General features: G+C 35.7%; 6 protein-coding genes across 7 annotated transcripts in view; 2 read left to right on the forward strand and 4 right to left on the reverse strand.

Moving 5' to 3' along the window:
* LOC136224664 (uncharacterized) overlaps nucleotides 1–6484 on the reverse strand; it is a 7304-nt gene extending 820 nt beyond the window's left edge. The window contains exons 1-8 of the mRNA XM_066013074.1: nucleotides 5968–6484; nucleotides 5169–5263; nucleotides 4956–5035; nucleotides 2707–2748; nucleotides 2502–2629; nucleotides 1784–1964; nucleotides 1295–1473; nucleotides 1–128 (exon numbers count right to left, since the gene is read on the reverse strand). The exon at nucleotides 1–128 is cut by the window's left edge and continues 79 nt beyond it. Coding sequence (XP_065869146.1) covers nucleotides 1–128; nucleotides 1295–1473; nucleotides 1784–1964; nucleotides 2502–2629; nucleotides 2707–2748; nucleotides 4956–5035; nucleotides 5169–5263; nucleotides 5968–6386 — 1252 coding nt within the window. The 5' untranslated portion in view covers nucleotides 6387–6484. The remainder of the gene's footprint in view (nucleotides 129–1294; nucleotides 1474–1783; nucleotides 1965–2501; nucleotides 2630–2706; nucleotides 2749–4955; nucleotides 5036–5168; nucleotides 5264–5967) is intronic.
* A 17144-nt stretch (nucleotides 6485–23628) lies between these two features.
* Nucleotides 23629–30489, forward strand: LOC136224672 (dnaJ protein ERDJ2A-like). The gene is made up of 11 exons (XM_066013083.1): nucleotides 23629–23788; nucleotides 24482–24680; nucleotides 24796–24891; nucleotides 25051–25171; nucleotides 25300–25406; nucleotides 25527–25744; nucleotides 26633–26810; nucleotides 26915–27034; nucleotides 27845–27931; nucleotides 29043–29153; nucleotides 29505–30489. Exons 2-11 carry the CDS (start codon nucleotides 24495–24497, stop codon nucleotides 30327–30329), a joined length of 2049 nt encoding a protein of 682 aa, XP_065869155.1. The 5' UTR covers nucleotides 23629–23788; nucleotides 24482–24494; the 3' UTR covers nucleotides 30330–30489.
* A 498-nt stretch (nucleotides 30490–30987) lies between these two features.
* LOC136224681 (pentatricopeptide repeat-containing protein At4g21190) lies at nucleotides 30988–34050 on the reverse strand. Its single transcript, XM_066013092.1, has 6 exons — nucleotides 33940–34050; nucleotides 33677–33758; nucleotides 33429–33527; nucleotides 33074–33217; nucleotides 32769–32981; nucleotides 30988–31996 (listed from the first exon to the last, which is right to left on the reverse strand). Exons 2-6 carry the CDS (start codon nucleotides 33755–33757, stop codon nucleotides 31373–31375), a joined length of 1161 nt encoding a protein of 386 aa, XP_065869164.1. The 5' UTR covers nucleotide 33758; nucleotides 33940–34050; the 3' UTR covers nucleotides 30988–31372.
* Nucleotides 34051–34213: 163 nt separating this feature from the next.
* LOC136224692 (uncharacterized protein At3g49140-like) lies at nucleotides 34214–41082 on the forward strand. The gene is made up of 11 exons (XM_066013100.1): nucleotides 34214–34350; nucleotides 34508–34598; nucleotides 34809–35034; nucleotides 35877–35979; nucleotides 36094–36161; nucleotides 36399–36554; nucleotides 36654–36779; nucleotides 37200–37547; nucleotides 38206–38358; nucleotides 39302–39397; nucleotides 40812–41082. Exons 1-11 carry the CDS (start codon nucleotides 34260–34262, stop codon nucleotides 40920–40922), a joined length of 1569 nt encoding a protein of 522 aa, XP_065869172.1. The 5' UTR covers nucleotides 34214–34259; the 3' UTR covers nucleotides 40923–41082.
* A 1702-nt stretch (nucleotides 41083–42784) lies between these two features.
* Nucleotides 42785–47717, reverse strand: LOC136224701 (protein SAR DEFICIENT 4). Its single transcript, XM_066013110.1, has 2 exons — nucleotides 46489–47717; nucleotides 42785–46318 (listed from the first exon to the last, which is right to left on the reverse strand). Exon 1 carries the CDS (start codon nucleotides 47692–47694, stop codon nucleotides 46540–46542), a length of 1155 nt encoding a protein of 384 aa, XP_065869182.1. The 5' UTR covers nucleotides 47695–47717; the 3' UTR covers nucleotides 42785–46318; nucleotides 46489–46539.
* A 10666-nt stretch (nucleotides 47718–58383) lies between these two features.
* LOC136224709 (uncharacterized) lies at nucleotides 58384–68697 on the reverse strand. 2 transcript variants are annotated; one of them, XM_066013121.1, is made up of 15 exons: nucleotides 68504–68697; nucleotides 68008–68162; nucleotides 67229–67398; nucleotides 66960–67106; nucleotides 66807–66858; nucleotides 65908–66082; nucleotides 62245–62327; nucleotides 61592–61801; nucleotides 61067–61183; nucleotides 60712–60844; nucleotides 60221–60328; nucleotides 59882–59947; nucleotides 59532–59791; nucleotides 59342–59404; nucleotides 58384–59030 (listed from the first exon to the last, which is right to left on the reverse strand). In XM_066013121.1, exons 1-15 carry the CDS (start codon nucleotides 68571–68573, stop codon nucleotides 59010–59012), a joined length of 1830 nt encoding a protein of 609 aa, XP_065869193.1. In that variant the 5' UTR covers nucleotides 68574–68697; the 3' UTR covers nucleotides 58384–59009. The 2 variants fall into 2 exon arrangements, with proteins under 2 accessions (XP_065869193.1, XP_065869199.1); XM_066013127.1 differs by lacking the exon at nucleotides 61067–61183.
* Nucleotides 68698–71632: the final 2935 nt, after the last annotated feature.

Below are 71632 nucleotides of genomic sequence, written 5' to 3' on the forward strand. Positions count from 1 at the left end.
GATCTGTTCTCTGTGTATGATTGGGTTGAGCATTCTCTTCTAATTTAGGGTTTGTAGTGCTATTCTCTTTCTCAGAACTGGTAAGATAGCTTGTTGATTCAGATGATCTTCGTGATGAAAATGCACTTCTGCAAGAAAAAACGCAGTCATATAACAACAGCAGAAAGGTGTTTCTAGTCTCGAGATCGGCGATCACAGACAGGGACGGATTTACAATGGGGCCCATTGTAAATCCTAGATCGGTACCTATAAAATTGGTTTTATGAAATTTCCCTCACTAAATAATATTTAGTTTAAAAAGCATCATGTGTGGGCAGTTAAAATATGCATTTCAGATAAATTATTTACTAATTGGTACGCAGAAAGCCTCTGAGGCTCTTGATGCTTCATTTTTTTTGTTGCATTAAGCCTCTTATGACCATAAAAGTCACCTGTGAACACAAAACTCAGTTAACACTGTAATGTGGCTATAGGGAAACTGTAAAAATCTTATTTCGAGCTCTAAAAAATATAATTTCAAAATTAGATGTTACCAAAAATAAATAAGGACTTAATGTACCCAAAAGAAAGGGTTAATACACCAAAAATTGAAAGATCAGGGGCCTTGTGATGCTTTTTACCTAGTTGGTAATAAAAGATAAGCAACAAAACCAACACATATTTGGATTTAGATTTTGAGGTTGTTAGAGATAATAATAATAAAAGCTAGTATAGACCTTAACTATTAGCTTAACCTTTTAGTTCAAATTGGTTGAATTTAAACACATGGTAAGATGGGACCTGTGTTGTACACACTTCAAGCCCATGGGTCATTGGCGTGAAAAGGTGTGTTAGAGATAATAATAATAATACTAATAATAATAAAAGTTAGTCTTAGACCTTAACTATTAGCTTAAATTTTTAGTTCACAAGGTTCCTTGATGGAGACGTGTGTATAAATTTAGTGGGATGAAAGTTTTTGTTGCATTCTCTTGGATCTCCTCCATATTTGGGATGAACCAATGAGATATGCTCACACATTAAAAACGTGAAGAGAAAACTAAGCTATTAAATTACGTTCCTCGTTATTTTACATATATGGTTTGCCCCCACTAATAGAAAATCATGATCCGTCCCTGATCACAGACAGTAGACCCGATGCCAGAAAATTCTTCCGTATCTCAACACAGAGTAATGCAATGAGGAAAATATGATTTCATGTGTCAGATCATCCTCCCTACTGGCATCAGTGTTATATTCAACAAAAAAAATTACAGTAGAATAAATGAAATATCCAAGAACAAAAACGATGTACCTTTTCTCGAATGAGTCAACCATATATGGAAACTTTGGTTGAATTCCAGTTGCTTTTCTCAACCATCGATTACCCAATAGTACTCTGTCAACAGCATTTAGCAGCTGGATTTCAGCAGCCTTTGAAATGACACTGAAAGGTATTCCGTGATGGCCTATTTCATCCATCATTTCTTGAACCTGTCAGCAAAATACCTCCATCGTTAATAAATAAATAAAAACTCTATATGACTATTATACATCTTTATGTTAAAAGAAATGACGTATGCATACAATTGAAAGTTCAAAGTTAATAACGCATTATAATCCAAAATCACAAAGCAATTCAGAATCATTTAAGATATATATCAATATCCTAGCCAACCGACGAAAAACATGAAAAGCAACAGCTTACACAATCGCCAAACCAAACTAATTCTCAAGTCCCAACACCAATTTAGTGCTATAGCCAGCTTTACAACTTTCACATGCCAAATAGCACAATTTATACCTCTGGTGGCTCCAACATGCTATCTCCCATCTCTTCAATTACTTCTGCTGCCAAGTTGTCATCAATCACATCACGGCGGCGTTGCATATGCCGAGTTTGAATTAAAGAATGGAAATGCTGATCGACAGATTCTTCAAGAATGTTATCTAGCATGCGTTTATCGAAGAAGTATGGAGTATACCTAATCAATGTAAAATAATAGTATAAGCAACATATACTAATATCCATTTAGAAAACAATGATAATAATAATAACAATCCTTTTCAGGTGCAGGAGACATAAGAAAGTATGAGATATACAACAACGATTAAGGCGGCCCTCCTTTGTCAAAGGATCATGCTTTTCTAATTTGATGTCTTAGCTTAAGTGATCCTTTATTTCGAGGAAGATAGACAACTTTATACTTTACTTCTCAGTTTAATGATAAGAAAGTGAACAGAAGCTGGGAATAGAATTGAGAGACAAATTATCAGCATTGCAATTTCAGACATGGAAGCATAAATGCATCTCGAAAGGTTTTCTTGGAATAGTTAGTTGACCTGCTAGAAGTACAAGATTGATGTGATGCAATAATATATACTCCGGTATAGTGGCTAAAAAGGAAAATGTATCTTGACTCCCATATCAAAGATGAAATATATAATTAGGACCTTAAATTCACATCAACATAAACAGATATTATCGATATTGATTGCAGTATCACATTATTTCAATTTACCATTTAATTCCATCTGCAGTAGCAATTGCAATATCTAAATTTTGAGCAGTGAAAACTGGAACTCCTTCAACCTTCCTCTTCCCATCACTCTGAGGAATGGTCTTGAGAAGCTGGTTGGCTGCCTTGACCTGTGTGAACAAAAATTAGAAAACTAAAACAGAATTTATGACTGGTAGAAATATCAGATGAGTTAATATTATGGTACCTGTTTCTCATTTGGGACGAATTGGAAAAGATGAGGTTTCTCCTGCAGAATATAAAGCAAGAAAGAGATGACATAAACATAGAGGCAACAAAAAATGCAAAAGATTCACATAAAGATGAAGTGAAATTGAAATTTTTCCGGTGTAAGCAATACAACAACAACAACAACAACAACAAAGCCTTAGTCCCGAAATGATTCGGGGTCGGCTAACATGAACCATCATATAAAACCGTGAAAATCAAGTCGTGTCAGCGACACAGATTCGCTCCCTCCACTCCGTCCTATCCACTACCATATTTTCCTCAATTCCCAATAAACTCGTATCACTCTCGATCACCCTCCTCCAAGTTTGCTTAGGTCTTCCCCTACCCCTCACCACTACATCCCTTTGCCACTCTTCGGTTCTCCTAACCGGCGCATCAAGCGCTCTACGTCTCACATGGCCAAACCACCTTAGTCGGTTTTCTCTCATTTTATTCTCAATAGATGTAACCCCTACTTTTGTCCTAATTATTTCATTACGCACCCGGTCCTTTCTCGTGTGACCACACATCCATCTCAACATACGCATCTCCGCCACCGACATCTTATGGATGTGGCAGTGTTTCACTGCCCAACACTCCGTACCATATAACAATGCTGGTCTAATTGCCGTCCGGTAGAATTTTCCCTTCAATCTATTAGGCATGCCGGGATCACAAAGGAAACCCGTAGCACTCTTCCACTTCGACCAACCAGCTTTAATCCTATGGGCAACATCTCCATCTACTTCTCCATCCGTTTGGATAATAGATCCTAAATACCGGAAGCAATCCGAGGCCTGAACAACTCTCCCATCTAGGGTGATTGTCCCTGCCTCCCTACTCCTACGGCCGCTAAACTTACACTCCAAATATTCTGTCTTACTTCGACTCAACTTAAAGCCTCTAGATTCTAGAGTTTGCCTCCATAGTTCCAACTTCATCTCCACTCCTTCTTTCGTCTCATCAACCAACACAATATCATCTGCAAACAGCATGCACCATGGTATACCATCTTGAAGTGAACTTGTTAGTTCATCCATAACGATGGCAAAAAGAAATGGGCTTAGTGCGGAACCTTGATGCACTCCAATCGTAATAGGAAACTCTTCAGTTTTCCCAACACTAGTACGTACACTCGTGCATACTCCCTCATACATGTCCTTTATGATGTCAATATATTTCCGCGAAATGCCTTTCCTTATCAAGGCCCACCAAAGTACTTCCCTTGGTACCTTATCATATGCTTTCTCCAAGTCAATGAAAACCATATGCAAGTCTTTCTTCTTATTTCGATAGTGCTCCATTAATTGTCTCATTAGATGGATGGCTTCCATAGTTGATCTTCCCGGCATAAAGCCAAACTGGTGTAAGCAATATATCATTAAATTTTGTGTATTCTTTCCCCAAAAAAACCTTAAAGAAGGAGATCATTCAACCACAGTTCAACAGTTCTATCAGCCAGATTATGATTATTTTCCCTCATTTCACCCTTTCTGAATTCATATTACCAGTTAGAATCTGGAATATATACCCTTGGTCAGCCAGCCTGTATTGTATTACCATGTATTTCTACACCAGTCGCTCTCTTTATCAATAAAGCATTAGAAACAATTTTCTCTTGCTCTCCACTCATACACAGACACACACAAATTCAAGTACAACACAACAAACATGCCTTAATTCATTAAATGGATAGTTTCAATCTCCACCAATAAATTGCTAAAGAAGAGAATGTAAAATGAGTTATATATCAGAGTTTGACACTTCATTTAGTAGCCTGAATCTGGTGAAGAACCACATAATAGATGGTTTGCACATTCATCAACATATACCAGAGAAAATGTTACAGAAGGCAGTACATTACTGATAAGACTCTGGGAGCAAGTCAGGTATAACCAGAGTGGAAACAAAAATAGAAAATCAGGTTCTGAAATGCTAACTAATACATGCACTAGATTAGCCAACATTTTCTCCTTCTTTGCATTACTTGTATGAACTTTGAAAGATGCTTAAAACAAAAGGATAACATTTGCAAAAATACAACAAGAACATGTAATAAATTAAAGTAAGCCAGTAAGGTACTCGAAAATATAACATGTCTGAACAGAACATATTGAGAGGCAAAAAAGAACAACAAAAACTTCAACAAATAGGCTAGGATTCAATATCCCAACCTCCACATATCTTACATAACATAAAGAGAGTGTCATTTCCAGTCAATAATACCTTGAAATGTTCATATGCCAAATCAAGACGACAAGCTCCCACCACGCCGCTTGGAATGTTTAGCCGTTTAACATATGTAACTAAAAAACATATATCATCAAATGTGTATTAATTATTTGCTATTAGCAATTATAAGAAGAATAAATAAGAGAGAGAGAGGACGAAAGCAAAAAACAAAGAGATGATGAGTGTATTATATTGATCGAAAAATACCTGCATCACCCAAATCCATGAAGAAACGGAACACGGGACCATTTCTCTGACTCTTAGTAACTGTTGCATACATCTTCTTAAGCCACTTAGGTGTTCTATGGATCAAATTCATTGAAGAAAAAAAAAGGTCAGTTGGTGTACAATGACTTTTATTGAAGACGCCATACAAAAGTCCAACATCAAACATACATATCTCCACTCAAAAACAAGATAAGGCCTCATTAGGTTTGCTATAGAATAAACATGGAATGGTGTTCTCAAAATAAAGTTTCCATTTTTTTTTTCAATGAAACTAGAATCCAAATGCTTTGTTTATCCTCAATGTTGCATTACTTGATTTTAGTAGGCAATGGACAATAACGCTATTGTGTTCATTCAAGTACCATTAAGCCCATTCCACTCTTCAAAACAATAAATTTGAATATGCAGAAAAAGATCAATTTCAATCCATTTTCAAGGATTACGAACGTAGAAGGTCACAAGTCTTTTAATCATCCAATAGGAAGATAAAAATGCAGGATCTGCGTACATTATGAAAGTATAACATTCATATCTAAAATCCAAAGAGGGGTTTGAATTTCTCACCGCCCATATAACTAAAAGCCAATTGATCATTATGCACATAAATGAATAAATGAAAAATCAGTTATCCTATTAATTGAGATTAAACAGCTCCTAAGTGAAACCTACCGTTTGTCCCTATAGCAACGCAATCACGTTCTCTCAAGTGTTGTCATTATTAAGAAGCAGATAATCTATCCCCTTCAAACTGTAATTTTGCTAAATTTGAATAAATTACCTTTTGGATATGAAGGGAATATCAAAATGAGTAGAGACAGCCATGAGCCCAGTCCCTGAAAGATCGCACATACTAAAAACCTGACCGACGAAAGCAGGTCCACCGCCCTTGCCATTAGAATTGAGGCCAGCAATCCTGACTGTTGACGGAAATCCCGAGCTGGATTCAGCAGAGGGAAAGCCCTTGACAGCGGATGATTTTGGCGAGATGGAGTCCGGCTGCTGAGACGACTCAAAGAGAGACTGGGTGAGAGAATCAAATTGGAAAGGTAAGCAAATTTTGGAAGGAGATAAGGGGGTAATTGAAGACGAAGGCATTTTAGGGGTCGAAATAAATGAAGAAATGGCAGCAGTGGCTGAGTGTAAGAAGTTAGATGGTGGCTGGTGGTGGTTATGCCTTGGTTCCGTTGGGGATGCCATGGGTGGTTGTTGATAAGTTCATAGAATGAAAGAAGAGGAATTTTATGATATTTGAAGTTTTGGGCCTTTTGCCTCTCATATCTCAACAATAGCTTTTTGCCCTCACAATGAGCCGAGCTATTACACATTTCCTTTACCCATATATGAGCATGGGATATGGTGTACCTCTAACCCTTTTCCGGAGGCAATTTTACTAATGATGTCTAAAATTATGTAATTTTATGTTTAAGGTGGGTAGTCGATAAGTTGGGCTAATTTGAAAAATAATTCATTGAACTATTTTTCGATCATAATTTTTTTATGTACACTTCATATATGCATTATTTTATCGCTAATGAGTAACAATTCACAAACATGTGATTAAAAGTATAAAAAAAATCAATTTTTTTAAAATATATATTGTATTTTGTACGCGTTGGATAAAAAAATTTCAAAAATTTCACTGAATTTTAAAATATTAATCTCTAATTCAATTGTTAAATCTGAAAAAATATAATTTTTTTTTTAAACAACGGATAAGCAATTGGTGTAGAATAAGGAACAAAATGTGTGAAATTGAACCAACTTACCAACGTTAGGGGGTAAAATTGTCAAATAAGACACGAAGGAAGAAGCAAAAGTTTCTTAGACCTATGGATCATTATGCAGCCAACATTGATCCAAACAAGAAGAACCTCTAAAATCAAAATATCAATAATCTCAATGAAAGAACATATAAAGTGCATCAATTTTTGGCTAGGTGGATGTATGAATCTGACGTTCCTTTCAATGCAATCGAGAATGATAGTTTCAAGAGGGTGGTAAAAGCGAGTCGGCAATTTGGCTCGAGTTACAAATCACCAACTCAATACTTATTAAGGGAGCCATTGTTGAATGAAGAGGTGGATAGAACTAAGGACTTATTGGCGAAGCAAGAAAAGGACTGGAAAAAGAATGGTTACTTTATCATGACCGATGCATGGAGTGATTGGAAAAGATGAAGTATCATGAACTTGTGTGTTAATTGTCTAGAAGGGACAACATTTCTTTCTTCTGTGGAAGCATTAAATAAGTCACACACCAGTTAATATGTTTTTGTGTATGTAGATAAGTGCATTGAAGATATTGGGCAACAATATGTTATTCAAGTGGTGACAGATAATGTTTCAAACAACATGGCAACGATAGATTTGTTAAAATTGAAGAGTCCATCAATATTTTGGATTTCTTGTGCAACTCACACCATCAATCTTATGCTTTGAGAAATTGGCACCCAACCTAGATTCAAGGGTGTGATTGACAATATAAAGATTTTCACCATCCACATTTATGCATATCACAAAACTTTGCACTTAATGAGAAAATCTGCAACGAAAAAAGACATAGTGAGGTCAGAATTCACTAGATTTATAACCGCTTTTCTTACTTTACAAAGCTTGATGGAGAAGAGAATGATTTAAGAACTATGATTATTAGTGTTGAGTGGAGTGAAAGCAAGCACGAAAAGAGTGCAAAAGGAAAGGCAGCGTTGGTTATTGGTTTGAGTTCTTTTTTTAGTTGGATAAGTATTTGCTTAAATGTGTTTGCCCTTTTATTTATAGTGTTTTGCCTTGTTGATGGGGATCAAAAGCCATCAATGGACTTTGTATATGGGTAGATGAAAAAAGATAGAGAAGAGATTAATAAGGTATACAAAGATAATGAAAATCACTATCATCCTATCCTTGACATTGTTGGTAAGAAATCTTATTAACGATTTAATAGTATGGTATATCTAACGGGATACCTCTTGAACTCTTATTATACATACGTTGATGCAAGAATTCTAAATGATGGAGTGGTTATGGGTGGGTTATTAAATGTGCGGAGAGGATGTTTGGTGATGATGTTGACCATCTAGATAAGTTGATAAATATAGAATTATACAAGTACTTGAAGAATGAAGGTTTATTTTGAAAACATATTGCTAAGGATGGCCACAAGATAATTAAAATTATTATATGAGTAAGAAAACTTTTTGTCATTATTTTTTATTTATTCCATTAATTGTTTTGCTTTTGTAAATATTTGACCAAGCAATAGTGTTGTTAGTTTACTATATTTTTATAGCTGGTTGGTGGAATATTTATGGAAATCATGTATAAATTTGTTAAATTTTGCTAAAAGAATACTTGGTTTGACAACAAGTTCATCCGAATATAAAAGGACTTGGAGCACTTTTGAAAGGGTAAGTAATTACTTAATTTTAATTTAACTTTTAAATATTTGCTTGAAATGGAATATAAATATGTATATTTTTTATACAAAGATGAGCAAATCTTAAATAAGCAGTGTGTAAGTTAGTCTGAATAATTAGATTTGAGGTTTGATAACAAAAAAAAACTTTAAGATTTGCTCAATTATATGCATGTTGCGTAAACTTTTAGATTTGAGGTTTGATAAAAAAAAAGCTTTTAGATCTTTTCCATTAATTTATCTATTTAAACATTGATTTATTGATTTACTTTACTCTAAAATTGGGGATATAATAAATATGTAGACCCAGTCCTTAATACCTTATAAATTATTATTTGAACATTGATCTTGAGCAAGGACTTATACTATTTGATTAGGGATATGGGCCAGGCCCACTAAAGCCCTAACCCCCCAGGTGGGCCCAGCACAACAGGCCCATTAGCACCTCCTATAAATACCCCCACCAAAGGAACCCCCACTCGGTATGCATTCTCTCTCCTAACTCATTACTTGGTACCTCACCTAAACACTTACTAACTTGATCATCGGAGTGTATCTAGGGACCGATCCCCACACAGGGACGTCGACCTTGACAGAGACACCTCGCGGCTACCCTCATGAACGGCCCTCAGTCACTATTTAGCCCATACCCGATTATTTGGTATGGTGATCGTGGAATACGAGTGACTTCAGGAATTTCAGAACGATGGAAAACCCAGTTGAAACTACACCTTCAAGAGAAATGACGACTGGCAGAACCAGCTCCGTTACGAACGAACGTCGACCCATTTCCAGCATTCCTGTTTCCCCAAGGAACCTAGAGCCTTTGCTAGAAGAGGTGGACCCTGCGGATGAAGAGGCATACAGTACCTCGCAACTTATAAATGCGATTCTCGGTTTCCAGACGGTGCATGCGGTTCAAACCGCGGCCCAAATAAGGATCATCGAACAGCAAAGGAGCCCGCAGGATGAGAATGCCAAGCTCTGGCAGTACCTCAAAGAAACTGCTACGCCCCTGGGCTCCAGGCCCAACGCATGAGGATCCGAGCTGATGATCCCATCGTCGGAGACCCCAATAAAAGCTCCCGAACATATCCACCCCTAGTAGAGTAACCAGGCCTTAGCTGTCGAGGCCACCTCCATGGCAGATATGGAGGAACTCTTGGAGTCCAAGATCCAGCGTTTCTTAGATAAAAGGGCCATCGAGGGAGTGATGGGAGGAAGCATGACGTCCAGTAAGACCCCGCTGGTCCAACGGATCATTGAGACTCGATTCCTGCGAGATAGGAAGGCACCTCGATTGTCACAGTACATGGGAACCGAAGACCCTAATGACCATATGGCTTCCTTCATGAGCACCATAAACCTCTACTCCAAAGATGAGGACATAATGTGCAAGGTTTTTCCTACCACTCTCTTAGGAAGCGGGCAGGAGTGGTACTGAGGGCTCACGCCAGAATCCATCAACTCGTTTGGCCTACTTAAAGATCTATTTCTCTCGTGTTTCGTCGTCGCGGCCAAGGTCAGAAAGATAAGTTCGGATCTCAACGGGCTCAAGCAACGAGCGACTGAGCCTCTGCGCAACTTCCTCTCAAGATTTCACCATATGGCTTTGCAGGTCAAGGGCCTGAACCTCGAGGTTGCGCATGATGCCCTGGCTAAAGGAACATCATGCGAACCCCTGAAGCATAAGTGTTTCAGAAAAATGCCCAACCTTTCGAAGAACTTATGACCATGGCCCAGATGTTCGTGCGTTACAACGACTGTGATCGCCCGGTAGGATACAGGAAGCTCCATCAATCTGCTCATTTGGGTGGCGCTGAGCACCATAAAGAGCATCGGCGAGGCCATACAAGCAGGCAGTTTCCTCCTGGTTGGGCTCTCCGATATCAAGGTCCCCGTAAAGGGTGTCATCTCGCTACCGGTGGTGTTATCCCAGAGGGGCAGGGAGGTCGAATACATAGCCGAATGGGTAGTGGTTGACATTCCTCTAGCTTACAACGCAATCCTGAGGAGACCCCTGCTTGTCGCTATTAAGGCCAGCGTCAACATCTCCAACCTCTACTTAACCTTGCCGTGCCATAACGGCCATATCACCATCAGCGGCGATATGATACTGGCCAAAAAGATCCAATGGCAGGCCACACAGCCTCGCGCATCGATGTATCTGAATAGTGACCTTATGTACATGAGAGGGTATAATCCCACCCCCATCGAGCCCGTGGTTGACTTCCACCTAGGAGACGGGCGGAAGGTCAGCATCAGCACCCACATGGCACCCGACCTCGTAGACGCCATCCAGACGGTCCTCTGCCAAAATGTTGACATTTTTTCATGGAGCACCGAGCACATCACAGGAGGATCGCCAGAGGTGGCCACTCACAGACTTGATGTCGATTCGGGCTTTGCACCCATCAAGCAGAAGAAGCGTTTGTAGGCACCGGCCAAACAGGCAGCAGCCAAGGCAGAAATACACAAACTCCTCGCTGTAAAATTCATCCGAGAGGTGCATTATCCAGATTGGCTTTCTAATGTATTTTTTGTAAAGAAAGTCAGCGAGAAGTACCGCATATGTGTCGATTTCACTGATATTAATAAAGCCTGCTCTAAAGATTGTTATGCTCTGCCTAACATCGACTAGCTCGTCGATCAGACAGCTGGTCGAAAAATATTATCATAATTCGATGCCATCGTGGGTTTTCAACAGATCCCGATGAACCCCGAAGATGCAGAGAAGACCTTTTTCATCACTCACGAGGGCACCTATTGCTATAGTGTCATCCCTTTCGGGCTTAAAAATGCCGGAACGACCTATCAGTGGCTGATTGACAAAATGTTTGCCCGCCTCATCGGCAAAACAGTCCAAGTCTACATCGATGATATAATTGTCTTAAGCACCGATGAACGCGACCACCCACGAGACTTGGTAGAGGTATTCACCATTTTCCATGAGTACAACCTCAAGTTGAACCTTGAAAAGTGCTTCTTCGGCATTCGATCGAGAAAGTTCCTGGGCTACATAGTCTCAGAGTGAGGGATCGAGCCCAACCTGCTGAAGAATGAAGCAGTTTTGGGGATGCACCCTCCGCGCAACCTACAGAAGGTGCAAGGGTTAAATGGCCGATTGAGTGCGCTCGGACGCTTTATCTCCTGCTCCGCCCAGTGATGTCTCCCCTTCTACAAAGCACTGAAGAAAGTAGTGTTCTAAAAGTTGACCAAGTCGGTGACTAATCGGTGAAATTCACAACACTGACCGATTTTTTATAACTGGGCGGGTTAAGTCGGGGGTCCGATATATTTCTGCCTAGGCGGTTCAAGTCGGGATAAATCGGGGCAAGTCGGGATAAATCGGGGCAAGTTGGGCTAGACGGGCAAGTCGGGTTAAACGGGTTAGACAGCTAAAAATCGGGTCAAATCAAAAAATTATAAAAAGTTTGCTACAAAATAATAAAAATAATTAATGATCATACAAGTAAAAAAAATAAAACTAAGTTACAGCATTAAATAAAACTAATTTCATTCGATTTATTAAAAATTAAAATTAAAAATTAAAAAGCCCAAATATCCATCTAAAGTTAGTGCCCTAAATTGATTCATTTCACAAAATCGCAGCCACCACTCACTCGTCACTCCTATGCTCCTCCTTTTTCATCGTTTTGACGAAAATGCAGAAACCACCACTTTGCTTTTTCAGAATTTTTTGATGAATATGGAGAGAGAAATAGACACATTTTTTTATGAATATTTATGGATATTTATTATTTATTTAAAACAAATATTTATAATATTTATTAATATTATTTTTAGATGTGATAATTTATATTTTAAATGTGTTTATATAATATTTATTTCATTATAAATATAAAAAGTAGAAAATTACAAATCTGATTAATCCCCGATTAATCCCCGATTAATCTTTTGATGTCTTGTCTGCCCGACTAGCGTCTAGCGACTTTTAGAACACTAGAAGAAAGAACATCCTTTCACTTGGTCGACGGACTGTCAAGCGAAATTCGAGGCCATCAAAACATTCCTCACCTCCCCGCTACTACTATCCGCCCTGACTCCGGACGGGGATCTCCATCTCTACTTCACAATAGCGGAGGAAGCCGTTTGCGATAGTACTGATGTAATCAAGGGAAGAGGAAGTATTCCCGGTCTATTTCCTTAGTAGGATCCTAAAGGCAGCCGAGTCACACTACACGGTTGTTGAAAAGGCACTCTTCGCAATATCACACACCGCAGAACAACTACGGCCATACTTCCAGGCCCACACAATTGTGGTAAGGACCAACTACCCTTTGAAGATGGCAGTACAGAAGCCCGAGGTCTCCGGAATAATCATGAACTGGTCGATTCGTCTTTCCCAGTTTGATATTCGTTTCGAGCCAAGGACCACCATTAAAGCACAAGTACTCTCGAACTTCATCCTCGAATTCATAGGACCTGCAGAAGCAACGGAGGTCTTGCCAATGGGGGCACCCGCTACCAATCAGTGGAGTATAAGCATCGACGGTTCGTATGGCTCGGGACGAGGGGGGTAGGAGTCGCAATTTGGGCCCCCACAATCTTCATCTCTGATACGCTGTCTGACTCAATTTCTCGACAACCAACAACCAAGCGGAATACGAAGCATTGATAACGGCTCTCACTCTAGCAAAAGCATTAGTGACGGGACACCTCATCATTTATTCCAACTCTAAACTGATCGTTTGTCACATCAACATCCCCTACAAAGCCAAAGACCCAGTCATGCTCCTCTACTTTGCACGGGCAAAAGCCTTGATCCTCGAACTCACTTTAAAGGGGGTCACCTTTGCCCTCCTCCTTATCTTGCACAAAGAAAACGAGGAGGCCGATGGCATCACTGCTTTGGCCGCCGGAGAGCAATCCAGCGACCCGCAGACCCTCATCGAGGTAGCATCGACCCTCGTAATACGAACAGAATATTCTCTCCATATCAGCGAGGTGGGCGCTGAAACATCAGGCTGGAGGAGCGACATAATCAAATTCCTCCAGAATGGGTTGCTCCTAGAAGATAAGATGCAGGCTTCACTGGTCATCCGACAATCTTGGAGATACGCTCTTCACGACGGAATACTCTATCGCACGACATCCTCACATCCATTAGATCTTTCAAAGTGTTCTTTGTTATAGATCAAAAACTTTATCAATTATCAAATTGTTAGGAGACTTTAAGTTGCTTGGTATTTAGCAATCAGAGGTAGATAGTAATGAGTATAGGTTTATAGAGGACGGTACTTTGTAACTACTCGCTGACTATTGTAAGGGGTTTGTGCTCTACCTAAAAGAGCTCAGTAGTGGATTAAAGCTCGAAAGGATTCCGGGGGCTGGATGTAGGCAGGAGGCCGAACCAGGATAAAGCTGCTGAGTAACATTTTCTATCCCTTATCTCATTTATCTGTTGCTTTCATTTTTTCCTAGTAAACGCTTAACTTAAGTTTACTGAGTTGTGTGATCTGGTGCTGAGTTCAGGAATAGACTTCCAAGTGCTATTTCTTGACTCAACGTTAGAAACAACTTTAGTTGTTGATCGACTAAAGCTGCCTCTGACCCTTCCCAATATCATTGTGCTATCAATCAAAGTGAAAAACTATAACTCACAAATGGTAACAAGTCAGCCTCAATACTTAAAATTTTAAATAGTTCCTTTAACCCCCCCCCCCCCCCACCCTTTAGGAACTTATTCTCATATCACAAGGGACCAATAATTTTTAGTCGTTAGACAAGTGCTTTTAATGGCTATTACTAATTTACTTTCTTATTGATTTTTTTTTTCACAGATAATGACTCTACTAGTGAACCATCATCAACACCGGGTTGTTCATCTACACCTATTGTAGAAAACCATTATGTACATCTTGATGATGAGAATGAGATGTTAGATTTAGTGGAGGAAGAAAATATAGAAGCAAAAACTCAAGAGGACTCGCATAAGGATGTAGATGATGAAGATCTGGCTCATCTAAGAGACCAAGAAAATCCGAAGTGTGGAAAGATTTGGAGGATCCTATACTCATATGTGGGGATTGGAAAACAAAATGTAAGCATTGTAAAACCTCTTTTATTATTTTGAAATCTAGCACTCCAAGTCATTTCAAAAGACATTTGAAGAATTGTGTGCAAAATAAGTTAAAATTAAAGCAGCAAAATTTAATTAATTTTTTGCCAACTGACTTGGGTGCACCAAATTGTGGGTTTGTTAGTGCTTTATATGATGGTAAGTTTAATAAGTTTGTTTTTAGAGAAGGGATGACAATTTGGTTGGCTATGACTAAACAACCATTTTCAATTGTGGAACATTCATCTTTTAACATGATGTTAAAGAGGGCAATACTCGAATGGACATATATGTCATGCACTATTATAAAAAAAGATGTTGAAAAAGTTTATGAGGCAGAGAAAAAGAAATTAAAAGACATTCTGAAAGGTGTGGATAGAATTTCATCAACCACTAATCTGTGGCGTTCGAGTGTAGAAAAGATTGAGTATATGGTTCTTAAGGGTCATTTTGTTGATCGTGATTGGAAGCTACAGAAGCGAGTCTTGAGCTTTGTCTATATACGTCCTCCTCAAAAAGGCAAAGACATAGCAAATAGCATTTTCAAATGTTTGAAAGAGTGGGGCATTGAGAACAAAGTAAGTAGTTTTTTTCCTTTATATGATATTTTTTGCCTTACAAGTTAGTTTATTGTTATTTTAATGATAATACTGATCGGTATTTATTTTATTTTAGGTTTTCACAGCTTATGTGAATAATGCTAGTGCAAATTATTCTTGCATAAAAATCATGAAAGATATTTTCTCACTTACCAAGAGGTTGCTTTGTGGTGGTGCATTGTTTCATGTTCGTTGTTGTGCACATATTTTTATCGGTATGGTGCAACATGGTCTCAAGCAAGTCAAGCCTATCATTAAGATTGTTCATGACACTATGGATTATCTCAATGGAAGTGAACATAGATTGAAGAAGTTTGCCGAGCTTGTCTAACAATTCAATCTTAAAGAGAGGATATTTGTTCTTGAATGCAAGACTTGATGGAAATATACTTATGATATGCTAGCTTGTGCAACCAAGTTCAAGGAGGTATTTTCTAGACTTGATTTAGAGGATAGCGATTATGTTTGTTGTCCTACTGTTGATGATTGAGTAAAATTGAGAAAGTGAGTGAAATCTTAAAGGTTTTTTTTTATGAAACTACTAATATTATCTCGGGATCAGAATATCCGACTTGTAATTTTTTTCTTAGTTAGGTTTATTATATAAAAGAAATGTTGGATAAAATTGTTGATTCTTCTAATAATTTTGTTAGAGAAGTGATAAAAAAAACATGAAAGAAAGGTTTGATAAATATTAGAGTGAGCGTAATTTGCTTATAGCTATAGGTGGAGTGTTAGACCCTCACTTAAAAATGAATATTGTTGAAATTACATTTCCTGATATGTTTCCTCCAAATCTTGTTAGGGAAAATATCAACAAGGTTGGAGATACATTGTATGATGAGTACAAAAGTATGTATCCTCATATAGTGGAGGAATTTGGGGAATCTGGAAATAGAGTTTCAAATATTGGTAAAAGGAAAAACCTTCTAGGAATGTCTAGAATTTTACAAGTTGTGAGACGTGGGAAACAACTGAGTCTAAAAAATCAGAACTTGATATGTACCTTAAGGATGGAACTTGTATTAATGAAGGACATAAGTTTGATGCATTGGAGTGGTGAAAGGATAAATCTAGAAAATTTCGTGTTTTTGTCTAAAATAGCAGCTGATGTCTTAGCTATTCCTATTACCGTTGTTGCTTCTGAGTCTACTTTTAGCGTCAGAATTCGGGTTATCAATACTTATCGATCTAAATTAACACCATTTGCACAGCAGATTGGTGTAAGTCGACTTATGGATTGAAGACTTCAAGAAAGTAAGCATAATTATTTCATTTTTTATGGGTTTCTATTTCTTTTATGTATTGTAGTTAATTATCATATACTAATAAAATACAATCATATTTATAAAGTGATGATGATAAGAATAGCCTCTATACTTTGTCAATTCCAAAATTATTAACTCACCAAGTTCAAGCTTTCCATGTTTCTCTTCCCTTATGGCATGTTAGATGGGGCATGCTAATTTTTCAAGTTGTTAAGAAAACTCTTTGTTTGAATAACATTCCATTCAATAACAATAAAAATTCTGCTTTATATGATGCGTGTTGTGTTAGTAAATCTTATTGTTTGCCTTTTTCTAAATCCAATTTTGTTGCTTCTGGTCCTTTGGATTTAGTTTGTTCCGATGTTTGGGGTCTTGCACCCGTTGTTTCTCATGATAATATTATATGTTGTTTTATGATCATTATGGTAAATTTTCATGGCTTTATTTTGTTAAACACAAAGTAGAGGTTATGAGTGTATTTCATAAATTTTGCACACTTGTTGAGAAATACTTTCAATGTTCAATCAAAACTTTTCAATCTGATTGGGGTGGTGAGTTTCAATCACTTTCTGAATATCTGTCAAATAACGGAATTAATCAAAGAGCCTCTTGTCCCTATACACCCGAACAAAATGGGTGTGCAGAACGCAAACACTGTCATGTGGTAGAAACTGGTCTCTCTTTGTTACACCATACTAAAAGGCCTAACTTTTTCTAGTCTTATGCTTTTAAATGTGCACTTTATGTAATTAATCGTTATATGTCTCTAACATTAATTACAACACTGTATATAAAAAATTGTTTGGGTCTACTCTTGAATATGGCATGTTTCAACCATTTGGGTGTTATTACCCAGCTCTTTTAAGATACTAACACAAGACAAAATGACCTCAAAATCAAATTGTTTACATATTTTTGAGATGCGTTCCGAGTTAACCATTGTCTCCATAAGAAACATTAACATGGGCCTGTGGACCTGCACCAGATCCTTTAGAACACTAACTGTTCGTGGGTTGCCTAGCTCACGGCAATTCTAGCTTATGATACTCATAACCCCAAACGGGCCTAGACTCCAGGACCCGCCCCATATCCGTTTTTTTATAGGATATCAGATTCTACTTCCATACTGACATTCTCCATGCATGGCCATTTTAGATCGTGAATAAGTCCACCTTCAATAGAGGAATTCTGACTCTCCTTATTATTTGAACTATCAATTCGGGAGGGCCACCACTTGTTGGTATATTCTTGCTCTTAAACGTCATGGAATTAGACTTATCCCCTGCAGGAACTTCATCAACGTTTGAACTGTTTAATTTATCCTCATCAACTGCCTCCAATGGATTCCTCAGCCATCTTCCCTCCAAGTCTGATTCAATGATGGTGATTCCCTTCACAGGCTTCCATATTGATGCTAGCATATTCTTCATACTTTCAAGGTGTATAGATTTGGCTGTTAGAAACTGACCAATAGCAAAGTAGAAACCTTGATTCGTAGGATTAACAACATGTTCTTCTTCCAAAATCACCCATTGTTCCTCATCGTCTTCCACTATGCCATTTTCCCTTTCACATGACACAAGATACATGATAGACATTTGTTTTCGTGTCGTTTGAATATTTTTCGTGGCAATATTTTAACTGTATGTCATCTGAAAGCGAAATAAAAAAATGCGCTCGATTCTCAGATGACATTACGATTATATAATCCTGTCATCCAAATAAAATGCGCGTTTTCATTAAATTTCACTTACTCAACAAATGACACTTCTAATAAATGAATGTCATTGTTTGCCGAAAACAAAAAAGCGGCAAATGAAATTTCACTTACGCGGTCAATCCCCAAATTTTAGGCGCTCTTGTTTGACTAAAATATCAGCTGATATATAAACCCTCTCTCTAATCCCAAACCCCAGTTTAGGTTACGCAAGAGCTTCATCCCTCTCATCCCTCTCTATCGGCATGGCTGATTTGAACATGCAATCATTAGGTGAGCTATAAACACGGTACTGGTAAGTATCTATTGATTTTCATTGTTCCTTACTCTCTCTTTTCCTCATCCGATTTACTTTTGTGTATGTCGATTTCAGCAGCTGGAATAAAGATCTATTGATTTTCAGAGCTATGATTTAAAAGGTTAGATCTCTCGCTTAGATACTGATTTTATTGTATTCATTGTTAGATTCACTGCTGAAATTCTTGGGTCATTATCTTTTTTAACCTAGGGCAATACATTGCCGGTTGCTAAAGATGTTCTGATTTCTTTTTATTTGAACATAATATTTGCAGGGATAGTAAGAATGCTACATGCGAAGGCTGACTGAAGAGATTGTCAATCGGTTCATGCCTTTAGCATATGGGAAGATTTCTTTAACTTACTGAATATATATTAATGTTAAGTTGGTTTGAACTGATTGGTCATGCCTTTAGAAGTGCTTGTGTATGTTTGATGTACTGTTTTGGAACCTAGAACTCATTGATTTAGGAAACTAGCCTGATTTAGTATATATATTATTATGTGGGTTTGAACTGAACGATTACATATATGTATGATGTTTTGGGTGATGATGAAATGATTGGTATGAACTGATTGGTTAGATATAACTGTTTAGGAAGCTAAGACTCATAGAGTTTATGTATGAATGATCATTAAGCATGTGGCTGATTAGGCATACTCTAAAGCTTTGAGTGTTCATTGAGATTGACACTACTCTTACACCTATGAGTTATACTGCTAGAAGTGATTGAGTATGTGTATGTGTATAAAACATGTTTATGTATGATGTTCTGTTGATGTTTATGTTTGAGGTTCTGTATGAGTATGTGTACGATTGTTCATTTGGGAATGTAGCTTATTAATCATGCATCAAGTATTAGAGGAACATTGTAAAAGGGTCATTGAGCATGTATGAAGCATGTATTAAAAGGTAAATTTAGGCTAATTGCATGTACTGATATGACTTGCAAATGATAAGATATCACCATACTCTTTTTTATTTGAACATGACCTATGCTGATAAGTAAGGAATAAGTTGTCTTGAACAAGTAAGAAATAGACATGCACGAATAAGTTGTCTACTTGTTATAGCATGTTCACTTGAATATATATGTCTACTTGAATAAGTTGTCTACTTGTTATAGCATGTTCACTTGAATATGCATGTCTACTTGAATAAGTTGTCTACTTGTTATAGCATGTTAGGCATACTCTTAAAGCTGAAAATGTTATGAACTCAACTGGCTCATTTTTATTTGAAATGATAAGTAAGGATTCTGAATGCAATTTGTTTATGAAGCATGTATTAAAGGGTAAATTTAGACTAATTGCATGTACTGATATGGCTTGCAAATCATAAGATATCACCATTCTCTTTTTTATTTGAACATGACCTATGATGATAAGTAAGGAATAAGTTGTATGCTTGTTATAGCATGTTCACTTGAATATACATGTCTGCTTGAATAAGTTGTCTACTTGTTATAGCATGTTAGGCATACTCCTAAATCTCCATTACTATGTATCATGTCACTTGGCTTGTTATGCTTATGGAAAAGTGTTTAACATGGTGATGAAGTTGTATGATTCTAACAACACAAGTTTATGACTAAGCTTGTGGTGACAGTATCATATACTTCATCACCATGCTAACTTCATCATGAATTGTACAATCCAAGTGGCAGGTACATAGTGGTGGCTTTATGATGCTATGAGAACAAGTTTTAGACATGCACGAATAAGTTGTCTATTTGTTATAACATGTTAGGCATACTCTTAAAGCTGAAAATATTATGAAACCATTCAGGATGGTGATGAGATAAGTTTACAATATACCCTCCACTTGGCTTGTTATCTGATTGAAACCATTCAGGATGTTGATGGGTTTTTGATGCTATCAGCATAAGTTATGAACTTGATATTATGTTTAGGAAGGTAACTGATCATGCATACTCTTAAAACTGAAAATGATGAACTTGCCTGATTCTTTTCTATTTTAACATGAGTTATGCTGATGAGACATATGTTTCATGTCAATTTAGCATGTTATGTGTTATGTGTCTATGTATGAAGCATGTTGGCTTGTTTTATGTTCTGTTTATGAAGTAACTGATTCAGGAATAGACATATGTTTCATATCAATTTAGCATGTTATGTGTTAGGAAGTAGAACTGATTCAATTTAATAGACATAAACGAATAAGTTGACTACTTTGCTATAACATGTTATGATCCACTTGAATATACATATATATGTCTACTTGAATAAGTTGTCTACTTTGTATTGCCTATCAAAAAAGGATAGCGTGCAAGGGGGGCATTATGATGTGACGTGCGAATAGCGTACAAGGGGGGGCGTGATGCGCGATTAGAAAGGAGATTTTGATGCTAAAGAAACACTGGAGCTGGATGGATGGAGTGGAGTACTGGAGGGGCATGGAGCCAACATTGAAGATCAGATTGATTACCAAGTACATTTGTAATCAGTAATCATTCTGTTCTTCAAGAATGGCTTTATGCCCATCCAGTAGTCCACACCATCCAGCTCAGTGTTTCTTTGGCATCCAGATCTCCTTTCTTCAAGAATGTGCAGATGGTAAACAAGGATATCGGGATGATGTGGAACCATTAGAGTTAAATGGCGTCGAATACTGGAGGGGCATGGAGCCAACATTGAAGATCAGATTGATTACCAAGTACATTTGTAATCAGTAATCATTCTGTTCTTCAAGATTGGCTCTATGTCCATCCAGTAGTCCACACCATCTAACTCAATGGTTGCCCAACATCCAAATTTCCTTGCTATTCGCACATCACGCCCCCCTTGTACGCTATTCGCACGTCACATCATAATGCCCCCCTTGCTTGCTATTTTCACATCATATATCCACTGCATGCTCTTCAGTCCATCTCCTGGAAGTTGCTACGTAACCTGCCCTGTTGCTGATGTATCGTTCAGCAATTCGCTCTCGGCCAAGAAATGGCCCCTCAATGAAGGGCTCTACCAGCAGTCTATAAATATTCCATATCAGCTATAAAATGCATAGATAAATTAAATTAGACCCCAAACATGAGTAGATAAACTAGACTCCAAACATGAATAGATAAATTTACGGGTAAAAAATACATAGATTTACATCTTACCGTGGGAATACTATGGGCAGGGCGATCAAGTAGCTGGGGCATATAAACATGCCCCAAGGGACCGATATTAACAAGTTTATGCATGTTCTTACAACTGGAGGTGTGGAGGGGAAATCGACAGGGAAGTCCATTTGGACTATGAATACACCTCCTTCATAAGGGGTGTTTGGAGGGCCATTCATCATGGCAGTCCATTGCTGCCAGTCAGGACCATGTATATTGACAAGCCACCTAGGTGCCTCATATCGTAGTTGGTCAATCTGAAACTCAACATTACGATAGAGGTTCCTTCTATCCATGCTTGAAATAACAAACTGTAAGTATAGTTTTAGGTTGCCCTGAGTGACTATTGAGAATTGGTAAACGCTTCCTATTTATAATGTGGGTGGGTAAGTGAAGGGTCTCAGAATGGAGAAAGGGTAAAATGAGATTAATTAGGTCTATCTGTATACGGTATGTAATTAATGAGCATCATCAATTGGTTTTGCAGATATCAAGACTTTGGGGATTCTAGGAGATGATGACTTAGATATGCTTCAGTTCAAGTTGGATTTGGCTTTCCAATCAACACCACCACGCCTCTGACTATATATACAGATTTGGAGATGTACATTAATTGCTTATTTTTTTTACCCTACATTCATTCAGTTATTTGTGTAGTTCAAATGTAAACAGATTATGAGCATTAGTCTCCAGTAAAATTAAAATCATTGATATACAGAAATTCTTGTTCGTTTGATAATTATTGTTCATTTCCAGAATCATTCGAAGAAGAAGGCAAGGAGTGACATTTACGTTTAAAAAAATATCATCTAAACAACAATAAAAAGACATTAAATTAAAAGAATCTGTTATCTAAAACAAATCTCCTGACATGATTGATTAAGACCTATGTCATCTGATACAAGTTACTACGACAGAAATTATTATAAAAACTGTCACCGCGAATACCAATATGCCAATTTCCCATATAGCGATTTGACATTTTTAATTATTAGTATGTCATGTGATGACATTAAAAGTGACGTTAATAAATAAAAAGATGTATCGTAGCAATGTTCATATGACAGTACGAAACTAGGCTGATGTCATGTATAGTATCTTCAAATGACAGAACCTAACCGTCGTCTAAAGGTGCAATAGACGGCAGCGAGCCCTGTGACAGATTTATATCTCGCGGGACGACGGTTTTTACCCGTCGTCTGAAGGGGGTTTTGGCGTAGTGTTCTAAACATAATTTGGGAATATGCCTCCATTAATCCATTCCTTTTATCCATTGAAAATCAGATCGAAACCCTAGCTTGTAAGATAAATATTGCAGAAAATATAATTAGATTAACAACTTCTCAAGAGAGAAGACGACAAACACTCCAATAGGAGGGACTGAGAGCTATGAATTATTTAAACAGAAAAGATGTTTAAAAAAAAAAAGAAAAAGATGAACAAACAAAAGAAGACAAGAAGCAAAGAAAAAAAGGCAATAGAGTAGAGAAAGAAAGACGATCTGAATGAATGGTAGAAGGAGACTCTCATCGAAATGTTGTTTAATTGAGAGAGTTATAGTTAGAATACGAGTGGTTAGAAAAATTAAGGTGACTTATAGCCATCCTGATTTTAGACTATATGAAAAGTATTAACAAGAAATAATTTATGTGAATTTTAATTGTAATATGTAGAGCATATTTTTTTTTTAGAATTTTTGAAATCATTTTAATTAGAAAAGATATATTTTCTTTTTGATATTTTTAATGTACATGAATCTTGGGTTAATGATTTCCTTAGAAAGAAAATCTTGAATAATGAACTCTCATTAAAAAAGAATAGTTTTATTTTATCCTTTAAAAACACGTTTTATTAAATGACGACTATATCCTTGGCATATTCATCATACATAAGCCTATAGTTGTAAAATCGCATGAAAACCCTGCAATTTCCAATTTTCCCAAGTTTCCTCTAGATCTAAATATCAAAGAAAAACCCAACAAAATCTTCTTTCTGCTCAACGACTGTGAATTGTGCACTCTATCTCAGTCCATATTCGCTCCGTTCGGACAAGCCTTCAAGAAGGCTGATCCCGATCTCCGTTTCTTATATTTTCTGGTAGTCTAGCTTTAATCCCTATCTATCATATTTTTCTGGACTAAGACGATTCTACTTTTACTCCATGCTTGAGTGTTCAATTGTTCTATTTGAGCTGGATTGCTGTGTGAAACATGGAGTTGTTTTGTTAATCGGAACTAGATATGGTTTTTTAATTAATTAGTTTCTGAAGAGGCTCATGATGCCATTGAATTTGTAGTTCACTTATTTCAATCCCTTTTCTAATGAATTCTTAAATTAATAGTCGCCCTTTTATTTTTAGGTTTCAATTGGGGATTCATATATCTTACTTTAGAGCAATTTGGTTGGGACTAATCTGTTTTTTTATGACTTGCACGGCATATTTTTTTTCCTAATCTGAGATCGCCAAGTGTTCAGGAGTTCCTCTATTTAATCCTTTACTTCTTGTTGCTGGATATATCGCACGTTAAAAGCATATTTATATGCTTTTGTAAATAATTTCATATTCTTTTATTTCGCTATTGGACTTCAACTATGATACTAAGCTGCTTCAGTGGGGGTTTTGTTATAGTTATTATTATTTTTGATAATTTTTTTTTTATCTTTTGATGGCATTATTCCTTAATTTGTTTTTAGTTCTTTCCTGAGCAGATATTTTGGGAACATATCCGTAAAGTTCATTGCTGTTTGAGTTAGGAATTCTAACTAAAGTTGTATGTGAAAATGTGGCAGGTAAGAAGTAGCCATGGCTGCCTCCGAAGAGAATAGTTCCTTGTTCCCAATTTTCATTCTGACAATAATGGCACTGCCTTTAGTGCCGTACACAATAGTTAAGTTATGCCGTGCTGCTTCCGGAAAGAGTAAGAGCATTAATTGTAGGTGTTCTGAATGCTTTCATTCTCGGAAGTATCGAAAATCTATTTTTAAGCGAGTAAGTGTTTTCCTATGGCAACTTCAATCTGTTCTTGGTATTATTACCTCTTGAGATTATCTTCTTTGTCTGTATAATGATACTGACACTAAGTTTCCCCCCTCAATTTTGGCAGATTTCAAACTTCTCCACTTGTAGTAACTTGACATTAATACTTCTTTGGATCATCATGATATTCTTGGTGTATTACATAAAAAATATGAGTGGTGAAGTAAGTATTCAGATCTTGATCGATTATTTATGAAGATTTTTCCGAATGCAATTGTACTGGCAATCCCTACATTGCCATCACTTTCCTATTTCATTTTTTCATATTCTCTTCAAATCTTGTTGTTTATTTTTTCGTCATTTTTTTGCTTATCATAATCAGATTCAAGTTTTTGATCCATTCACTATACTTGGACTGGAACCTGGAGCTTCAGATTCGGAAATAAAGAAGAGTTATAGGAAACTCTCTGTTATATACCATCCTGATAAAAATCCAGATCCAGGTTGAAGGTGTTTTAATTATTTGTTACTTTTGTTTCTTGTTATGAATTTCTTTCTCTCTAGAAAGATGAACCATATGATTGATGGCCTATACCTAATGAAACTTGTTTTCTGACTTTTATTTCTACAGAGGCTCACAAATACTTTGTGGAGTTCATAACAAAGGCTTATCAGGCGCTAACAGATCCACTATCTCGTGAGAATTATGAAAAATATGGCCATCCGGATGGCAGACAGGTGATGAACCATAGTTTTTAAAAGGAACGTTAACATTTTGCTTTTGCTGTATTGGTTGCTTCACTCCACCATCAGCAATTATTATTCTTTTGAAACTGAATCATGATGCAATATCTTTAGGGGTTTCAAATGGGCATAGCTCTTCCTCAGTTTCTGCTGCACATTGAAGGGGCATCTGGTGGAATACTTCTACTCTGGATAGTCGGTATCTGCATTCTCTTGCCTTTGGTGGTTGCCGTCGTTTATCTTTCAAAGTCATCAAAGTATACTGGAAATTATGTCATGCATCAAACTCTTTCAGCATACTATTACCTAATGAAACCTTCTTTAGCTCCAAGGTAATTGTTTTATTCCATATATCTAGTAATTTTCATTCTCATTCACCAAGTAAATCATATTCAGCTAGCAGATTTTTATAGGTGCTCCATCCCTTGCAATAGTCTATATATACCTACCCTTCTCTCTTGGATGTTTGCTGGCTATGTCGGAACAGCATGTACACAGATCTTGTGTATAGTCACTCAATCTTGTTGATCCGATCTTATAAATGTCCGATAATTTCTCTATCAACTATATAGTGCATCATTGTTGAGTGAAATCTGTTTTTTTTATAAAGTACTAGTTGAAATCAAATAATTTACCCCGACTCTCAAAGTTCAAGGTATTCCCTTGAGTTACAAACCCTGCTATTTAATCAGAGCTTTAGAGCTATTATAGTGTAAGAAACTAGATGTCAAGTGAATCCTCTTCTTTTAATATGATTTGTGTGATTGTATTTATGTTAACCTAAGTATGCTTTAAATATTTGCCTGATTGACTTTCAGTGAACTTATTTGAAAGTTTCTTTTGCCTGCTGTTCTGTTTGACAATGCAGTGAATGGTACAGCTAGTATAGATATTTTTCATTGATTTATGATTGTGAAAACTTTTGGTGAGTGAACATGCTGTTTATAATATTGCTATTTCAGAATACTGGATCAAAATCTTTGCTCTTCTTTTTTCCATGTATTCACCCAGATTTTAGCATATGTTCCGTTGAACCCTTGCACGTCTGGAAGGCATAAAGTGGAATTGTCTAGTTTGTTTAAAATAGACCATTTCAATATAATAGCTATATAGTTCTTCCCTTCCTTTCCTTTCCCATAAATAGTACACTTGGCAAGGTCTGATATTCAACTTTGTTTTATGGTTTGATGTTCAACCTTCTTTTCTTTATCCAACATCAGCAAGGTTATGGAGGTATTCACTAAGGCTGCTGAATATATGGAAATTCCAGTTCGTAGGACTGATGATGAACCTCTTCAGAAGCTGTTTATGTCAGTTAGAAGTGAGTTGAATCTAGATCTTAAGAATATTAAGCAAGAACAGGCTAAGTTTTGGAAGCAGCATCCTGCTGTTGTTAAGGTAGTTATTTAACGATTATTGGTTTTTTTGAACAATCAAAACATACTGTTATGATCATATAGATGTATTTCATAGACTTAATTCTCTGCCATTTTTTTCTTCAGACAGAGTTGTTAATTCAAGCTCAATTAACTCGTGAATCAGCAGTCTTGTCACCAGCTTTGCTAGGTGATTTCAGACGCGTGCTAGTACTTGCACCTCGTCTTCTTGAAGAATTAATGAAGGTATGCATGTCCTGTTACTCTTCAACTATCCTTTTAGCATTAGTTAGTTTGTCATGAATATCCTTTTGGTAGGTAGCACCTCTTTAACCTAATCCTTACCATATCCCAATCCATGTGATTTGTAGTGCATAAGATATTCTTTGCTAATACAAGGAGTTGTTTTAAGAGATCTTGGCACAATGGATAAAATAAAATGCAACAGTTGAGTTATGGAAACTCTTTTGAAGATATAAGAGTTTACTTGTGAAGTTTTATTTGAACAAGTGTGTGCCCCTATTATTCTCCCCCACCACACCCAAAGATAAGTTTGCTATGTAGGTCTTTAAAGACAGCTCAATATGTTAGTTTTGTATTGGGTAATATGAATGCACTTAGTAAACAATTATTCTCCACGTGTTTCTATTGAGACAGTTCAGGGTTAATGTCTTGTGGTTATCGGTGATTCAAACTTATATGCAGGAAAAAAGATTGTCACCAACCCTTGCATGAATGGACTGATATGGTTATGCAGGAGCATATAAGAAAAAATTACAATTGAATATGTAGGTGGATACACATCATGCATGTAAATGATGACCTGGCGAATGCCATCTGTTTTCTGTTTGAGATAAGAATCTTTATCTACTCATTTTGTAATAAACTTATTTGTTCCACTGTTCTGTCATGTCAGCATCTATTACCATCGATTTGTTGTGCAGTCAAGTTGTTCTTTGTAACTTTGCTGTCTTCTCTAAGTTGTGACACATCTATATATTGCTCTTTGAGCATTCATTTCTCCAAAGCACTAAAAGTAGTTTTCTCTGTTTACAGATGGCAGTCATACCACGCACTGCACAAGGCCATGGATGGTTGAGACCTGCGATTGGTGTTGTTGAGCTCACTCAATGCATAATTCAGGTGCTGATTTAGTGTTGGAGTTTTCAGTTATAATTACAATCAAATGATGTCACATATGCTGTGTTATCATATGTGATGTATTTTTATGTTCAAGTTACATTTTCATAATGGTACAATAGACAATGTGTAATTTTTTGCGTTATGCTTGTAATTAGGAAAAGTTGAACTTGTAGATCTACCCTTTCTCCGACTCCGAGTCCGCTCATCTAGGAAATTTTTCTGTTCCTTTTTCTTTTTCTTTCCAATCTATGTTTTATCTTTCAAACTATGCTAATATTTTAGATTGTATGAATTGCGTTAATTTGAATTTGCATCTGAGGCCTTTATAGTACTAGTGCCTCTCTATATGCCATTTTTCTCCGGGCTTTTATGTTAGAGACTTGCTCCTTGTTTGTGAGTAGCACAGTTGCCAGTCCACCTGTCACGACTATTAAGGAGTTATTTTAGATATTAATTAGGAGTTAATTGTCTTATTATTTGCTTGTTATTGCTTATTTAGTAGTTATTTCCTATTAGGAGTTTGTTACACAACAACTGTAAAATAGCACATCTGTGTGCTATAGTAACTGCTGCCACGTCAGCATAGCTTTTCCTATTTAGTCTCTTCCTTGGGAACTTATCGATTATCATATGAAAATTAATGAAACCTTACTTTCTCTTCCTTATTCATCTCTTCTCTAAACCCAGCGATTCCTTCTTCTAATCTCTGTTCTTCTCTTTTCTTCTATCCTTCTCTTCCCTATTTCAATTCTGCCCTAATTACTACTACCAGGAATCCCTAACCGTTACACCACCTTCTGTACCAGAATGTTTCGGTATCTTATGTTGCAATATGTTTCTGTCATAGAACTGTTGGTTTGAGAAACTTGATGTAATTCTCTTGAAAACATGATCACAATAAAGCTTGTACCAGATATCTCGGAAAGCTTGATCACTTGGTTGTTTGCTGATTATTTGACATAAAAAAAGAATTTAGATTTTGTATTGCCCTTTTTACATGTTCCACTCTCCTGACCCTTAGTATTTGATGTTAAACATGTTTGCATAGAGTTTATTATGCTTTATCAGCTTCTGCTAATTCGTCATGTTTGGATTTATTAATGTGATACAGGCCGTTCCTCTGAGTGCAAGGAAGGCTACAGGGGGATCTACAGAAGGGCTTGCACCCTTTCTGCAGCTGCCACATTTCAGTGAATCTGCTGTCAAGAAGATAGCACGAAAGGTGATTAGATAAACTCTTATGGTAGATCTTATTAATGGATTTATCTTGTAATTTGTTGAACGACAGCCTCATTTCTTGAGTCTGCATATAAATGGATTTAACTAAATCTAGAAGTCAATATCCAAATAATTTTTTCTGTAGAAAATAGCGAGATAATTTAGCATGTGGAGAATGATACTGTTTCCTTCATTCTATTTCTGTCATGTCATTTCTCACGTAACTGAATTGGATTGTTGCCGATCAATGCTTTTGCAAACTTCCACCCCTTTTGGGCAATGGACATATAATTTGTACATATAAATAGTCAATTTGGTTCATATGCTTACATTTAAGCTTTGTTCATAAATGCAGAAGGTGAGGACTTTTCAGGATTTCTGTGATATGACTCTGCAAGAACGCTCTGAGCTGCTTGGGCAGGTTGCTGGATTCTCCTCGTCGGAAATAGAAGACATTGAAATGGTACTGGAAATGATGCCTTCTGTAACAGTTGAAGTTAAATGTGAAACTGAAGGTGAAGAGGGTATACAAGAGGGTGATATTGTTACAATTCAAGCTTGGGTAACTCTCAAACGTGCTAATGGTCTTGTCGGTGCACTTCCGCATTGTCCTTGTTTCCCATTTCATAAGGAAGAGAACTTCTGGTTTTTACTTGCGGATCCTGTATCAAATAATGTGTGGTTTTCCCAGAAGGTAACTTTCATGGACGAAGCTGCAGCCATAACTGCTGCTTCTAAGGCAATTGAGGAGACAATGGAGGGCTCTGGAGCAAGCGTTAAGGAGACGAGTGCAGCTGTCAGAGAAGCAGTTGAGAGGGTGCGGAATGGCTCAAGACTTGTGATGGGCAAGTTCCCAGCAATGGCAGAAGGGAACTACAATTTGACTTGTTACTGCTTGTGCGACTCTTGGATAGGTTGTGATAAAAAGACAAACTTGAAGGTTAAAATTCTGAAACGAACACGAGCTGGAACTCGGGGTGGTGTCACCGAAGAGGGAGCGATTACAGAGGATGGGGTTGAGGAAGAAGAGGAGAATGAAGAAGAGGAATACGATGATTATGAGAGCGAGTATAGTGAAGATGAGGAAGATGAAAAAGATACTAAAAAGAAGGGTCCTGTTGCAAATGGCAGAGTTAAACAAGTCTCAAGTTCGGAGGGTTCAGGCACAGATGAAGAATGAAAAAGCTGTCATTTTGTTTTACTCACAGAAAAAAAAGAATAAGCTTTTTATTTATTGAGTGGATGAATTTTATCATTGCAGTGATAATTACTTCTTCCCTTGGGCAAAAATGTCATTGTTTTTTTTATTCAGTAGATCAGTCCAACTAATTTTGACCATCCTTTTTTCATTTAAGGTAAGCATTTTATTTTGTGCCTAACGGACCACCCCTGTTGTCCTTGTCTTGTTCACTGGGTTCATATTATTATTAGTTTCAAGCTGATCCAGTGGCTGAACTGCGGTTATGATGGCCATCATTATGATTTTTAAAAGGAAAAAAGCATCCTAGACCAGAAAAGGTTTTTCTTGATCAATTTTCTTCAAAGCAGTCCTTGAGTACACATTAGTTCAAACTTTTGATCTTTCATTTTTGGTCATATTAACAACCGTACTTTGAACATAAAATTCGGATTTTTTCTTACGTTAGAAATTTACATTTTAAACAGTTTAAAATAGTTTTTTTTATTTGATTAAAAAACTGTACAAATCTTTTATACAAATGGACAATGTTTTTTTTACTAAATTAAGTAATATTTTTTGAGTGAATTAGATATTCATAGCTAACTAATTTGAGATCTCAGGATGTTTGCCATTTTGATATACATAATACAAGAAAATGAAAAGAAAATTGCAAATTGAAGCCATTCATTCTCTAAATATGGTTACATTTTGTATGTACAAATTATGTTCTTTCGCCTTTTTAGGAGCAAATATGCAGCAAATGGCGCAATCTGCCAATTAGTTCCTCAATATGCCCTGTTAACATGTAGTAAAGCCCCAGGAGTTACAGCCATACCACATTGCATTTACATCGAAGACAATCTAAAGAGACCTGTTTGGACTTTAAGAATCCAATTCCATTCCCACTAAACTACCTAATTTTGGCAGGACAGGAGGTTTGCAGAACGGCTGCACAACTGTTTGCTTCATGAACTACCAACATCAACTTTAGATTCACTTGATTTTGTATCTTCTCCATCCAATTCATCTGGAACATGGAGGATTTACTCGTTCCTCTTTACTCCATCGGCACCACTAACTTGATGAACATCTTTTGCACCTTCATCAGCACCAGCAGCAACTTCACCTACATCGTTCACTCCTCCATTAGCTTCATGAACACCTTTTGCTCTTTCATCAGCACCAGCAGCAACTTCAAGAACATGGTTTGCTCCTCCATTAGCACCAGCAACTTCATGAACGCCTTTTATCTCTTCATCAGCACAAGCAGCAAGTTCGTGAACACCTTTTATTCCTTCATCAGCACCAGCAGCAACTCCTAAATCGTTTGCTCCTTCATTAGCACCACCAACTTCATGAACACTTTTTTCTCCTTCATCAGCACCACCAGCAACTTCACGTAGGTTGTTTGCTCCTCCATTAACACCGGCAACTTCAGGATCACCTTTTGCTCGTTCATCAGCACCAGCAGCAGCTTCATAAAGATTTTTTGCTTGAACTCTAATACGCTTTCCTTTGATGTATCGGTACTCCCACTTTGGTGGTGGATATTTCTTCTTTAGTTTATCATATTTGTCCAGCATACCTAGCTTCTGGAATACATTTTCCATCATGTTAACGATGGGGACGTGTGGTCGGACACCAAGCTCCTCCATATCCGCAAATATCTACATCAGAAACTAAGTTACTTAACAGTAAATGTTGATTAACCTTGCAGCCTTAGCATCCAACAAAGATTACCATAAGGCCAGTGTCATTGGCAATTGATTTTTAAATGAAAAATGAAAGATTAAAGAATCTGGCTTATATTAATTGATAGAACACCATCTGCTATGAAAAAAAGAAAAAAGAACTACAAACACAAAATAGAGACAAATTGACATTAAGTAAACTGCTATTCTGTTTCACCATAAATTTCATGTGTAACTGTTTGACTAAATTCCGAACCTTATACATGATTGCTCTAAATGAATACTATGGATCACATTGACACCTCTCACCAGATAACGCTATAACATATTCTGTAAGAAACTGATATTCAGTTGTCTATCAAAAAAGGAAAAAAAGAGACTGATATTCAGTTACATTTAAGTTTTAACTGAGTCATGAGTATTTGTTTTCTTCACCATAGAGCTCCATCAGATTATCAAGATATATAATAAGAATGAAGGACATGTTTATTAATTCTTCATCAATTTGTCAAGGTCTCAGGCATTATAGAAGCGGTAACCAAAAGTGATGTCAGTTGAATAAACTCATCATTATCTGATAAATAGATAACACAACTTAACCAATTATAAAAGCTAGAGCATATTCCGGGAATCACTCTCTTTAACTTGACCAATATAAATTGGCAGTTGCAGCGTGGAAGTACGGAAGAAAATGCTTCATATAAAGATGAAAAGACAGAGCTCATAAGGAGATGGCAGGTTAAAATACCTCAAACATTTTGTCATGCATATCCCTCTTGTAGTAAATAGAAATCATTTTGTCAAAGAAAATGCGGGGCATGCCTTCTAAGTTCTTTGAAAATAATTGTGTCCAAAGCTCTTCAGCTTCTTCAAGCCTCTCATCCTCTGCTAAAGCATTGAGCAAGGTGAAATATGTTCCCAGTGTTCGCCCTTGGCCTTTGCTTAGCATCCACTTTATTACCTAAAATCCCAAGTAACCAACCATTTAGGATGACGGGCACTGGAGGAAGTGGATAAAGAGGGGCACCAAAAGAAAGATAAGTATCCAAGTACCTGGATAATCCTCTTCCATTCCTGTTCTTTCTCAAGAGTCTTCAATGCTTTCTTAACAGCAATTAGAGGGAACTCCAATTCCCAAGCAACAAATGAATCAAGTGCACCATACACTTCCTCCTTGACATTGGACAATCCCTTTATCTATAGCACCAAAGTCTGAAAAAGATTATCATCTAAGATCCTAAATAGTCCAATTCTTAACCTAGCTATAAATGTTCACAGCTTTTTGCTAACAGGAAAATCAGCAGATAAGTAGCATTTCAAATTAAATCCAATTAAATTCAAAGAACAACGAATAAGTTTCAAAGTTTTGGACAAAACGAATATCTCAAGAATCAGAAGAATGACTTACACACTCCACGAGTTTGGTTGATTTGGAAATTGTCCCAATCCTCTCTTTTTTCTTCCACACTCGAGGATATCTTGGCCTTGGACCTTTCAAAGCGCATAACTGAAAACAACTGACTATTCCATAAGCAGGAAGTACCAGAAAGGCGAAAAGAATGAAGAAATCAACCTTGTTTTGAAGCTGCTTCTGTCAAAAGAAGCCTTCATTTCAAGCATGCATAATATATAAAAAATGTCGATTAAGAAGCTTACCACCACACTGCTTCTACTTGAAAACCTTTTCACTTCTGTTCTACTTGGGACGAGAAGCGGAGCGAGTTTTAAACAAAACATCCTGAAGGAGAATTGTAAAAGAACTTCATTAGCTCTGCAACACAGCAGTTCCTTCACTAAACTTAGACCTTGAACAATTTCATGTAGCAGTTCAATAAAAACCTAATTCGCTAACAATGACGCTGAACAATTTAGCATTATGAACAGAAGAATGCAAATAGTATTAAGACAAAGAGAATTACCGGCTAGAGCTTTGACGATGAAGAAAGAGGGGATAACTGAGATTTTTTTAATATTTTGTCCTCCTATCCTTTTTATTTTCCTCGCATCCAAACAGAAGAATGATATTTATTTCCTCTCTCCTTTTTCTTTTAATTTTCTGCAACTAAACGATGCGTTTTAGCTGTCAGAGTAAGTAAAACGATGCGTTTTAAATGGCCATACGAGTTCCGTACTGCGACGTCTGAAACAAATATCGGATTGCAACCTCATCCTTTCCTTTTTTAATCACACAGATTGTATGTTTAAATTTGTAACAGATATAGAAAGATAGGTAGAAGAAATGATGACGATGATGATGACTGAAACTGCCGCCGGCGCCGCTGTTCGTTTACACGCCGGTGCAAATTTCTGCTTTTCCACTGCCTCACCTTGTAACTGTCTTCCTCCCTCCATTTTTGCTTTAATTAACAGCTTTGAACTTACTTCAATAGCTCAACTGAGCTTCGTCCAGCAGTTATTTAAGTTTCGTGCATTTTCTTGGTTAACAAACAGAATAAAATGCGCATATTCTATTATGTATTTTATTAGATTATCGTCTTGCATTGAATTTGGAGGAAGCTAATGGAATACACTTCACCTCTCGCCCGCTCATACGTTCTAGCAGCTTTGCCATTCTCTGGTACTGAATTGAATATATATTTTTGTCTAGAACCTGTTTTTATGTGTTTCATGATAAAAATTTTGCCAAGGAAAAACGATGAGAAATTGTAGAAAGGGAAAAAAAATGTTGTTACGGTACAAGTACTATATTCTAATTAAAATAACGAAATTCGAACTAATTTTCACCCGGATTACAAGATTAAGTTTATAGTTATGGACTCGGATATAGGAGCAAGTTTGGAAGATTAAATGGTGGGTGTCTGTTAAGAAGGAGCAGTCTTTTAAAGAATAGGATTCGAGCATCTTCAGAGAATTTAAGCTCTGACTCAGATCCTTCAAAGCAGAATGATAGTAGAAGGAATTATCATCCCTTTGAGGAGATTGCAGAGTCAACATCAGGAAATGATGGGGATGCAATGCTCACAGCTCAAGAAACTTCCAGGACCATTGTTGAGGTATGGCATTGTATTCATCAGATAATTGTTTTTAGTTTGTGGCAGTGGCGAATACAGGATTCGTTCGCCGGAGGGGCCAATATTTTTTTTTTGCTATATCGCTCAAATGTGTTTTTTTTCTTATATATAAATGTTATCATCAGAGTGGTCCTGAACCAATTTTTACGTACTGCTATAAAACTTCTCAAAATAATTAAGCTAGATTTTAAACTAAAAAAAGTAAGAATGGGTCGTTTTGAACAAACTTAGTAAAATTTATCGCATATACTATATTAAACAAGTTGTATTTTGTAATTAAATACAAACCCAATGAGTTAATTAAAACGTTAACCACCCGAACCTTAATTTGTCGAAAATAAGGGAGCGAAACCATCCATAGTAGGGATAGTTCCAACAGCCGGGGAGCGAAACCATCCATGGTAGGTAGGGGTGGTTCCGGCGGCCGAGGGGCCTGGTCCCTCCAGGCCCCCCTCTGTCTCCGCCCCTGGTTAGGGGTATTTTTAACTGTTTTATGTGTACGCATGCATGGATATCAGTTGAAATTATTACAGTTTGCTTGCTGTATATCTATACCGTTCAAATTGTCAACAAATACATTTCTTTTTACCTCTTCATATAAATGTTAGTCAGCAAGTGACTTGAAGAAGAAATTCTTCAGATGTTTTAGTTTTTGACTTCGAGTCATTGTGATGGCGGAAAACATAAAATATTGGATGTAATCAAAATGCAATATGAGTTGCACCAAAATCTATTAAACTTATCACTGAGCTGATCTGCATAGAGATCTACTGATATATGCTGGTTTGCAATAGCTAATGTTGCCTGTAGTGTGTTATGTTTAGGTCAACTGCAAAGCGACACTAATGTTGACTTGTTTGATCGACAACGAAATTCATGAGAACATTATCTGGCCAGATTTGCCTTATGTTACTGATGAACATGGAAGTAAGTCAAGCATGTGAAGTTTATTATTATTATCACTTACGTGGTATTCCTTGTTTGGATAATGAAGCTCATATTGTGCTGTTGAAAGTTTTAATGTGTTCCACTACCTTGCAGACATATACTTTCAAGTGAAGAATGATGAAGATATTTTGCAAAGCATTACTTCAGAAAATAATTTAGTGGTATGAACTGATAGACTAACATATGCTTTGCATGAACACCTAAATAAGCACCAAAACGCAAATGCTAAACTAATGTTCAAATTTTGAAGAAAGCATTTTTTTCTAATTTAAGCAGACAATGCTAGAAAAGAGGACAGTTTTCAATTCCTTCAACAGACTGTAACACATAAGCATGGGGTTATTTTGGTAGCCCTTACTTCCATTGGAGTTTCTTAAGGTCCATAAACTTCCCTGCAGCAAGCTATTATAGGCTTTGATGCTGCGGAAATGCTGAATGAGATGGAGGAGTCAGGCTCATCAGAAATTGACTTTGGATTTGAGGAAATTGAAGTTGAAGATAGTGATGATGAAGATGATGACAACGAGGATGATGAAGATGAAGATTATGATGAGGTCCGATATCCATTTTCTATGCAATAAGTTATTGTTGTTAGATCTTCTACTGAAAAAAGTATTTAAGTAATGTGCATTTGTTTTTTTTATGGTTTATAGGAATTGGTAGCTGTTATTGATGATGAAGATGAGGACAGTGATTCTGATGAGTCACTTGGTGACTGGGCGAAATTGGAGACTGTGAATTCTTCTCATCCAATGTACTTTGCCAAAAAGCTAGCACAGGTAATACTAAAGGTTTGATGTTATGATGGAGTTGCATAAAAGCCTGTTAGGTCCATCGTAAAGGGCCATCTGAGTGCTGTGGCATAGAACTTGTTTTTGTATTTTATTTATTTATTTTAACTCACCCTGCTTATCTAGCTTGTGGATTGGACTTGATTTTCTGGCTTTCTTTAAGCAGTGCAGCAGGTGAAAAGACAAGTAAAACAATAAGCAGAATGGAAAAAGGGGTCTAAACCACAATATCAAATGCATCATAATTTTTGTGCTTTCTTTGATAAAATGTGATCATCATACTTTCACACTTCAACCTATATAGTTGATTATTTATCTTTGAATATTATAAGATTGCATCATCAGAATGTTTCCTTAGGTGAATTCTTTCTTTTTCTATGATTGATATATATTATTTCCATTGCATAGGTTGCTTCAGATTCAGACGATCCTATAGATTGTATGGAGAAGCCTCCAGCTGGCTTAGCTATTCAGGGCCTCATAAGACCTGCCTTTATTGAAGAACACTCTGACATCCAGAGGCACATGTCCGGTTATCAATCTCATGATGCTGACATAAATAAGGTTGAAGAAAATGTAGAAGGCAAATTGGAAGATCAGGGGAGGATCAACGGTCATAGACAAGAACCGGAATCATCTGAAGATATCTCAATTTGGTCAGAGGAATCAGGGAAAGATCAGGTCCCACAAAATGGAACTTCATTTTACAAGCTGGAGATGATTAAAATTCAGTTGATTTCAGCTGATGGATATCATGTACGCTCTTTATATATATGTTCAAAGACTTTACTTGTTAACCACACACACAAATAGGAAATTGTTATCTTTTAAGTGTTTTCATATGTTTTATTATCTAGGATACCACCTTTTCCGTGACGACAGTCAGCTGATGATGATATCAACCCTCACTGCTGATTTTCAAAATTTTGAGAAACTCATGTCGTTGTTTTCCATTTAATATGATGGAACATTTCTTAGCCATACTGAATTTAAACATCAAATAACATCATGTGCTTATATTGTTATTTGTGCTTACCATGTGCTACACATACAATGTTCAAAAAAGTTTGGAATTTCATCTTAAGATAAATGTTTCTTTTGCTTTCTGAGCAAAACCTTTGATCTAAGATTTGCAGTTATACTGGTGAATAGTTGTTTATTTGTCAAGCCCCCACCAAACAGTCTGCTCAATAGACCAAAGATCTTAGTGGAGAATGAAGATGTGCTCTTTAAATTCCATTTTAGATAATGCTTATTCTCTTGCTATCATTAGTGTACATTGCTGAATGTGCATAGCTGTTTAAGCATTGATGATGTAGTGTCCTATGTACTATCAACAAATGTTCTCCTGGACTTGTTTTTGTTTTTGGATTTACAATTCCAGAATTGATTCCTCGGCGCCGCCTCTTTTCAGACTACGGTTGAGATTGAAGACTTCAGGAAGGCTCAACCTGATGCTATTGCACATTCATCAAGCAAAATAATATCTCGTTTCAAGGCTGGTGGAGAAAAAAGCACACAGGCTTTGAAATCTCTATGCTGGAGAAGTAAGAGTGTCCAAGTGGAGGTACGTTACACGAACTAATTTTTTTGGTATGGTACCTCTGCCATTGTGAAATTGAACTGAAAATTTCCTGGAAATGTCAATGCCCTATTTAATATCTTCTCCAGCATTTATACTTTATTTATAATTCCAAGGCTGTTGCTTTGAAGTTTTGGTACTTATTGCTCATTGCAAACTTCTTAGTTTTACTGCTTCAAGTAGAAAAGACTGGTTATGCTTGGTATATTGTTGCTTTCTCGATATAAAATGATCATTTTTATGTCGAGGTAGGGCTGTCAGTTTCTGGCGCGGTGACATGATTTACATAGAGACAACCTGCCTGACACTACTACTCCCTCCATTCCACTTTATAAGTCATTCTAGCAAATTAGTTTTTCCCCCAAATAAGTCATTCTAGTTTTCCAAGAATTTAAGCATTAAATTTTTTCTTGGTTCATGTGTTTTTTTAACGTTCCAAGGCTTATTCTACGACCATTACATGAGAGAGAATTTGTTTTAGTTAATCAATATAAATTCATTAATTTGACTCTATATTAATTGTATTTCTTAATTTGTGTGAATACCCTAGAATAACTTATATAATGGAATGGAGGGAGCATCGTTTTTGTTGCATTTCCATCATATATAATCACGTGAAATATGTGGATCACATAGATTATGACACCACAATCCATTTTGGCACCCCTAGTCAGCGGCATGTATTCTTTATGTGTAATTTTTGTTGCACTTTATAGTTGTGACTGTACTCACTAGTAATTGGAGACATTACAACCCTCATTTCTTCTATCTCCACTCTCTTTTCTGGTTCTTTTCTGGTTCTTCTGCTCTTTCAGTCTTCGTCATGATCCTTGAGCTTAATTAACTCAGGTTCATAATATCTATTTGATGTCCAGGAATTTTCATTCATGTTTTAGCTAATTGTTTATTGCATGTCGTTGTATCATAGGAGGCGGCACTTATTGGCGTAGATTCCCTTGGTTTTGATTTGAGAGTTTGCTCTGGAGCACAAATCCAAACTTTGCGGTTTTCATTTAATCCCCGGGTATGTATTTGTTACTTAATAGTTGTGTTATTTCTTCCTCTGTTCATCTTTCTCTTACATTCCCAGCATGGAGGTCTCTAATATATACCTAGTTTTGGTGAATGGGATCGGTAACAGCTTAAGAGCTGTTAGTCTTGTTCAGAATTTTAATAGTTGATCTGGCAAAGAGAACAAACTTTTATGCAGTGATCGATCTAAAGATGTGTCCGCAGTTTTATAGTGATAGCATTTTTCTTCTTAGTGCCTCTAGTTGCATGCTTATGAAGTTGATATGAACGAAACAAAGTTTTTGTCACTAACAAATGAAAGTAAAGTGTTTCAACCTTAATTGCAATTGGCAATTATAACATCTGGGGTGTCAATTCGTGTAAATATATCGTGTTCCTGTCAATCGAATTGGGTTCTTATTGTTTTCATATGGTGTTTGCAGGTCTTTGTTATATCTTGCAAAGGTGACATTTAAAAATATAAGAGAATATAATAGTATTTATGTTATTTTTCAATTAGCCTATTAACGCTAACTATCTAAAAGTTTGACATGTTAATATCATGTTGAGTTCATGTAATGTATTCATGTAATCTATTAGCGATAATATGTAAAAAATATGAGAGGATAATAATTTTTAGGCTTAATACATCATTTGCCCCCTGAACTTGTTCAAAAAGGTTGATTGACCCCTGAACTTTCAAAGTGTCCCGATAGCCCCCTCAACTTGCATAAAATGTTCATTTAGCCCCCTGAACTTGCGCAAAATGTAATCAATTGATCACTCGGTTGTAAAAAAGTAAGTTAAATGCGGAAGATGTATTGCACGCGTCTTAGAATGTTATTACATAATTCATAGAATAGATTAAAAATGAAGTTCTTCCTTGCTCAACTATAAAACTTGTTTTCTCTAATAATAAACCGCATACCCCGACATTGGTCGTTTTATTTTTTTTAAGACGCGTGTAATACATATTCTGTATTTAACTTACTCTTTTGCTACCGGGTGATTACATTTTATGCAAGTTAGGGGGCTAACTGAACATTTTATGCAAGTTCAAGAGGCTATATGACACTTTGAAAGTTCAAGGGGCTAATCAAGCTTTTTGGACAAATTCAGGAGGCAAATGATGTATTACGCCTAGTCTTTTTCGAGTTAACAGATCGATCTTACTTCAGCCAAAAATTTGCATGTCTATTCGTATGAATCCGAAAATAATCCACTACTTGTCTAATAAAACACTGACCCATTAAATTTGTATTCGGTTCGTCTCGTGTTGTAAGGTTAGTTATGTACACAATTGCAACCTCTATTGGTATTTACAGTATATATAAGAACCAGAACATTGGGATTGGCAAGTTGTATAGCATTTGTACAAGAATAAGATTAATGAGTGAATTCTAACGAGAAATGTATGTATTATGCAGGCGACATCAGAATATAGTGCTGAAAGACAATTGAATGATTTACTATTCCCAAGGATTCCCAACAAGACGCCCAAAAAGAAACAGCCTCATCAAAATCAAAATGAACTCTAATATTTCCAGTTTAGATTCTGGATGTTCTCTTCTCTTCTGTTGTAATTTTCTAGACAAATATCTGAAAGTGGAAATTGCAAAAGAATTTTTTGCAGCTTCTCAACCGCATGTATTTATTTGACGTTATAAATTATTATTCAAATCCATTCTTTCTCATTTCTCCAAGCTCATCCCTGCTTGCTATTATCTTGTATATTTTCCGAATACATTTGCAAGTTTCAGGTACACGACAACAACGTTTACCGTTGCGCCAAGGTTCGCCCTCAGCTAATACAAGGAAAACTTTCAAAAATTGTCTCAGCTTTTTGTTACGAGGACTGATCTTCTTTTTAACAAATTAATTGTGGTTTTTGATATTAAAAAAAAAGCAATGTTAAAGTAGAAGAGATTCTTGGTATCATGATTGAAGTTGATGATATGAGCAAGGGAGTTTTTATTTAGGTTTAATACATCCTTAACTTATCCTAAAAGTTTGATTAGCTTTAAAATATCAATACAAAAAAGTCTGAATCGGGGGCTTTGATTTGAAAGTAGGAACCAAACCAAGACTTGCATGGTGCTGCCACGGGACATTCTGGTAAGTCGGGCTATGAGGAAGGCCGTGCAATGCATGAGATGAAAAGGCATCCAGTCTTTTTGCATTGGCTGAGAGGCAGCACCGGGACGTCCGGTGCCTTTTGATTTATAAAAGAGAATGTCTCTTTCAACTCTAGTGGACTTGTTCAAATAATAATTAAGGTGAAGTTGGGGAAACTATGCTATTCAAGGCATTTTCTCTTTCTCGACGATATTCCTTGTTCCCCTTATCGCTCTCGCACCGGGAATAGAGTCAGAACTAGAAGCTCACACCAAGAAAATCTCTTTCTTTAATAGAACCTGGTTCAAGGCAATAGATGGATCTCCGCTTGGACTTGGCATGCGCTACAGGCAATCTTTATCGATTGCATACATAAAGCAATCTAACTTTCTATTATTTAATTTCGATTAACCTTCATTTAATCTCAATTCAAGCACAACTAACCTTTTATTATCTAATTTCATTAATCTTTGTTTAATCTCAATTCAAGCAAACTCTAAATGCTATAACGAGGAGTGGATGAAACGAGAAAACCATTTGTACTTCCTGTAGATACCCATTTTTGTTCAGACCACTTTTTAAGTTTTTAATAAATTCTACTCGAAATTTGAACAATTCGTAAATTATTCAAAATATACAATATTATCTCGAAAATAATTTATTAGGAAAAATTGTGCTATTAAGGCTAATTTATCATATTTCGGTATAAATCGGTAAAAATATCGAATTATATTCAAAATGCGACTTAATAGAATTAAAGTATAATTTTAACCTATCATAAATTTTATTCGAGATATATTCCTCATATTTTGAATAGAATGGAATTTGCTTTAATTTGAGTTATGACTTATTAGTTTAATCGGATCGAGTCCTCAATCTACGCTAAATCCGCACACCTCGTGAATTGTGAACCGAAATGTGATGTCAGGAATGGCCTGGTTGAGATTTATATTATACCTAATATGTGTATTTATCTTGAGTCCGTGCATATTAACGTTGTTGCCCCTAAATTTTCAAGGGTAAAATACTTTCGATTAATCTCGTGTTGAGCAATTCCGTAAATATCAATCATCATTGTGGTCCAAAATTTTTCTTACCAAGTGGTCGATGATTGTTGTTTTTTTTATGATTAGTCATGTTTACATTGTTTGGTCTTCAAATTTCACATCGTCTAGTCATTATAAGTTGAATTGCACCTCCAAATACTTGTTAACAATTAATTAGATCATCACGTGCTATTTGAGTAAATTTGGCTAGTTGCATTATATAAACAAAGACGATGATGTAAAAATAAATTTAAGCTTTATTAATACAAATATGCATAATACAATTACATTTTTGTAATATATCTAACCTATGATTACATTTTTTTGCAGGAAAAAAAAATATAATAAAGCAGACCAAATGTAGCGGACCCGTCTTTCAATGTCGGGAGTTTCTATACCCACTTTAAATATCGGGGCGACTCAGGACTCTCGGAAGGCAGGGTCAAAGCCCACATTCGATCCAAGGACGCCTGTTATTACAATGTTGGGGATGAACTTGTTCTTTCCCCCTATTACAGTGATGGAGTTTTCTTCAAATTACCCTCCCTATTACAGTGATGGACCTTGTCTATTTATAGTAAAAAAAATGCTGTGAATTATTGATCATAATTTTTTCCTATTTCCTCCTGTACCCTTTGAGGGTTAATTCGTCATTTAGCTTGCCCATTTTCACTGGAGAGCTGCAGATTGAAGCTTCTCGATACCTGTTGCATGATATCATCTCTGTTGAATTATTGATTTTTTGGTAAAAATGTCATTTGGTCCTTGGGATTGAATCTTTTTGCAGACTGACGTTGTATTTAATCCGAGTCGGTAAGTTTGTTGGGAATTAGTCCCGAATTGAATCGCCTATTTGAACTCTGGGTCTCTGTTTAACTGTCGCCGCTCCGGTTTAATTTTTGTTTGATTTACCGTGGTTTAATTTGGTAACCCCGGGTTAAATTTGATGATTCTTGACTGTCCCGGACGAACCTTAAAAATGTCCGAAGTAATCAAAATTCATCCGGGGCAGCCAAATTCGTACGGGACAGTCAAAAATCATCAAATTTAACCCGGGGCTACCAAATTAAACCGCGGTAAATCAAACAAAAATTAAACCGGAGCGGCAACAGTTAAACAGGGACCCAGAGTTCAAATAGGCGATTCAATTCGAGACTAATTCCCAACAAACTTACCGACTCGGATTAAACACAGCGTCAGTCTGCAAAAAAGATTCAATCCCAATGACCAAATGACATTTTTACCAAAAAATCAATAAGATGATATCATGCAACAGGTATCGAGAAGCTTCAATCTGCAGCTCTCCAGTAAAAATGGGCAAGCAAAATGACGAATCAACCCTCAAATTTGAGGTACAAAAGGAAATAGGAAAAAATTATGATCAATGATTCATAGCAATTTTTTTTACTATAAATAAACAAGATCCATCACCATAATAGGGAGGTAATTTGAAGAAAACTACATCAATGTAATAGGGGAAAAAAGCAACAACAAGTTCATTCCCAACATTGTAATAAGGAATCAATCAATCAAAAGAGCAAGGGTAACATATTTTCAATCCATTCATACAGATATACACATACATATTCATTGTTGTATCACTGCTTCTTCTTTCTTTTTTATCTCATTTTTATCACATAAATTAACCAAACAATAACCGAAACCCACATTCATTCCCGAGCAACCGAAACACTATCTAGAGCCGTGGTTGCGTTCTCGGAATCCGTTTGGAGGTCACGGGAAACCATCTCCACACAAAACTAAACTCAGGCAAGTAAGAATGGACTATAACAGTAGGAATAGCCAAAATCGAACCCACACAGCCAAGCATCCCAAAAAATATCTCAAGCCAAATTATTCCCAGTAAATAATCCATTCCCAGCAAAAAAAAAAAAAAAAATACCAAAAGCATGCCAAATCAAATTGTCCCAACAAATAATCCATCAACAAAGACAATACCACAAGCATTTCAAATCGAATAAACAACACTCTCTAACGAGATCAACATAGCAAGCATCTACCTCAAATCAAAGACATAGCATTACTCCTCCAAGAGTTCTTAGAACTTGCAAAGGGATCTGAAGAGAAACCGATGTCGGAAAAAGGGGAGAGAGAGCAAAGAAACCCACAAACCTCAAAACTCACCTACCTTTGCATGTAGATTGTATATCAACTGAACCTCCTCAGGAACTCAGAGTTCCTCATCGGAGACTAGAAACGCGCCGCTCCCGGATTTTTTCCCGTAAGACTCAAGCGGGTCGATAATTAGGTGAAACTCATAGGAAACGGAAGATAGAATCAGAGAGGAGGAGGGAGAAGGCGAGAAAGTTGAGTGAGGCGGTCGGAGCTTGCGGAGCCGAGGAAGAGATCGACCATGGGAGATGAGGGTGCTGTTTTAGTTTTGGGGAGAGGAAGGAAGGAAAAGAAATAGGGGGCGGATGAAATGGGTTTTACCCAAATGATGAATATGTAAATGGGTTAATCACCCTTGTAACCCTCCAATGTTAATCAATCTTGTTTAAATCCCTGTTAATCCAAATTCATTTCAATTAGATCCCCCTGAATTTACCATTTAACCCCATTTGTTTCATGTCTTTCGATTAAATCCCTCCATATTTCAGTTGAGCCACAATTGCCTAGATTTGAGTTCGGTTAACTCCTTACAAATTACAATCACTCCCCCTCTAGTTCGTTTAAGTGTCAATTTAAATCCAAACTAATTTTTAGATGTTCTAATTAAGTCATTTTCCCTTTATTTTACTCCATTATTAATTATCCTACTAACTGAACCCATTCATTTTAATTTTCGTATAATTATGAGGATAAAGTTAATTATCTCTATCGTAAGGGTTTATAGCATTTAACTTGTAAAGAAATTATAAATTCGTCAATTGACTATCGTTAGAATATTTTATACGGATATTGATCCTCAATGCATAAAAGGAAGAAGAAAAAAAGGGTTAGCGCCGATATCACAATCCATTTCGCTAGCACGCGTGTCACCTACGCCAGTGAAGGCCGGATCTTAATGTAAGTTAATGGATCATGTGTATGTAATATACATTACTTTAAAACCAAAAAAATTAGGTCAAGGTGTTATCTCGAAATTTAATAAAAAAACCAAATTAATTCGGATCGATGTGAAAACGTCATTCGAATTCATAAACCAAATTAATTCGGATCGATGTGAAAACGTCATCCGAATTCATAAACCAATTTAATTCGGATCGATGTGAAAACGTCATTCGAATTCATTACTAAACTAATCCGGATCGATGTGAAACATCCAAATTCATAACTAAATTCATTCGGATTGATGTGAAAACATCATCCGAATTCATAACTAAATTAATTCGGATCGATGTGAAAACGTCATTCGAATTTATAACCAAACTAATTCTAATCGATGTGAAAACATCATTAGAATTCAATACTAAACCCATTAGAATTCAATACTAAACCCAATAACCCCAAAATCCACGAGTGCCTGGTTTATATCGACAATTCAAAGCAAAACAAATAGCAAACACATGATATCACAATAGTACCGATACGTCGGGCGGGATAGGGTGAAATTACATCTCTTCCCTACACGTAACCGGAAAAACGAACCTTAAATCTCTCTAAAAATCGTTCTTATCAAAACCAAACCATACAGAGTCAATCCAAACAGATAGGACGACCAATCACGTCCGCACACGTATTTCCAAGTGATAATTGGTGACGACTCGAAACCTTTAAACACGCAGATCGAGCCGGCCACGCACCCCGACCTGCGAAAACCAGAAGCCAGGGTGTGACACTTCCATTCAGCGCAAACACACACTTTTATTATTATTATTAATTTTTTTTTTTGTCCATATTCAAAGATTTTGATACAGAAGAAGTATACTACTTCTTCTGCATCAATGAAGAACAAAAAGTAAACAAAAAATGGAGATACTTCTCAATTTTAGGACTTTGCAGCATCTACATCTCTCCCTAAGTTCTCTATCTACCCCTTCAAGTAAGTTCCATACACCAATTGAGCAGCAAGTAAATCCACAACAGCAGAACCAACAGATTTAAACACAGTAATCTCATCTGAATCCCTCCTACCAATTTCTCCCCTTTTGATCAAATCCACCAAAAACCCAACATCTTTTTTCTCAATTACTCCTCTCTGAATTGCTCCTACAATCTCTCCTGCTTCAATCAAAGCTGCTTCATTATCAACAAACACTTTCCCTCTCTTAATTGCCTCATCATCACATTCCATCATTGTCTCCTTAAATGAACCCACCAAATCCAAATGAGCCCCCACCTTCAATTTCTCCCCCTCCACCAAAGCCCTATCAGAATTTGTAGCACAGCTCACAATATCACCCAATTTCACAATCTCCCCCAAATTCTCACTACTTTCAAAACAAACCCTTTCATTCAATTCACATTCTTCCCTCAATTTCTCAACCAAGTTAGCAGCTTTTCCCCCAGTTCTATTCCAAATTATCACTTTCTCCAAACTGGGTTTTGCAGCGAGATGAGCTTTGATCAAATGAGGTGCTAATGCTCCTGCTCCAATCATTACAAGCACTTTGCTATCATCTCTAGCTAAGATTTTTGAGGCTAACCCTGAGACACAAGATGTTCTATAATGTGTCAATACGGTGGCGTCTATGGAAGCTAGGGTTTGGCCATTTGTGGAGCTGAAAAGCACATAACTTGCGTGGATTCCGGGTAAGTTGAGAGTGGAGTTTTGGGGGAAAGAGGTGACGAGCTTTACACCTATGTATGGAAGGGAAGGAGAGGAGGACCAGGCGGGCATGAGGAGGAGAGAGGAGGATGGTGAAACGTCGTAGCTTTGACGGATTGGAGTGTGGAGGAGTGGGGTGATGGAGGGTAATGAGTCATGGAAGTGTTGAATTAGGGAGTGATGTGTGAGAATTGAGTGTAGAGATTCAGAGGTTATGAAAATAGGGGAAATTGTAGTCATGTTTGTATGTTCGATTGGGATTTTTATGTCATTGATTACAAGAGATTGTTGATGATTCCATAGGGAAAGAGGAAAGGGGAAACTGAGGAATTTGGAAATGTAGCCAAGATCCTTTTTGCTTTTGGTTTTTATTTTTTTTCTAAATGTTGACCAAAAGACTTTCCATCTCTCGCACATAACACGTGTGAAGAAGTTTTTACTTATTTTACATCTTCCGGGGAAATTTACAAAATTAAGGTTTTTGTTTGAGCGTTTATATTAGGAAAAAAAAATATATCTGGAAGACCCTGATCTTTGATTATTTGGTATATTAAGCTCTCGATCTTTCAGTTAGACATATTGAGCCCCTGATCTTTAATTGTTTGGTGCATTAAGTTCTCGATTTTTCATTTAGACACATTGAGTCCTTGATCTTTCATATATGACCAGGCGTTTGGTTTGGGGTTTTTAGGAAAGGGTAAGGGAAAGGGGAGACTGCATTCTCTTTGTTGGTGTTTGTTTTGCTAATTCAATGATTCCCTTTGCCTTTTTTTAGTTTTGGGTTTACTCCTAACTCCTCTGACTCATTCACCACTTCCCTCTAAGGTTTTCTATTCCCTTTCCCCTCTCTTTCTAACTTAAACTTATACATTCCTTATAAAATTCTACTTTACTCTCTATTTTATTTTTTTATTTTTATTTTGGTCTCTATATTTTTTTATTTTTACATTTCTTTATCTTTGGATTAATTTCATTTTTGTTATATATTTTTAATTTTTTTACTCAAAAAATATTTTTGACTAAATTTTACTTTTTTTTTTATTTTTGTTTAATCCTTATATTTATTTATTTATATTTTTTTATCACTAGATTAATTTCACTTTTGATCCTTATACTTATTTATTTTTACCTTTTTACCTTGAAAAATAATTTTTACCAAAATTTTTTCTTTTATCATATTATTCATTTTTAATTTTTATTTTTAATTATTTTAAAATAATTATTTCCTTTTTAAATATAATGTTTATGCATTTTCTTTGATTAATTTTATTTGAGTTTCCTCCATTTCATTATCTTTTGATTTTAATTCTTATATTTTATTAATAGAGGCACATCTATGTATAAAAATTGTTGTCAAAGATTTTCTTGGTGAAAAGGACAATGGAGATGCTTAAACTCTTTCCGGTGATGAAATATTATGCTTAGAAGACTATTGGCTTTTGTTTTTTTTTTAATTTGTATGAACTTTGTTAAGTTTAAATTTTAATTTTTATGAACTTTATATTATTATCAATAAGGGTAGCAAGTGAGTGACGTTTTGGATTGTTTGGGATTATATATGAAGTTATTTCACGTTTTATGGAAACTATAGTAAAAGAGTTGGATTTTTTTTTATTATATATGAAGTTAAAAAAAATAGTTTTGATTCCCTATTTGAACCAAACATCCACAAAGGGAATGAGGTGGAATTGCATTCCCTTTCCTAAACATATCCAAACACATAGGGGTATGAATACTTATTCATTTTCTTTCCTTTAGTTTCCCTTTCTTGATTCCTTTTCCCTTACCCCTTGTGAACCAAACGCCCCCTGAGTGTATTAGGTCATTCCGTAAATCAATTCATATATGAGTGTATTAAGGGCATGTTTGGTTCAACTGCTAACTAATAGATGTTGTTGTTGCTGTTAGATGTTTGCGGTTAGCAAACTGTTCGCTATTGTTGTTGGTCGTTTGTTATTAGTTGTTTGTTTGTTTATTAGAAAAAGTTTAGGTAAGGGGTTTGTTATTAGTTGTTTAATTATTAGTGTTTGGTAAAATTATACTAAACTGTTGTTGATGTTAGTATTTATTTCTAATATAGACATGTTTTAAATTAATCAATAAATAAATTATAAAATAAAAAATGTATTATACAAATTAATAAAAATAATTTATATAAAAAATAAAAAATTTATTGAATGCAACAAAACCTTGTTTTCGATAATTTTGTTCTAGAAATAAAAATAATATTAAAAAGGAAACGCATCTTGTGGAAATAAGAAGAATAATTTTATCAATAACAAATAATTACAAACTCAAACAACTGTCCATGAAAAGCTCTAAAAAAGAGCTTTTCGTGAAAAGCTCCAAAATGCTGCAGTGTCTAGGAAAAATACTAAATGCTGCGGTTATATAAAACTAACCAAACGCTATATTTCATGCGGTTTGGAGTGAAACGCTAATAATTAAACAACTTATAACAAACAGCCAACAACAACAACCAACAGTTTATTACAATTGCAAACAACTAACAACAACATTAACATCTATTAGCTAACAGTTGAACCAAACATGTCCTTAATACACCCATATATGAATTGATTTACGGAAGACCCTAATACACTCATATATGAAAGATCAATGGCTCAATGTGTCTAAATAAAAGGTCGATGACTTAATGCACCAAACAATGAAAGATCAGAGGCTTCAAATGCTTTTTGCCTTTATATTAAACACTCGTTTCCAATGTGACCCTTAATTTATATTTACTACATAGTATGATCTCATTTAATAAATAAAATAGTGAAGTCTTTTATAATATGCGTGGGTCCATTTACATATGACAAAATATATATGAAAGGTCGAACTAGATGTTTTTTTTTTACGAATTTATGTAATGAGCATTAAGAACAAAAGAGATATGAATTCTTTATATTTTTATTACTAATGACGAAATATGACAAAAATATGAAAATATAAAAATTGAAAAAGTGAGAAATGTGAAAAAATGCAAAAAAGCGAAAATTGGAAAACAGAAAAAACATGAAAACCACAAAAAATAAAAATGAGAAAAAACACGAAAAATAAGAAAACAGTAAAAAGCAAAAATGAGGAAAACAACGGAAAAAAAGAAAAACGGAAAAAAAACATGAAAACACGAAAAAAGAAAAAAGAAAAAATGTGAAAAATGAGAATCAAATATAGCTTCCCAAATCATAAAATGAGAATCAAATATAGCTTTCCAAATCATAAAATATGAACAAAAATCATAAAATGCAAACCGAAATCACATAATGCAAATCATTTTAGTTCTCATTTTATTATTTTGGTTCACATTTTATTATTTGCTAGCTATATTACATGTAAATTACATTCGTATTTGGTGATTTGCGAAGTGAAATGGTAATTTGCGAATCATTAATAGTTTATTTTCTTCGTTGAGATGATATGAAAATCGAGTTTCGATTTCATTAGTTTCTGTTTCTTCGTTGTGCTTAGTTATTTTTGAATTTGCATCGAAGAGATTTCTAATGAATACTGCAAAGGTTGAAACATGGTCATTTCAGAGTGTTGTTTTGCTCTTCTTCAATTTAATTTGCTTACTAGATTGTTGCGATAATCCTTGTGGTTTTGCGATAATGCTTCAAAAAGTGCATGTTGGGAAGAATATGAGGGGTTTGAAAAAGATCAGTTGAAAAAGAAGATGTGGTTGAAAAAGATTAAGGTTTTGTGAGAGTATTTTTTGAAAAAAATGTATCGGAAGAGTTTAGTTTGGTAACATGTTTAAATGAGTCTAAAAATGTAAATTAGTCTGTCTATTGAACAAATTTTGTAAATTTCTCTTCATGATTTTCATGGTAATTTTTAAATAGCAAAACAGTGTGATCAGATACTGTTAGGGACGCGATAGCCAGAATCACTTCTATTATGAGTGGTTTTAGCCTTCTTATGGTTGCAATAGTTTTGCCACGCTGTTTTTGACAAATTAAGGTTGAAGTGGTTAATTAGTTTACGAGTTTGTATTTTATTACAAAAGTCAATTTAGTTAATATATAATAAAGGATAAAATTTTTAAATTTATTCAAAGCGATACAACTTTATTTTTATAGCTCAAATCTGACTATATTTTAAATAGTTTTACTGTAAAAAAAATTGATTATCAACCATTTAAATGATAACATGTAAAATGAAATTTTTTCTGAGGAGTTAGATTTTTTTTTGGAGTTAGATTTAACAATTTTTTTTTCTGCCTAATGCTACTCTAGCCCTTTTAACTTGTCCAAATTAGTCATTTTACTCCTCTAACTTATCGAATGTTCTATTTACCCTCTTAACTCCATAAAAATGGTATTTTTCACCCTCTTAATTTGTCCAAATCGGTCATTTTACCCCTCCCCAACTCATCAAATGTCCTATTTACTACATTAACTCCATAAAAGTGGTATTTCTCAGATCTTATGATCATATTTACCCTTTTAACTTCATAAAAGTAGTATTTCTTATTCATTTATATTGTAAAATTAATTGGACTTATTCAAATGAGTTTAAAAATATTTTTTAATATCAACTTTTTTATTTTGTTTTAATTTGATAACTATATTGATCCTTCATGTGTTTATTACAATAATATTATATTACAATAATTAGATGATCAAAATTTAACTAGCCAAAAGATTGAAAATAGAAGGAATGAATAAAAGATACAAATAACAAGAACATTAATATAAACAAGTTAAAGACATTATATGTAAGGATAAGATACCAAAATAGGCCTATGATTTTTTAGAAAAGTATCAATTCAGGTTCCACGTACAAAATAGTACGAATATAGATTTAACATTTAAAAAATGTATCAATTTAGGCATCGATAACAGATTGCAATGGGTGAGAAATACCACTTTTGTGAAGTTAAGGGGGTAAATAGGACATTCTATGAGTTGGGGGGTAAATGGACAAATTGAGAGGGTGATAAATACTACTTTTATGATGTTAAGGGGGTAAATAGAACATTCGATGAGTTGGAGAGATAAAATGACCAATTTAGACAAATTAAAGAACTGGAAAGCATTAGTTTTTTTTTTTTGTTTTTTTTGGTAAATAATTTATTAGTCCTCTAGTTTTTACCTAACACACTGTTTAGTCCCCTATTTCTAAAAACACATTTTAAGGTCCTTATCTTTTGCCAATATTAACCTTGTGGTCCTTTTATATATTTTTTTAGATTTTTAACCAAACATATCTTAGCTTTTAGGACAACCACAATACAATACAAGTTGATCATGATACTCTGTTATTTTATATATATCTATTTATGCTAAAATATAACGTACAAGTCTAAAAAAACTAGATAAAAGGATCAAAGGGTTAATATTGACAAAATTTAGGGACCTTATAATGTGTTTTTCAAAATAGAGAAACTAAACAGTGTATTAGGTAAAAATTAAGGGACTAATAAATTATTTATTTTTCTTTTTTTTACATGCACCCAATAAATGCGCCACTCACCATATGCATTTGTTACAAGCATCCACAATGGTGTTTCAAACACCTGGTAAAAGGATTTTTTTTTCTTTTTTGAAACAAAGCTCAAAAGAATTATATTAAAAAAGAAAAATGAGAAACGATACATCCAAAAAGAACGAGAGTGCTAATATTAGCAGCTAAAGACAAAGCCACTCTATCAGAGCAACTGAGTTTGTTGTCCTTCTAATAAAACGAATAGAAACATTGGAACATCTAGCGAGAAAAGAAGAGAAGAACAAGAAGACATAATAACATCAAACTCTGAATCATCCGCGGAATAAGAATAAACGGTATAATATTTATTTGGCTCCTTAAACTAAGGTTTCAAAGTAAATTTGGATCTTAAACTATCAAAATCAACAATGTATTAATATAAAATTATCAATTAAGTCTCAATTCTAAATAAAAATTATCAATTGGAGTCTCATCGAAAATCATTCAGCTGAACAGTTTCAAATATTTTTCTCCAAAATCATTTTGAACCAACACAAATATTATTATAGTTTATATCAAATATATATATACAGTTTCTAATTTTACTGAATTGATGATTTTTGCTTAGTTTAGGATCCTAATTGATTTTGAAGCATTAGTTGAGACAAAAGTTGATGTAATGCCAAGAATAAACCGCCTGAACCACCTCAGCTGCATCCATTTCCCCTAAAACATTCGATGAGTCCTGATTAACGAGAGCATGTTGAAGACCCATTGCCTTCGACATTCTGACAAGCAAATGCACGAACAAAGGAACTCCGATTATCTCTGAGAATACTCCCATTCGCATCACAATATAACCCGGTGAACAAGTGGCATCAAATATCTATCTTCACAACCGAGTCGACCTTGCCCGACTATTTACATCTCATAGAATGAGCAGATATTATGTTACATTATCAGTCTACGCCTGAGACAAAAACAGACTGCTCTTCAGATATAATACTCGAGATAAACCTTTTGAATCTATTAGCAAAAGAGACAATCTTATACAACACATATATTACATAAAGCAATTGGACGAAATTCCCCACGTTAATAGGCGAAACATAAGCATATATTTGTTTGCATTATGGACATCGGAAACGCCCCAGCCTCAAGCCAAGAGACCCCTACCTGAAAAACTACCTCCCCAATAAGATGGCCATTTTTTTTTTGAAAGAACCCTAAACATTGTTATTTACCCAATTACTCATACAGATGAATCTACTTTGAACATGTGCATCAATTTCAAACTCATATACTATAGTAGCACCCTTAACAAGGCATGTCCATACCAGAAATTAAAGACTTAATTGAATAAATTTTATTTTATTAAATTAGAAATAAATTTTACAACTCAATCACTCTTCGCACTCGCTTAATTTGCAAAGTGTAAATATCACATTTTTTTCACTTACTTGCCACACACACAATACCCAACTAGTAAACCAAATCGATGACACAATAAGTAATAGCCACAAACCTGTATAAAATACAACCATAAATTTATATAAATCACAACCACAAAATATTTACGGCGAAGAAAAAAAACAATATTAGAATTCTCTGGATAACACGTAGATATCACTTTCCTATTCCATTTTAATATCTCCATGTAAAACTTTCTCTTGTATGAAATGAGAATGTAACTCCATGTGCTTTGTGTGGAACATTGGATTTACATTTAATTATATAGATGATTGATTATCGCAATATTATTTTACAGTGCAGTCGAGTGGCTGATGAAGATCCTTCATAAGCTGTATTATACAGTCAAGTAAATTCTTGAGCTGCTGTTCCTGGTACTGTAATCTGGCAATCTGGCTCGGTACTGGATAAAAAGAAAAGCATAGATTATCTTTTGTTAGGGAGATTTAGTAGTAATTCAATTATATAAACAACATTAGTATAGTCTTACGAGGGATGTCCATTTCTTAAATTATAATTCAATTATACCAACAACATTAAGATAAAGTAGCAGCATTATATATATTTCATTGAAACCATAACATGATACAAAAACTTGGTGATGGGAATAAGCTCTGGGAACAAAAAATCATTATGTAAGTTGATGAGCCATCGACTTAATTACGAAAAGAATGATAATTAAGCAGCGGGAGCACAGTCTAGGTCGTCATCATCGTCGTCGTCATCACCATCATTGTTATTTAGAGATGCAGCTGGAGCATAATCATAATCAGTATCATCATCATCGTCACCACCATGAATAAAATAGTATGCATCACCATCATAATCATCATGTATATGGAGATATTCATCTGCGTATTGGTTGTAATTATTGAAGCACAAAGAAGCAATGGACTTGGAAATCATGATAGACATTCTTGTGTTGTGAGTGAAAGTTTAGGAAAGAAAGAAAGAAAGAAAGAAAGAAAGAAAGAAAAGTGAGATATTGAGTGGATTGAAATGGGAAGAAAGATGATATGATTAAATAGAGGAACAAGAATATGGTGGACTCACATTGACACACAGTCAACCACTATGAGAGTGTGGTTTTTTGGTTTCAGGTTGTGCCTGCCTCGTGTTTGCTGACATGGAAAGTTCCTTTTTTTTCGAATTTTTAATGCCACTTCACCACTAATGTTTGGATGAAAAATTCATCAAATAATAAATGTATAGATAATATCTTGAGAATAAAATTGATATAAATTTTATCTGAAAAATTCTAAATTCTAAACTCAAAAGCATATCCGGAGCAATTAGAACCATTATATTACACTACAATAGAACTGTGCTCGCCAATGCTTCGACAGTCTCTCCTGCAATGAGAGCCGTATTGCAATTACGGCCATGTGGTGGATCTGGTTTCGACGGAACAACCAGGTACTTGGACCGAGCCTGGGATTTTACTGAACAAGGTTGCGGATTATATTCACGAAATAGATGCGTGCACATCAAATGATATGCCCATATCTCACCAAAGCTCGTGAGCTGCTCACGAACAAATAAAATGAACTGTTCGTGAGCATCGATAAACGAGCCCGGCTCGTGAACAATCGAGCTGCTAAACGAGCCGAGCTCGAATAGCAAAATTGAGTTCGAACCGAGCTTGAAACTCCGCTCGGCTCGTTTACAGCCCTAGTTTTACCTTTGTGTAACTTCTACATACACACTGATATTACAATTACTCTCAATTGCTTAAATACTTTGTCTTATACTCTTCTAAGATATTAGAGTTGGATCGCTAATTAACGGCCTGACGTTGATCTCTGTCTTACTTCAGGCATTGAAGAAACCCCTTTAAGCATTTAAGAAACCTCTTCAAGCGACGAAGTACTTACACATAAAGCCTCTCACATTAAATTAGTGTGGTGAACGATGATGCCAACTAACTAAACGACCATGTTTCATCCAAAAAAACACGAATCCATTGCCTTCTTAGCATAGTCAAGGTTCCAAATCTCTTGATGGATGCTGGTGGAAACCCATTGGGTCACATCTAAATAATCCAATACTATCATTTATATCAAACGTATGTAGTTTAAAAAATTCAAACGGTAACTTTTATAAATTTCTATAAATACATCAACTTTAAATCAAAACAAACCATACTAATTCTCATATGTTAACCATACTAATTCTCATCTGTTTGCTAGTTGTTTTTTAAATGTATCCACATGATGAATACTGTCAATATTACTCTTACGTTGGAAATTCTCAAAACATTGTAAATCCAAACTTCCAAATCCCGATTCCAAATACATATAATTTTCAAAGTTCGACGATTCGACCTATTCTACGTAATTTTCAATATGATCTTTATATATCATATGTTTCGAGCCCTATGATATACTACAATCCCGATGGTCAACTAAAATTGGATATAGTAGAGAATATTTTGGAACATTTCGGAATCATCGACCTTACTAATTGATCATCAATAAATCTCACTCTTTCAATTATGCATGTTATCGTTTTAATTTAATGCATTAAAGTTTGTTCATTTTTTTTTCAAATGTATATTTTATATTATATTATTATATATATATATATATATATATATATATATATATATATATATATATATATATATATTCAATGTAGTTTACATATCCGTTAATTATTTATATCAATTAATATTTAATATTTGGATAAAAAACTATTATATTTAAATTTTTTAATCCAATTAAATAAATTAATCAAATTATGAACATTTAACTATTTTTTATTTAATTACATATTATTTAATTATCAATTATATTATTAATATAGTTTAATTGATTAAAGTAAAAAATAAAATAAAATATTACTACCTCCGTTCCATAATATAAGCCATTCTAGAGATTTTTTATATAAATTAAGGAATACAATTAATGTAGAGCCTAATTAATGAATTTACATTGATTAACTTAAAAAAAATTATCTCTCATGTAATGGCTGGGCAATAAGCACTGAAATGTTAAAAAACACATAGATTAAGACAAAAAAACTTCCTAAAACGACTTATATTATGGGACGGAGGGAGTACGACTTGTGGAATCCATTGAATAATAGTAATAGGAACTAACTATTACGCACTATTTATTTGCAGGCAGAACTAGTTTTCTAGTATTTGTTTACTTAATTTAAAGGAAATTTTTAGGTCAGTCAACAAAATTTTTTTTTTATGAAAGTGAGAAAAATGTTTTACCCTTTTTTAAAAAGAGAAACATTTTCCAAAACTCTTGAAACACAATTTTTTTTTACAACAAAACATGACTTAGAGAGGATTTTTAGTAGACGTGTTAAAATATTTAAGATTCGATTGATTTTCTTTTTTCGAGATTCATTGGATTTTTTAGTACATGTCATATTTTTCTCAATTAAATATTTAATTTTAACCGAGGTGGTTCCAGTCTTATAAAATATATATATATATATATATATATATATATATTATAAAAATGCCACATATCATTCCATTAACTTAAAATTACAAATACATCACGAAAATAAAGAGGAATAAAACCTCAATCCCATACATGCTACAGCCAGTACAAGACCCACAAAAGGAAGAAAATAGACTACAAAGACCAATAAAAGCCATAAAAAGTACAAATACAACAAACATAGAAATCATATCTTTCTCTTAAGTCGAATCCTGTTAAAAAAACCGATGTAATCCATACTTCATCATTTAGGCTCTTCCTGACATTCGGATCCGAGTCCTTTCTGTTTTTGCAACCACGCAGATCTATAGATTTACAGACAAGATAAACCTTTTCCACTCTTGCTAAGACCGAAAAAATAATAAATAAAAAAAGTATAGGTCACATGTGTAGATCTGACGGAAAAAGAAGTTCAAGAAAGTATATAGACTTCATAACTAATAAGAAAATGTAAATATAAAATTAAAAACGAAGACTAAAAAAATATAAATGGGAGGAGAAAGAAGGAAGACAAGCTTCCTTCTTCCTCTAAGTAAATCTGAAAAAGTGACGGCGACGGTGACAGTAGTGGTAGTGGAAATGACTGAATTTGAAAAGAAGAAAAAGCAATAAGAGGAAAAAGTAGAGAGGTCAAACAAAGAACAATAAGAGAATTAAAGGCTAATTATGAGTTTCTAGTATTTACTCAATTGTATGTGCATATGTTTTTATTTTTCTTTTCCAAAACTAGTTCTACGAATGGAACTAACAAATTCTTCTTACATCTTACACATTCACAAAGTCTACAATATACGCTCCATTTTGATTATAGGAATGAAAAGTGGGAGAAATCCAGTTATTGATATCATAAACGAGTCAACTAAGTAGAGGCCAAATAAAGAACAATAAGAATTAAACACCTAATTAAGTACAAAATTAGTAAAAATATTAACAACTTAAGCCGGAAAGCTTAGCGCAGATGTCTTCCAGTACTGGCTTCCGATTCGATTCCTGTCAAGTTAAAATATGGCCAACAATCTAAGATTCCAAGGCCCTTTCACTTGCAAAAGCGCTTATTTATATTCACATAGCTACAGATTGTAGTTCCAACCTCGAAAATTCACAGCCAGCTGCTGCAACTTCCATGAACAACGAGGAATTGCAAAAAGGAACACTTTTGTACAGTTACAGCCTAACCAAACTCAGATTTTAATCTTTGTACTGCTGAGCATTGCAATCTTCATGAAACAACGTATTTCTGAAGTGCAACATAGGTTGCAGCTTGATCAATGTGGGCATCCGTTGAAAAATTATTCTGTGCTTGAGCTTCTGAAAACTATCTGTCGCTGCTAAAATTTTCAATGTCTTGGCAGTTGGTATTGTCCCCTATATGTCACCAGCCACAACCTGGAATGTGCAACGGATTAATACATAATTATACACCTAACTTGTTACTTTATTCCGTTTGACAGTCTGAACTTATACTTGAACCTATCGCACACCTAAACTTGTCATTTTGGACCTCCCGTCCCTTATTTGCTGACATGACACAGAACATATTCAGGTGAGAATTTGACTCAACAGTGCCATATCAACTTTGAAGTCTGCTAGCAAATAAGAGTACCGGAAGTTCAAAATTGACAAGTTTAGGTGTATTATGTATTAAGCCAATGTGCAACCATCTGCTTCAACGCATCATTTAATTCAAGTACAGTCACCTCAGCTTGGGATGCAGTCCTTTCCACAGCCATCCACCAGTCGTCACCATCTTCATCGATGTTCTGCTTGCAGAGGTTAATATGATTGAAATCTCAAACCAATTGACTAGCAGATATATTCAACTCCAGAGGAACAAAACTAGTCTCCTACAAGATGCTTAACGTTTGTGCTTAAAGTAAAAGAACTAACCCTTTCGCCGAGCTCCATTCTTTTCTGCTTACATTCAACATCATCAGCAACTCTTATAGCTTCAAGCCACCAAGAATCTTGGCAGCCTTCCATATCATTACCATCATTGTAAAGCAGAACTCTTTCACACCCATTGTCACCATATTGACAATCAAGGTTACTGTTTGTCATTTCATTATGGTGTACAACTTGTACTGAATCATAGGCATAAGGATCAGGGATCAAATTTACTGGGATTGGTCGCAACGGAGATCGATAACCTGAAAGCCATAACATAGATCAGCTTAAATGGATTATTCTTGCGTTGCATGGGTATTGTAATCAGCAAACTCAAAAAAGAAATGTAGTACCTTGGCAATCTGGATCATAACATTTCTGATAATAAAAATCCCTCTTCAGATCAACAACATACATAACTGAAAAAAAGAAAGTGTGATTGATTGATTTTCGTAAGATTGTTTCTTTTACTAAATAGACAATGTGGCAACTCAAAGACACTGGCAATTAAGCTTGTTGTCAAGCAAAAGGTTTTAAAGTATGATCTTCAAAATATTTTAGTGTTTACACCATTTACAGCAACACTATTCTGAAGTCCCGAGTCCGTGTTAACATAAACAATTGTGAATCAGCACATAAAGTAGTATTAAATTTTTATTTCCAACGAAAATACAGAACCATAAAAGGCATACCATGATTGCTTTTATGCTCTCTACCAATTCGCTCACAATATCTATTTCTTAACATGCTGTAGACTATCAGTCCGTCCTCTGAGAACCAATACCAGCTTCGAATCTTCCCTGATTTACAAGGTAATAAAGAGCATTAGAATTAAATAGCATATGATATGTAGCTACCCATAATAGATTATGACAGGATTAAGTAACCAAGAATTTTCGTTTTTATTTGTTTTTATTATTTAAAAAAAAAAAATCTTTGTCATAATTAAATAAAACCAAATAAATCTCCCATAGCTGCCTGCAAAATTCAATAGATTGATTTCTTGATCTAGCAAGGAAAATTTCAACACGGTGAAATTCAGAAGGAACCTACAGGTGTTAATTTGGTATTAAAGAATGGAAGTAATACCAGAAACATATCATCTAAACAGTTTATTAGGCTTTAGGATTTTGCTATGTTGTGAAATCCAAGAAAAGAAATGTACAAATGTAAATTGTGGAACCTGATACACTTCCAACAGAGGCAATAGATTCTACAAATTTGTCCAAGGATGGGAATGGTGAATTTCCCATTTCATATGTTCTTGAGGTGGCATTTGCTTGAGCGTAATTGCACCTTCTAGAATAATAGTTTTCCTACAACCAGAGATATTTCAGATTATAAGCAAGACAAAACATATCTTTTTAACAAAATCGCACATAAAACAGAATTCCATATATCAGGCACATGCATGATCAGTGACAAGTATCCTAATGGATAGTCCTCACAGGGTTCTTTGAAGTGTATTTATTGTAAAATGACATAATACCATATGAGGTAGACATGCCATTGAGATACAACTAAGGCAGTGCTAAAACCTCTGTATCAAAATGCAGGGTCTTCACACAATCCAAGTCAATTTTGCAGATTAGAAGCTTCTCGCAATCAGCATCCATATTGCAGATCAGAGACGCCATGAACATGTCTTCTTCCAACTGTTATTCACCAATACTAGAATATTACTGAATGGTGAAAAATTATATTCTCGAGCAGAAAGGATAATAGCTTATTGGCTAATGCTTGAGGTTGGCATTCTCTTTCAAGGCAATCAGAATTTAAAACCTCTAGTATCCATAAAAGTTTGCAAGGGAATAAATTTTGCCTAAAAAAAGCTAAAACAAAACAAATGAACAGGATAACAATTGAACAAAGACCAAGCATCTGGGCATTGGGCGATACACATTGCACTTTGCATATAGTAAATAAGAGTTCCTAGAATATAACGAGTCCTATAAAGAGTGACAGGCCATTTGGGTCAACTGCTCATGTTGGTTAACAGAAAAGTTTCCCACTCAAATAACTGGCCTTTGATTTGTTGTGCATAGGTGAGAAGAATAACATACCATCTCCTTACATTTGAAGCGCCCAGTTGGTACAAGAATCGACGTCTTCCCTGCCTTCGATGATAGAGCTAAACGAAAGACACGGTTTCTAGAATAGACAGCAGTATCTACAAAAAGTTGGCTTGCGGAATCAGCACTTGAATCTTTGAGTACATATAGCTCTCCAAATCTTCCATATCTCTCCCTTGCACTTGAGATCCGAGAGCATATCTGACAAAATGTCAGTACATAAAGATTTAGAAATCTACATTTCAACACATTTAGGGAGAAACAAGAAGAAAGCTATAACAATCAATGTTGTAGAAACTATGTACTCCCTCCATCACCCCACGAATATAAATAACACCATGCTAAAAAAGAAGATAATATTGCTTTTTAACTACTATATCCTTTACATTAATGAAGTGATTAAGTAAATAGAGCATTCAATTATTCTAAAATTAGTAATTTTAAACCATATGATATATTACAAAATTGAAGTATAAAATGTAGTTAACAAGAGTTGTGCCTATTTCATGAGACATCAAAAATATGAACTTGTGTCTATGTTCGTGGGACTAAAGGAGTATATGACATTACATTCCATATTGCATGCTTCATAAGAAGTAACATGCATCGGCAATACACAGTTGATATGCCTGACCAAAGAGTACCTCCGAAACAAATGCACCTGCATGAGAGTTGTCCTTAAAAGCAGTCCCTGGAATGTGGAAGATCAAGTGACGCGAGAACTTTTCTGCATGCGTGAAACTAAAAGACATAATTAGTGAACGGAATGCATATCATAAGGTGCCTCTTGTCATAGATTGCAAAGGTGAATGCTATCAAAAAATTCAGAGACGCCATCATACTAATGTAATGTAGAGTTCCAGTCTCCAGACAAGAGAACCTTCTTCTCTATTTTAATGTTAGCCTGGCCAGTTTTTAGTTTTAGCTTGAGAGGGCTTAAGCTAATTGTTTCCCATAATAAAGTTCTGCCCAATTCAAAGAGACCTCATCCCACTCCACTCCAGTATTGAAATTACAAACCTAATCCACAAATTTTTGGCTTTTTTTTTTTTTAATTTTTTTATGCTGCCAACTTACGTCTAAATTCTCAAATGTATAATACAACAACAAACAACAACAACAATGTAATAATACAAGTATGGGTCTTCTAGGTATGGGTCTCCTCTCCTTCTATGTATATATATATGTGTGTATTTGTAACAATTTAAAACATATCAATGTAGCATCTTAGTCTATATGGTATCCCATGGATTTCTCTGTATTTTCATGGTAGAATTCTTTTTTCTGGGTAGTGTTTCCAGAGTTGTGTTTCTGCAAGGGTTCAATATTTTCTGGGTAGTATTTCCCAGGGTTCCATTTCTGTCAAGAGTTTGGGTCTCTTGAATACTCACTGTTGGGACGTCATTCTATCTCACCACCCCTCTGGTTCTTCCTCTCCGCCTTCTATCGGCGTTTCCTCACATTCCGGCCACCGTGTGTCGTCGTCACTGTAAGAAAATTCCTCCTTACATGGGATCAGAACCTTGTTTCGGCTTCTGTCTTGGGTTTCTGGATTAAGATTCCAGAATTTGTTTTCTGCCTTGTGAGCAGAATTTTTGGGTTTGTAATTTTGGGTTGTTTCTTTCAGCATTAGTGTAATCTGCCTTGTGAGCAGACTGTTTGGACCTAGTGTTCCAAGTCTCACATTGTCTCACTGCCCCTCCCACGAGCTTCCTCTTCCGCTGACCGATCTGCAAATTCCGGTAACAAATCTCCCAGCGTGTGGCAGCACATCTGCGCAACTTGGATTAGTGTTTGGATTCTTTGTGTGGGTTGGCAGTGATTATTGCGTTCTTGGCCTCTCCTTCTGTTATCTGTTTAATATGTTTTTGAGTTGTATTATTTGTGGTGTTTCTGAATTGTATTGTTTTTGAGTTGTATTGTCTTTAAGACTGCTATTTGTATTTGTAGCAAGCTGGGCATGACTAAAATTCATGCTCCAGCTTGAGGGGGAGTGTAATAATATAAATATGGGTCTTCTAGGTATGGGTTTGCTAGGTATGGGTCTCCTCTCCTTCTATGTATATATATGTGTGTATTTGTAACAATTTAAAACATATCAATGTAGCATCTTAGTCTACATGGTATCCCATTCTCTGTATTTTCATGGTCTGTTACAAACAACAACAAAACCTTAGTCCCGAAATGATTCGGGGTCGGCTAACATGAACCATCATATAAAACCGTGAAATCAAGTCGTGTCAGCGATACAAATTCGCTCCCTCCACTTCGTCCTATCCACTACCATATTTTCTTCAATTCCCAGTAAACTCATATCACTCTCGTTCACCCTCCTCCAAGTTTGCTTAGGTCTTCCCCTACCCCTCACCACTACATCCCTTTGCCAATCTTCGGTTCTCCTAACCGGCGCATCAAGCGCTCTACGTCTCACATGGCCAAACCACCTTAGTCGGTTTTCTCTCATTTTATTCTCAATAGATGTGACCCCTACTTTTGTCCTAATTATTTCATTACTCACCCGATCCTTTCTCGTATGACCACACATCCATCTCAACATACGCATCTCCGCCACCGACATCTTATGGATGTGATAGTGTTTCACTGCCCAACACTCCGTACCATATAACAATGCGGGTCTGATTGCCGTGCGGTAGAATTTTCCCTTCAATCTATTAGGCATGCCAGGGTCACAAAGGAAACCCGTAGCACTCTTCCACTTCGACCAACCAGCTTTAATCCTATGAGCAACATCTCCATCTACTTCTCCATCCGTTTGGATAATAGATCCTAAATACCGGAAGCGATCTGAGGCCTGAACAACTCTCCCATCTAGGGTGATTGTCCCTGCCTCCCTACTCCTATGGCCGCTAAACTTACACTCCAAATATTCTGTCTTACTTCGGCTCAACATAAAGCCTCTAGATTCTAGAGTTTGTCTCCATAGTTCCAACTTCCTCTCCACTCCTTTCGTCTCATCAACCAACACAATATCATCTGCAAACAGCATGCACCATGGTATACCATCTTGAAGTGAACTTGTTAGTTCATCCATAACGATGGCAAAAAGAAATGGGCTTAGTGCGGAACCTTGATGCACTCCAATCGTAATAGGAAATTCTTCAGTCTTCCCAACACTAGTACATACACTCGTGCATGCTCCCTCATACATGTCCTTTATGATGTCAATATATTTCCGCGAAATGCCTTTCCTTATCAAGGCCCACCAAAGTACTTCCCTTGGTACCTTATCATATGCTTTCTCCAAGTCAATGGAAATCATATGCAAGTCTTTCTTCTTATTTCGATAGTGCTCCATTAATTGTCTCATTAGATGGATGACTTCCATAGTTGATCTTCCCGGCATAAAGCCAAACTGGTTTTCCGAGATCTTCACCGTCCTCCTTAGCCTTTGTTCGATCACTCGCTCCCAAAGTTTCATAGTGTGACTCATTAATTTGATTCCCCGATAGTTGGCACAATCTTGGACATCGCCTTTGTTCTTATACAAAGGGATTAAGATACTTTTCCTCCATTCTGATGGCATCTTATTGTTTCTCCAAATTTTGTTGAAGAACGTCGTCAACCATTCGATTCCTCTTTCTCCCCAAAGAGGAATCGAAACAATAATAAAAAGCAGGTAAAAGGACATTAGCAGGATGAGAGACTCATTTTTTATGAGCAATTATGATATTATATTTAAAACTCATTAAAACATTAATAATTTCATGATACCCGTAACTATTTATTCTGACATTTAAATATAGGCAAAAAGCATATTTAAGCCCCTGAACTTTACTTGTTTTAAGGATCAAGTACTTGATCAATTATTTTTTCATATTTAGCCCTTGATCATTGATTTTGTTATGGATTCGGCCCTCATTTAACTTTTTGTCGAGTTTGGGCGGCACGCATCGTTAGGGCGATTCGGCTTATTGACGTGGACAAATAAAAATAAGAGTTTATTGACTAGGATAGATAGATAGTAAAAAGTAACAAGAAATTACAGAAATTAATTTCCAGTAGGTTCTTTCAAATTCGGTCTTCTCCTCTCCCATTTTGTTATTTTCAGCATTAGACGCCAAATCAATCTTCTCCTCTCCCAAACTCAACGGAAAAGTTAAATAAGGGCCAAATCCATAACAAAATCATGATCAAGGGCTCAATGTGGAAAAATAATTGATCAGGGGCTTGATCCTTAAAATAGATAAAGTTCAGAGGCTTAATTATGCTTTTTGCCTTAAATATATTATGGCATGCCATGAAATAAAAGAGGAGGCATATGTAGTGTTCTAAAATTAACACCATACCTGCAGTGGAGGAATCAAGCTCTACTATCCACTCATCATTTCCTTGAATTGAATACTTCTCAAGAAAAGCTTCGAAAATGACAGATATCAAGAGATCCACCATTTGATCACCATTTTTTTCTTGATTTTCTCTTCTGTCGAACTCCAAATCAAAATAAAGGTGGCACGGTGAACCCTGAAACCAACACCTCATGGAATTTATTAGAAAAAAAATAAGGAATCACAATGACAACACAACAGTATACAAAAGGCAAATTACTCTTGTAGTCAAATTTCTTGATCGGCATTAAGTTTATGATGAGTAACTGTTTCTTTCAGGCAATTTAAAATTCATAATATCAACACCACTAAAAGCAAGCAGAGCAGAGAAGGTAGCAAAGAGATAAACTTAGGCTTCAGAAAATTATTTATGTATAGCAACTACAAATGAAGACATCCAAAGCTTGCAGTTATATGTAAGAGCAAGCATGTACATATCCAAGCATTTAATTTAAGAAAGCAAAAAGACAATTGATCACTGTAACTGATAAATAATAGACCAGTTTTCTCCCCACTTGACTCATTGGCCGAAGGTGTGGATAGAAAAGCTAAGGGTATAGAAGGAAAAAGGAAAATGAGCTGGCAAAGTTAGTTTCTGCCTTGGCAGAAAGTTTAGGAAGTCAATTATATTGTGTATGTGTGCAGGCTGCAAGGTAGGAAATGATTATTTCCACTTTTCGCTCATGGCTTTCAGCTTCGAAAGAGGGAATACCTCCCTGTAAATATCGTCCTACTATCTTTCATGCTACTGTTTTACTTTGAGTATTTCAATTATCAATAAAGCTTTCTCCATTTCTTCTCAATATCTGTTTCTGCTATTATTTATCATGTTATCATTGGTTGAGTTTCTCAACATTCACCTCCTGAATTACTTCATAATGGTGGCGGAATTTTGGGTCCATGTTTTTATACCTGAAAATTAGAACAGCACAATAAAATTATTAAGACGGATAGAACAATTTGATGGTATTTATTAATTAAAAAAACATACAATAAAAGTTAAACAATAAGACCTCCTCCAGAACTCCTCATATGTTGAAACAAGGAATCTCCTTTGCCCGTAATGATGATCTTGATAACTGAAAACATGCACATTCACATGTTCTTTTGCGAAATTCAATGCTTCATTCTGCCTAGGAAAGGTTGTCCAAACTCCCTTCCTAGAGAAACCAGTAACTCAAGTTCAGGACATTATAGAAAACGCATTTTGGATATAAAGTGAACTGCTGTCTCAAATAATTGATACATACGATTGCTAATAAGAAAAGGAGAGGACAAGTACCTCAAGTTTGATTTCTGTCCTTCCGTAAGATTAATACGTATCTCATTTAGCAGCCGCAACAAACTGATTGGCCTCTTTGGAGGCACACCATGTGGCGACCCATAAAATACAATAGGGGAAATCTGCTTTCCACAGCTTGAGTTGTTCCCTTTAACTGTGTTTGAACCAAGCTGAAGAAATAACGATTAAAAGAAGTAAATGATTAAGCACTGCTAAAGAATACACATCTTAACATGGACTTCTGAGCAGCGAGTAAAAAATGCAAAAGAGTTCAATAACAACAAAGAGAAGATAGATACATACTTAAGTATGGTTCACACCTTCACCTGCTGTCATTGAACTTATAACTTATAACCAAAATTCACCAGGAACACTTAATTTCAATTAACATTAGGTCTTTTGTGAGATAATTTAAGGAAACTGTCAAAATTACTGAGATAAATCCAAAGAAAAAGTCCTTCGATTCATCTATAAAATTTGTACTTCACTAACATATCAAATTTCCAGCTGAATTTAAATTGGAGCTTGGCAATAATTACCTCTTCAAATACAAATTTAAGTTCAGTTGCTTTTGATGGCAATATAATTTAGTCACATCTCAGCTTTTGTTTGACAACTCTAGCAACAACAAGAAGTGATGGACTGATGAAAATGAAGCCAGGTACAAAGCAAAACACGACCTCTACAAGTTCATGTAAAATTTAGGTTCTTATGAGCCACAAGACAAACTGAGAAATTGAGACATACATGGAAAAACAAAAGCATGAAAGAGTACGAACCTTTTCCATAGTGATCTGTGCATCAATTGCATTCTTCTTTTTTGCTCGTGGGGCTGATCCTGATGATGGAGTGCCAGAAACTGATGGCACCTCATCTACTCCATTTCCTTGCTTCAATTTGCTTTTGCTTCTTTTTCTCTCTCTGACCGCAGATTCTAAAGACAAAATCCAAGTCAGTCGTCATAAAGTTCAGGGAGTAATAAACTAGCATCCGGATACAAATTCATGAGTCCTTGATGTTCTTAATTTAGTTACTAAAACTTTAAAATGTATCAAACATTTTCTAATTAGCGTCGAGTTAAATTAACATCAGAGGAGCAAATACATCCAAATCCACTTCTATAAATTGAAATGAAAACTACAGAAATCGAAATTACACTATAGTTGAGCATTAAAAACCTAGGAACCAAAAGCTTCATTTTTCTTTAATTATGTTTCCTTTGTTTCAAATTTCTTAGCAGCCAAACAAATAAAGAATGAGAAAAGACGAACTTACGAGGCGGAGAGATGCCGCACTTGAAACAATTGAATAATCTGTCTACATCGTCCGTCGTGCTTGATGACATATTAATTTCTTACCTATACCTAAGATCGCCTCTTTCTCTGTCTATGTTGGTAGAAGAATAAGCGGGAAAATAAGATTTATGAAGCAAAAGGGAAGAAAGCACAGCAACAGTTGTGCCAATTGCGGTTCCCATTTTTTATTTTATTTTGGGATAACGTTATCAAATATATTAATTTTGGTCATGTTTATAAAAAAAATTAGAAAAATTGGATGGATTGATATATATATATATATATTTTTTTTGATAATAATACTAATATTTCATTAAATCATAACATTAAATCATAACATTACAAGTACGCAAGAGACTAGTAAGAAATAAAACCTTACATACATATAGGCTACGTCTAATACAAAGTCCACGAGAGCAAGAAAATGACAATTAAAAGCTAGAAAATGATTATTAAAAGCAAAAAAAAGTCATTTTTTTTTTATGCTAAAAAAAAAAAAGTCATTAAAGGTACATTGAAAAGAAACAACATTTTGTTTCAAAAAAAATAAATAAATAAACAACATTTGAACCATATATAGATCGTAACTCCAAATTCACCGCAAAGCAACGGTAGTCCAATCTTCAGCTTTTGAACCATTCTGAATCTTCGGATCTAAGTCCTCTCTTTTGCAACCACGTAGATTTAGTGATCTACGGATAAGATCTACCGTTTCTGTCCTTACTAAAACAGAAAAGGTTACAAAAACAAAGAGTTTAGCCAACAGATGCAGTTCAAACGGATTGAGATGTACGATAAAATATATAAGATCCAACTAAAAAACTGACACAAACAAAAGAAAAACGAGAATAGAAAAACAAAAACAGTAGGAACGAAATAGCAGCGGAGAGAAAGACAGACGAGGAGAGACGGCAGTTTAAGAAGGGTGGGGGAGAAGAAGAAGCGGAAGGCGGAGGAGGTGGGAGGGAGGCGGAAGAGATCTAGAAAAAAGAAAGGAAAGGAGAGGGATGGATTGATATTTAACATCCGTTCAAATCTTACAAATATTAAGGAAACTTCATGAAAGAATATACCAACTCCACCGTATAAATTAATTACAATTTTTTTTTGTGACAGTTACAAAAAAAAATTAATAAAAAATATACAAAAAATTGCTTCAATTTAAAAACTTATTTAGGAGATTCGATTTGACAATTAAATAATAATCAAACCAGTTTTTTAAATTTTTGATCAAAAACTAAAATTAATTTTACTTGAAAAGTTAGAGCTAAATTTACATAATTTTATACGTTATATAACTAAATTTGCATTTCACTTAAAATGTTAAATTTGACTGTTGGTCCTTTTATTTTAATGGTTATTTAATTTAGTGGGCTGCTATTTACCGCAATATGAATTTCCACCTACCGCACTATTTTGACAATTATGCCCTCATAATTTAAACTCAAAAAATCAAAAATCTCAAATCCTCTCAAATCCTCTCTAGCTTTTTGGTTTTTCAAAAAACCCGATCTAAAACAACATGCCGCCAAAGCCAGGAGCGGGTAAAGGCTTCATGAAATCTCCGGTAAGTTTTTTTATTTAAATTATTCAGAAATCACGGGTTTCGCCTCCGAATCGGAAGCGAAACCCGTATGAATTTAAACTAAACGGACTCTCTGTGCCGTTTCCGCCAAGGGTGGAACGGACGAACTGTCCATTCCACCCTAGGTGGAAACGGCACGGCCGTTCGTTCCACCTTTAGGTGGAACGAACGACGCCGTCGTTCCACAGTACGGTGGAACGAAAGGCGCAATCGTTCCACGTACTGTGGAACGAAAGGCGCAATCGTTCCACCGTACTGTGGAACGACGGCCATGCTCGTTCCGCCTTACGGCGGAAAGAGCGGCGCACTCGTTCCACGGTAAGGCGGAACGGTGCGCGCTGCCCGTTCCGCCGTAAGGCGAAACAGAGTGCCGCAACCGTTCAGCCCAGTGGCCGGACGGTTGCGACGCTCTGTTTAGGCCAAATTAGGCTCGAAATTTTATTTATTTTTAAATAACTTGGTCCGACCCGGCCTATGGCAATGCCTAAGTATTAAAAAAATCGAAATACGAGAAATTGAGTATATTTAAATAAAAATGCGTTATTTGCTTATAAATGTAAAATGTTTTTGGTTTTTACAGGCTCATATTGCTGATAACCGTTCTGGAAAGAGACATACAAGGTCACGTGTTGTGACTACCTCTGCCCGAAGGGAACGGGAAGAACAGATATTGATGGGGGATGCTCAGAGCGCACAGCCGGAGGAGATGGCGGATGCTGTAGAGATGGACGGAGATGACTCTATGCCTCCTCAGAGTTCATCCTTTGTGCGAGTACCTACTAAGACCATACCGAGGGGTCCTGGCGGACGTTTTGCTTCTACAGCAGGGTCGTCTGCGGGTGAGAATTTTAAATTTACTTATTATTATGTTATTTATTCGTGATTATTATAAAATATACGAATATAATAAATGAGTTTACTGTAATTTCAGGTAGTAGCAAGCGCTCGAAGAGTGATGTAGAGGATGATTGGATCGTGAAGAGCCCGGTTCCTGGGGGTCCATCTGATGGTCTTGTGATCCCGAGCTTCTTGGGACATAAACACATGGAATCAATGTCGATGTACCAGTGATAAGTCCTGAATAAATCTACTGATTCTGGATGTGCCATAAACACATGTGTAATGACGCTGGAATCACCCTCAGTTTGCGTATAAAGAGCATACTTGTTCTCGAGAGCGATATGATAGAACTGACTAGCCAAGTCTCTACCTTCAAACCCATCATTCCTCATCTTATCTCTATAGTTGTAGACGTGTTTAATTGTTGGGTGGTCTTCAGGATGCTTTTCTTTAACGGCTGCTAAAATAGCACAAGGCTTCGCTTGAGCCGAACTCATATCACGAACGATTAATTTAGATGCGATACTGAGTCCGCTCATCTGCCGACTTCCCTCTGGATACACACGTAACGAATGATTGTGCTGACCAGTTAATCCAGCCTTAGCCTTTATCCCCCAACCAGTAAGGTCTGACCGTTGATAGGCTTTGATCTCAAATTTACACCTGCACGCTTTAGTTTTCGTT

The sequence above is a fragment of the Euphorbia lathyris genome, chromosome 1, assembly GCF_963576675.1.
Source record: "Euphorbia lathyris chromosome 1, ddEupLath1.1, whole genome shotgun sequence".
In the NCBI taxonomy this organism is placed as follows: domain Eukaryota; kingdom Viridiplantae; phylum Streptophyta; class Magnoliopsida; order Malpighiales; family Euphorbiaceae; genus Euphorbia; species Euphorbia lathyris.

What these genes read in the sequence shown, in the direction of transcription:
- LOC136224672 (XM_066013083.1), top strand. Translation starts at nt 24,495, where the DNA reads ATGGCTGCCTCCGAAGAGAATAGTTCCTTGTTCCCAATTTTCATTCTG. An exon ending in GAAAATCTATTTTTAAGCGA is followed by an intron (nt 24,681 to 24,795) that starts GTAAGTGTTTTC and finishes CAATTTTGGCAG; the next exon opens with ATTTCAAACTTCTCCACTTG. An exon ending in TTCTTGAAGAATTAATGAAG is followed by an intron (nt 27,035 to 27,844) that starts GTATGCATGTCC and finishes CTCTGTTTACAG; the next exon opens with ATGGCAGTCATACCACGCAC.
- LOC136224681 (XM_066013092.1), bottom strand. Translation starts at nt 33,757, where the DNA reads ATGTTTTGTTTAAAACTCGCTCCGCTTCTCGTCCCAAGTAGAACAGAA. An exon ending in CAAGTAGAAGCAGTGTGGTG is followed by an intron (nt 33,528 to 33,676) that starts GTAAGCTTCTTA and finishes AGTTGTTTTCAG; the next exon opens with TTATGCGCTTTGAAAGGTCC. An exon ending in AATGGAAGAGGATTATCCAG is followed by an intron (nt 32,982 to 33,073) that starts GTACTTGGATAC and finishes TTGGGATTTTAG; the next exon opens with GTAATAAAGTGGATGCTAAG.
- LOC136224692 (XM_066013100.1), top strand. Translation starts at nt 34,260, where the DNA reads ATGATGACGATGATGATGACTGAAACTGCCGCCGGCGCCGCTGTTCGT. An exon ending in AAGATGAAGATTATGATGAG is followed by an intron (nt 36,555 to 36,653) that starts GTCCGATATCCA and finishes TATGGTTTATAG; the next exon opens with GAATTGGTAGCTGTTATTGA. An exon ending in TTTCAGCTGATGGATATCAT is followed by an intron (nt 37,548 to 38,205) that starts GTACGCTCTTTA and finishes GCCTCTTTTCAG; the next exon opens with ACTACGGTTGAGATTGAAGA.
- LOC136224701 (XM_066013110.1), bottom strand. Translation starts at nt 47,694, where the DNA reads ATGTGCGAGAGATGGAAAGTCTTTTGGTCAACATTTAGAAAAAAAATA.
- LOC136224709 (XM_066013121.1), bottom strand. Translation starts at nt 68,573, where the DNA reads ATGTCATCAAGCACGACGGACGATGTAGACAGATTATTCAATTGTTTC. An exon ending in CAGGTGCATTTGTTTCGGAG is followed by an intron (nt 61,802 to 62,244) that starts GTACTCTTTGGT and finishes ACATTTTGTCAG; the next exon opens with ATATGCTCTCGGATCTCAAG. An exon ending in TTATGATCCAGATTGCCAAG is followed by an intron (nt 59,792 to 59,881) that starts GTACTACATTTC and finishes TATGGCTTTCAG; the next exon opens with GTTATCGATCTCCGTTGCGA.